At 55.5% G+C, this 68,051-nt stretch overlaps 13 protein-coding genes across 13 annotated transcripts; 8 read left to right on the forward strand and 5 right to left on the reverse strand.

The window, feature by feature from the left end:
• Positions 1–1,435: 1,435 nt before the first annotated feature.
• INS49_001467 (uncharacterized protein) lies at positions 1,436–3,215 on the reverse strand (the record flags this gene model as incomplete). The annotated part of the gene is made up of 3 exons (XM_043162294.1): positions 1,436–1,578; positions 1,626–1,806; positions 2,802–3,215. The coding sequence occupies 3 exons, from the start codon at positions 3,213–3,215 to the stop codon at positions 1,436–1,438; spliced, it is 738 nt and encodes a 245-aa protein (XP_043030800.1).
• A 515-nt stretch (positions 3,216–3,730) lies between these two features.
• Positions 3,731–4,218, forward strand: INS49_001468 (uncharacterized protein; the record flags this gene model as incomplete). The annotated part of the gene is made up of 3 exons (XM_043162295.1): positions 3,731–3,867; positions 3,930–4,059; positions 4,153–4,218. 3 exons carry the CDS (start codon positions 3,731–3,733, stop codon positions 4,216–4,218), a joined length of 333 nt encoding a protein of 110 aa, XP_043030801.1.
• A 9,844-nt stretch (positions 4,219–14,062) lies between these two features.
• Positions 14,063–15,066, forward strand: INS49_001469 (uncharacterized protein; the record flags this gene model as incomplete). The annotated part of the gene is made up of 3 exons (XM_043162296.1): positions 14,063–14,072; positions 14,124–14,353; positions 14,659–15,066. 3 exons carry the CDS (start codon positions 14,063–14,065, stop codon positions 15,064–15,066), a joined length of 648 nt encoding a protein of 215 aa, XP_043030802.1.
• A 2,240-nt stretch (positions 15,067–17,306) lies between these two features.
• INS49_001470 (uncharacterized protein) lies at positions 17,307–19,343 on the reverse strand (the record flags this gene model as incomplete). The annotated part of the gene is made up of 5 exons (XM_043162297.1): positions 17,307–17,364; positions 17,469–17,699; positions 17,805–18,047; positions 18,142–18,877; positions 18,983–19,343. The coding sequence occupies 5 exons, from the start codon at positions 19,341–19,343 to the stop codon at positions 17,307–17,309; spliced, it is 1,629 nt and encodes a 542-aa protein (XP_043030803.1).
• A 1,949-nt stretch (positions 19,344–21,292) lies between these two features.
• On the reverse strand, positions 21,293–25,182 carry INS49_001471 (uncharacterized protein; the record flags this gene model as incomplete). The annotated part of the gene is made up of 7 exons (XM_043162298.1): positions 21,293–21,513; positions 21,600–21,911; positions 21,973–22,479; positions 22,876–23,181; positions 23,318–23,381; positions 23,522–24,464; positions 24,545–25,182. The coding sequence occupies 7 exons, from the start codon at positions 25,180–25,182 to the stop codon at positions 21,293–21,295; spliced, it is 2,991 nt and encodes a 996-aa protein (XP_043030804.1).
• A 1,545-nt stretch (positions 25,183–26,727) lies between these two features.
• INS49_001472 (uncharacterized protein) lies at positions 26,728–30,416 on the forward strand (the record flags this gene model as incomplete). The annotated part of the gene is made up of 6 exons (XM_043162299.1): positions 26,728–27,619; positions 27,687–28,081; positions 28,145–29,038; positions 29,088–29,160; positions 29,213–29,966; positions 30,041–30,416. 6 exons carry the CDS (start codon positions 26,728–26,730, stop codon positions 30,414–30,416), a joined length of 3,384 nt encoding a protein of 1,127 aa, XP_043030805.1.
• A 2,345-nt stretch (positions 30,417–32,761) lies between these two features.
• On the reverse strand, positions 32,762–33,036 carry INS49_001473 (uncharacterized protein; the record flags this gene model as incomplete). Its single annotated transcript, XM_043162300.1, has 2 exons — positions 32,762–32,767; positions 32,836–33,036. The coding sequence occupies 2 exons, from the start codon at positions 33,034–33,036 to the stop codon at positions 32,762–32,764; spliced, it is 207 nt and encodes a 68-aa protein (XP_043030806.1).
• Positions 33,037–40,237: 7,201 nt separating this feature from the next.
• INS49_001474 (uncharacterized protein) lies at positions 40,238–43,356 on the forward strand (the record flags this gene model as incomplete). The annotated part of the gene is made up of 6 exons (XM_043162301.1): positions 40,238–40,274; positions 40,574–40,694; positions 40,751–40,791; positions 40,862–41,294; positions 41,350–43,055; positions 43,136–43,356. 6 exons carry the CDS (start codon positions 40,238–40,240, stop codon positions 43,354–43,356), a joined length of 2,559 nt encoding a protein of 852 aa, XP_043030807.1.
• Positions 43,357–45,967: 2,611 nt separating this feature from the next.
• INS49_001475 (uncharacterized protein) lies at positions 45,968–46,338 on the forward strand (the record flags this gene model as incomplete). The annotated part of the gene is made up of 3 exons (XM_043162302.1): positions 45,968–46,006; positions 46,077–46,198; positions 46,260–46,338. 3 exons carry the CDS (start codon positions 45,968–45,970, stop codon positions 46,336–46,338), a joined length of 240 nt encoding a protein of 79 aa, XP_043030808.1.
• A 300-nt stretch (positions 46,339–46,638) lies between these two features.
• On the reverse strand, positions 46,639–47,214 carry INS49_001476 (uncharacterized protein; the record flags this gene model as incomplete). The annotated part of the gene is made up of 1 exon (XM_043162303.1): positions 46,639–47,214. One exon carries the CDS (start codon positions 47,212–47,214, stop codon positions 46,639–46,641), a length of 576 nt encoding a protein of 191 aa, XP_043030809.1.
• A 908-nt stretch (positions 47,215–48,122) lies between these two features.
• INS49_001477 (uncharacterized protein) lies at positions 48,123–50,239 on the forward strand (the record flags this gene model as incomplete). The annotated part of the gene is made up of 5 exons (XM_043162304.1): positions 48,123–48,345; positions 49,004–49,414; positions 49,467–49,827; positions 49,882–50,139; positions 50,191–50,239. The coding sequence occupies 5 exons, from the start codon at positions 48,123–48,125 to the stop codon at positions 50,237–50,239; spliced, it is 1,302 nt and encodes a 433-aa protein (XP_043030810.1).
• A 3,160-nt stretch (positions 50,240–53,399) lies between these two features.
• INS49_001478 (uncharacterized protein) lies at positions 53,400–54,121 on the forward strand (the record flags this gene model as incomplete). The annotated part of the gene is made up of 2 exons (XM_043162305.1): positions 53,400–53,794; positions 53,899–54,121. The coding sequence occupies 2 exons, from the start codon at positions 53,400–53,402 to the stop codon at positions 54,119–54,121; spliced, it is 618 nt and encodes a 205-aa protein (XP_043030811.1).
• A 7,572-nt stretch (positions 54,122–61,693) lies between these two features.
• On the forward strand, positions 61,694–63,264 carry INS49_001479 (uncharacterized protein; the record flags this gene model as incomplete). The annotated part of the gene is made up of 4 exons (XM_043162306.1): positions 61,694–61,795; positions 62,024–62,060; positions 62,127–62,939; positions 63,041–63,264. 4 exons carry the CDS (start codon positions 61,694–61,696, stop codon positions 63,262–63,264), a joined length of 1,176 nt encoding a protein of 391 aa, XP_043030812.1.
• Positions 63,265–68,051: the final 4,787 nt, after the last annotated feature.

Consider the following 68,051-nt stretch of genomic DNA (forward strand, 5'->3'; position numbering starts at 1 on the left):
AAGCCTCCCCGTGAACGGTGCCGCAGAGGCAAAAAGTGCCCCCTTGCTCGGTCCGAAAAGACTCGGTGTCGCACAAGGCAGAACAGCAAATTTCTGACCGCCATTACTGCTGGTTGAGGGCACGAAACCCATCGTTGTGCGTGCGATTCGGGTTCAGCTTCGAAGACGGGGGAGATGAGGGTGAGCGAGGTTGGGACAGGGTCGACGGGGAGAGTTCCGGAACCTAGGGCCCACGACGTCTTACTTGTGCGACATGGCTTGCCTCCAGATCCAAAGTCATGGAATATGGCTGCTTCGAGGCCGACAAGATTGGTGGAGAAACACCCTATTCGAGGCGAGCGCTAACCTCGCGATTTCTCCAAGGGTAGGCTCCAGGCGCGGTGATCTCGGAGTCGTGCTCTCGAGCGCAATCTCTGCGAGGATTTATTGTCTTGGAGCTTGGAAAAACAGGGCCGGTGAGGTCGGTGATGGTTGCTCGGATGAAGTGCAAAGCCAGTGGAGGCCGGGAGGCAAGGTCAGCCGTGGGCCTGGTGGAGGCCGCTTACCCCCTTCCCCCCCCTTTTCCCACTTTCACCGGTCAGTGATGGCTGGTCCTTGGGATCAGCTCTTTATACGTGGCTGCGTGCGGCGTACAGGAGAGGCTGGTCTGCTGAGTGGTCACGGGGGAGTTGAGGCCCTTTTGGTTGTGGTGCAGGCTGGGATCCTAGATGAAAGACCACGGCCTGCGGGGCCTGATGCTCGGTGTATCTCAACTAGCCAAGGGGCAGTGGGTGTTGACGTCGATATTGACGGCCTGGAAATAATGGAGCGTGGGGGTGCCTTGGCCTGGCCGCCTATACGACACCAGACTCGAGTCCCTCTCGGTCGCGAGCCATCACAGTGCATTCCCTGTGACCAGGCCATCTGTTGACGCGTAATGAAGGGGGGAGGAGAGCTTGTTGGGCCTCTGAGTCGATGGACGTGCTCTCCCAAGCAGCCCCCCCCCCTCCCCTCCAAGTAGAGACAACATCTCCTGGGATCGACAACAACAAGTCAGCCCGGTTTGTTCAAGGATCAGTCAATCGCGTACTACACACCATAGCACCTCCCCACACATCCATCCGCTCGGAATCCCTAGTCCTCTCTTGTAGTGATGTCGCGCCTCTTGTGGGCACCGTCTTGCGTTCCCCAACCACCTGGCGTGTGGGAGGGAGGGAGGGAAGGGGCGCGGCAGCAGCGAGTCCCTTCTCGAAGACCACTCATGGCCTCCCGCGAGCTAAGGCCCAGGACGGAATGACGGGATGAGACGCTATCACCGTTCGGGATACAGCTGAGTCGGGACCGGCTCTGGCGGAACAAGGCGGGTGACGGCCCAAATTGCGCATTCTGGCACTTTGAAATCTCCAGTATCTCAGTGCGGCATATCCTGCTTGTCTCCAGGATATGCTTGTCTCACCTAGAGCCGCTGGTCTGGGCACCGGCTGAAGAAGGTGTCCCCCTCTGTTCTGGCCTCAATCCATCGCCGCGGAAGCTCATTAGCCCGCGCCAGCTTGGCAGCAGCTTCGACCTGTTGGAAGGCTGTCTGTCGCTTACTGGAGACTGGAGATGGAGATGAGGATGGGGGCTGCAGGAAGCAGACCACTGACAAAAGATAAGCGGGTGCAGTGACGGGGGCGACGCATCTCGCCCCGTAAAGTCTCCCTCCCAGCTGGGCCTGGTGATGACCATTGTCTCAGATCCGACGTCACGCTTGCGCCCGCTGTTGCTGTCGCTGTCGCTGTCGCTGTCGCTGTTGAGATCTCGAACAGGGGAGAACCGAGGTCGCACCTGCCTCGTGACGAGCCATTAGTTGTAGGCAGACCTACAAGGTGCTGCTCGAGACTGAGTTCGGCCAGACCCGCCACCAGACGGATTGCACTCAAAGGCGTTCAGGCTCTGACAATGTAAAGGCCTCGTCACACCCAGTAAATAATCTTGTCAAACTATGACCTCCTAATGATGACCCCCTATGACAGATGCCTTCAATTAACACAAACTCCATTAAATCCCCAAGCCCGGCCTCCAAACCATCCATGCCCAGTAGCAAAATACTACATTCTGTATGATAAACAGCGTTGCCCGTGGCCAAATGTCGTGAACCTGCCCTGTTGCTCCCCTTCCTTGACCCTATAAAACATAGAAAATGCCATGAGACGGTCTGCCTCTCCTTGTCGTTTTTTTCTCTCGCTCTTTTTGCCCTATTTCCGTGACCATTCCCCGTCCTGTAGAACGCCTTGCCATGTTTTCGAGAAGCCCGCCACATGCCCTAATGGAACAGCCAGCAGCCCGGAACGCCTATTATAGCAAGTGTGGCTCCTTGAGCGTTGGTTCTGTTCAAGCGAAGCCATTAGAGAGCCGCACCAGGCCAAGAAAAATCGTCCTAGGCGCGAAATCAGCACCCTCAGACCTGTTGAGGCGCGCAATGCCCACACCGCCCCAGCCCTGTGGTCATCGTGGAGTTGAGGACAGCGCCCATACACAAGCTGTTCTGCTGGGTGCGTCGTCCAGCTTCGGTAGTCCCCGAAATCCTCTGCAGCCGCCAGAGTGTACATTGGTCCAGCTACCTCTTGGGATCCCTCGGTGACAACTCGCCGCTGTTGCCCTGGCTTTCTGTTGAAGATGGACTCCCATCTCTCTTGTCCTTTCCATCCTTTCCACAGCATTTCACCAGCTTATGTCTCTGTGAGCACACCATAGGTTAGTAAACGGAGTGCATGGGAATAATAGTTACTTGTGCCTTGGTCTGGCAAAAGGCCAGGCACTCAACCTAGCCCCGTACTCACCTTCAAAGCATCTTTCCTGGAGAATGCCTTCTCACACCCATCACATGGGAATGGTTTCACTGCCCAGTGTATCCTCTTGTGCCTCTTGAGGTCATGATTTCTCGTAAAGGCCGTCGGGCACTGGTCGCACTGATGTGGTTTGTCGGGCTGCCGTTGTTGCGACTGAAACATCATGCCACCAAAATGGCCCCCGTAGGCTGCTGCTGCCGCCGCTGGCGAGTAGTGCGACACCAGGGCCATTGGCTGCCCCGGGTTGCCCAGATTATGCATATATTGTTGTTGGTGCCCCGAGGAGTACGGAGAAAGCCTTCCTGGGCCGGGGGCCGGCGGTGGCGGTCCTGGGGGCCCAGGGGGCCCTGAGCTTCCCAGCGGGGAAATTGGCGCTGCCAGACCTGGACGCGTCGATGAAGGCATTGTTGACATGGGCAGCATCGAGGAGATGCCAGGAACGTAAGGGGGTACTGTCCCTGCAGGGCTTGGGAACGAAGATGATCGACCAAGTGGTGGCGTGGGACGTGGCGTATAGCTTGTGGAATTTTGCCGAAATGGTGGTAATATCCCATTGCTGTTGCCGTTGCTCGTGGCTTGGTCAATGGAAAGATGTGACATGCTCGTTGCGGGAGAAGAGTGAAACGATGGCAGCGTGTCACCTGGTGTCGTTGCCGTGATCGGGGAGATGCTGTGTGCCGTGGTTGAGGGCATCGTATTCATGTTTTGGAAGAAGAAACCACCCTGGTTGAGTGCACCTGGTGTTCTGTTGCCATACTGCTGTGGTGACCGACCAGCCCAAGAGTCGTGGGTACCCCACGTATAACCTGTTCCCCCGGCATGCGACTCAGGAGAGGAGCCGCCATGCATGTTTACTGGGGAGGTTTGCAGGGGCATGGCTGTCCCATCGGCCACTGATCGTCCTGGTTCGAAAAGTCAGCATGGTCGGCCCAGAGTTGCGCGAGGAAGAACGAGACAGCGACGAACTATTGCTGGGGGTGCCATTGGAAGCAAGCAGCGAGGAAGTGGTGACTGGGGCTGGGGAAGGTCTACTCGTACTGGGAATATCTGAAGCTGGGTATTGGGATTGCGGAGGAAGGCTTGGGAAAGGCGGCATCATCAACTGACGGCTGGTCCCAGATTCTGGTGTCGGTCGGTGGCCATGGCCGTGACCCAGATGATCGGCATGGTTTTCCATCATTTCGATAATGCGGACCGGCTGGATTTCAGACGCCTTCGCGGTGTAGAAGCCGCGTACCCGAGCTTCGATGTACGTACAGGTTGCGCGCAAGTGAGTAGCTGACTTGTCGAGCTTGAGAACGGAAGATGAACGGCACGCTTGCCTGATTATTCTCGACTGTAGATTCCGAAGGAGACTTTGAGCCGAAAGGACTCCGCGTCAAGGGGTCGGAGGAGTCCTGGTGTATAACTCCGCCGTCGTTTGGTGTCAATAGGCCTCCGAAAGCTGTGGTGATCCAAAAGGAGCGACGGTGTGCCAGAGTCGACTTGTGAATTGTTGGTAGTGTTGACAGCCAGTCAATAAGCAGAGACACTTGAGAGGATGTGTGCCTGTGTAGAGCGGTTGCGTCCAGTTGCCGCAAGAGACGATGAACATATATGTTGCAGGAGACCTACTTCCACGCCGCCTTTCTATACAATATGTATTGAACAAAGGTTATTCCCCAGTGAACAGAAGGCTGCTGGGTTGGGCTGGAAGGATCCGGGGAGCTTGGGGGTGGGGACCAGGGAGGTCTTCTAATGGCGAGCTGTGTTGCACCGAGCTGCAAGACCAGCAAGGTCAGGGCCAGATATTTTTGGCCCGGGGGGTATGGGTTTTGTGCAATGTCTCGTCGAGTAGCCTCAGATGGGCTAAAATGAAATGTAACAGAAAGGGCAACGCCCAGGTCGTCCGATGCCCAATATCAGTACGGTAGAACGAGGTGACTGGTCTCGGGTTGAGTTCCTGAGCTCCCAGCCTTGGATCGACGTGTGTCTTTCAAACCCCAGGCAGGATTGCGGTGCTTCTTCTCTTATGCTGGAGCTCCTCGCAGATGTCTCCCTTTTGCTAACGAGGCTAAGGCACGCTGCGCGGATATCTGGCCGAGCTGGTATGAACTGCGAGAAAAGACAGTCCAAGTAGAGGCAGGGTACCCAAGACGGCGAATGAGGTGCCCGAGGCAGTGGGAGCCCAGGGGATATTAGCGCAGGTAAATGGTTCCGGGATTGGAATACGTGCTGTGGCGCCCGAAAGCTTCTGGTTGTGGGATGCTGGCCTTGCTCTGTGTTAATCGATTGAAATCCGTGCAGGGGGGCTGCCAACTCTTTGAGACCCCCTGGGTGATCCTCCTTCACAATTGGCCCGCTGAGGAGCACAAGGTGCAGAGAATACTCACAGTATGCGCACCCGGCCAGACAAACCTCAGATGCGCCAATGTGAAGCGGGAGTGACCAGTACTTTCGTCTCCGTTGCCTTGGGACTCGCTTGGGCGAAGGCGGCCGGCTGAGGGGAGATTCACGGCCAGTGATCCCAGGGTTTTGTCCAGAAGACAACCTCTGCAAGGTAAAGGTGTGCGAATGGTGAGAATGCCGCAAGACGGTCGTGGTCGTCGCTGAACTGTTGATTTCATGAAGTCCTGTTACATCCTGTGCATATGAGGGGTGCTTTACTACGGAGAGGTCCCGCTGTCAGAATTAGAGGAGCAGGCACCCAGCTGATATTTGCAAGAATGATGAGAGAAGCAGTAAGCTGCTTTGGACGGATTTCTACGTGGAATACGCATTAGTGTCAGTGGTCTCCAGTCTGCAGAACGTCCGGGCTGTCTCATGATCTGCTTGTGGATGGGTGATTAACTGCAAGGGGAAGCACTGTCGCTTCAAGAAAATATAAGGAGGTTGCCCCTGGAGCTTGAGGGTAGCTTGAGGGTCAAGCCAGGTGACCCTTGGCTTGACAGGGATGGTGAGATAGACAGAGCGGCTGCCGAAGTGGATATGCAGATGCAGATGGCGGGCAATCTTGGAAGCTGAGTTCTGAGAGTAGCAAGGGTAGATCACGCGGCTTAAACCAGGCCTCGGACAGGACGTCAAGTCCCTCCGAACCATGGGGCCTTGCATCGGGACACTGGCTCGACTGGTCGATGGCATGTGGGAAGAGGTTTCCGCGGTACGTAGCAAAACGCGCCAATTCCCAAGGCAAAGGAAACGGTCTAGCGGATCCCGCTTGCTAGCACGTTTGGGTCCAGAGCCTGGGCATTTGCGCTTGGATCCAGAAGGATGAGCACCCTGTGTTCAGCAGAAGGGTGTAAATCAAAGGGGGCGGGGGAGATGGAGGTTTACAAGTACACCGGTGAACACGCTTGTCGGATGGGGCTAGCAGCATCGATAATCTCCCCAGTGACGTTGGTGTGCTGGCTGGTCTCTGCATACACAAAGCCGACAAGACAGCATAGGTAACGGCAAGGTCCACGTACAAGGGCTCACTCCAGGAGAGCGAACGACACAGTACAGTCGACATGCCTTTGAGCTCTGATCGTAAGCCAACCCGTAGCAAGAGGTGAAATTTGCGCGAGACGTAGCATGAGAACAAAAGAGGGAGGCGACAAGAGTACTACGGTACTGGCCCGACTTGTGCGAAAGGACTGGCACCCAGGACAGCTCTCCATGCCCAGAAGGGCTAGATCATCGCCTGCCCTGTCCGTCTCTGCCACGCTCGACCCCTGTCACCGTCCTCGGAAAGGAATAGACACCGTAGCATTGGAGAGGCAAGCCCCCATGTCTGGCGTTCCTGTCCCTATAGCTGCACCAGGTTTCCGGGATGAGCTTAAAGGGTCTGGGCTCGGGCTCGGGCTCACGCCACACACCCATCCTATTGGGATGCCCGCGCTATCTGCTGTGCGTGTACGTACTTCCTTGCACCTGATAGACGCTGAGCTCGACGTGAACCCACACTCTGAGGAATCCCTGTCCTAGCGGCCACCAAGGGCTCGAGGAGCACAATCTGTCGCACGCGCCGCCGTGAGCTGAAAGGGATCGTTGATGCTTGGTTGACGCCTTCTCCAGGCACAGACGAGCCAACAACGTGAACAGCATCGCGCTTGAAGGCACTTGATACTCTCTCTGCACGAAGAAGAGCTTGACTCGAGCCTAATGCCGCAGAGACGCCAGCTTTGACGACCATGCAGGCCCCTTGCCACGGCTGGTTCCCATCGTCGTTTGTGACACGCAAACTGCGAAACTCAGGGTTGGGGTGTCAGAAGAATAGACCATGAATGAGAAGATTCAAATAGTCTGAGATACACGAACAGTATCAGTTGTGATCTTGGTTTTTTTTTTTTTTTTTTTTTCCCTCCCAAATGGTGTGCCTCTCTTGGGGATGTGATCGAAACACTCAGACGTATCTGATCTGTGTAAAGCTGTCACAAGATGGTGTATGGCTTGTGAAGCATGCAACATTGTTATTGAGTTCAGAGTCTCAGGATTGTCGGCCTGCCGGCCTGGATAACCTTTTGAGGAACGCAGAGTCCAGAAAGTGACTGAAAGGGTGGTCTCGGTCAACATTGCTGGGAAGGGGGGGGGGGGTGGTAGAAACGTGTACCGCGATAGCACTGTCCCGCCCTGTCCGTAACAATTTCAAGACGGAGCCTCCATCACGATGTCCGATCGCTTGTGCCGTATCAAGCAAGCACAGGAACGAGTTGAAATTGGTGCCAGAGTGCAAGAGCACTTTGTAGGTCCTTGGTACCGCGACAAAAAGCGGCCCAACCTTAGCATGGTGTCTTTTGGCGAGGACGGCGAGGAGACATCTGAATGACAACTGCACTCCGGCTTGGGGTCAAAGAGGGCGAGCTTGGCTAGCCAGTGGCAAGGTCTGCTTATCGAGGCAGACGTACCAGTGCTCTTGCAGTCTCTGCGGTGCCGAACAGTAGGGCGACGTCAAAAGGAACGCGCGCGCCGGTACGTAGACGTCAAAGTTGGCAAGCTGCAACGCTGCGGCAGTGGCTTTGCCGGCACGACGCCCCAGTGATCCTCGGTCGAACGCCTCGCAGCCGGTTCCCGCTGCCAGGGCTCGAGCATTGAGGAAATAGGATCGCCTGCCAACACGTCCGCCGTGTCAACAGCCGTGCTGATGGGTGCCATTCAACCCACAGTCAGAGGAATCTGTACTTTCTTGTCACGTTTTGCTCATTGCTGGTGTAGCTCATTCGTGGCCAATGCTGCATGCCTGTCTGTCAGAGACGCTGTGCGACTTCGCGCGTTATGGCCCGGTCCCGCGTGTGCTCCGATTTACGTGCCTTGTGCGAGGGGGACATTGTGCAATTTGTTTGCTGCGTTGGGAGTGCGGATATCAGTCCGTTCCCTGTGTAACCGGCGACGGTCGGGACTGAACCAACCGGACATCTCATTTCAAATAGGAACGGGGCCAAGACTAAGCCTGATAGTAGGTGGACCTGTAGATGAGAAATGCGACTCGTAGAAGAGATGCAATGTTAAAGCGAGCAGCGTCCTCATGTGGAATGGTGCATCTGAAGTCGTCAGCTGAATGTTTAGTCTTTTTGATTGCAGGAGGGGAGCAAAGTTTCCAAGGTTGGGACGGAACTTGGGCCTGGGCATCCATTCAGCTTGTGTGCTGCCCACAGGGAACAGCCTTGGAAAGAGGTAGCGCGGGACACAGTAGTCCTGCAGGCTGCAGCATTAATGATGGGCGACGGGGCCATCTGGCCATGTGCAATGAACGAGCGAGCGACGGGCTCCGGGCGAGGAGCGATGATGAGAGACGAGCGATGGATCGAATCTGGCCCCGAAGTGGGGGGGGGGGAGGAGGACAGCTGCGGGAGGGGGGTGTGCTTGTTCCAGGAGCGAGCCGTGCGCGCTCCGCTTTGTTCCACTTGATGAACAGACCGTTCCGCGGCGGAAAGATGTGACGAAGCCAGGCCCTGCGTCCTGCCTGTGCCGTCCTGCCTGGTGTGCGTGTGTGTGTGTGTGCCCGAGTGCCTGTGGTGTGCGTGGTGTGTGTGTTTGAGCGTGAGTGTGAGTGCGTGTGCGTGTGCGCAAGTGGTTGAAGAAGGTCGCGCTCCCGCCTGCGGAGGTACGTAGCCTACATGTAACTCTGCATATTGCGTTCCGGGGCTGCCCTGTCAGGGTGGACCCTTGCCGCGGATCACACATGCTCCGTCAGACAGAAAAGGGGGTCCAGGGCGAGTTGGGACGAAGCCAAGGCAAGGCCATGAAGGCGACGTCGTTGTACTGCTTGTGGGGTGGCGGAGGTCTGGAGGGCCGCATAGATTCCGGTCTACATGGCAGATCTCAAAAAGGGCGGGACCGGGGAAGGAAGCATTCTTGGGAAGATTAGGCACAATATACTGCATGCGTCCAGGAAGACGGGTGAGGCTGTCAAGCGGCTGTCAAACGTCAGACACATGCCAGAGGAGGGGGGCTTTAGGTCTCTCTCTCCCCACAGCGCCCGGGCAGGCACGGCAAGGCAGGCCAGGACTGGGCAGGAATGGAGAGTGGCTTCCTTCAAACCTCGGAAAGCAGGGGGTCCTCGCCGGACACTTTGGGGCAGAGCACAGGAGGGATGGTGCGGATCAACTGGGAGGCAGGTACCTGATCCCGTCCCTTCCCCACGGCGCCGCGAAGCCACATTTCCCATCAGGAGAAGCAGCCGTCGTAATAACGCGGACTGTTATTACTGTGACAGGTTGTGATTGCTGGGTCTGTGGCCTGGCCGTCACCTTCCTGCACCATGGGCTTGTGGCGCCTTCCCGTTTGTTGAATTGGGTTTCGGGAGATGGACAAGCCCACCCCCGGCCGAACCCTGCCAGCACTGAACTCAATGCCTCGAAGACGTTGGAATGCAATAAGAGGGCAGGTGCGGGCGCGGGCGGGGGCCAAGCGCAGCTGCAGGTGCAGATGCAGATGCAGTTGCAGTTGCCATGTTGTCTGGTACCTAGGTACAGCACCATTTGGGAAAGCATGAATACACAGGCACGACCCATGGATCGCAATCTTATACACTCCTCCTACCAGGGTAGATAGGCACCTACCCGGGTACATCCCTAATATCCATGATATTATGGTACTAAGGTATCCAAATTGCCAATGGAGGGAGGCACCTGCTGACCTTATTACTGCCTCGTCACCTTCGCATAGGAGCCCAGCTTGTTGCTCTGCGGTCGTGGTCGAGATGGAATCACGATTCTATCAGTCACCCATCGACTCACCCACGACACCCGCCAGTCCAGCGGTCACTTCAGCCCTGAACCGCAATGTCAGCGGCATTGGGGCCTGGAACACTTGGCTGCATCCGGTTAGATTTGGCGAGACGACTTCTGGATTTTCCTTTTTCCCTTTTTCAATTTTTTTTATTTGCCCCTTCCTCCCCTCGGGCCTTGGTACGTCATGAGCCAGCCAGCCATGGATGGCCGGTGACAGGCGAGCGGCAGATCCGCATCCAACCTTCGACTCCCACGCAGTGCTGTGTAGCATGTATGCACGCAGGCAGCACAGCGTTGAGTACTGCCGGCTTGCGTCGGGCTGGTAGGGTTCCCAAATTTAGCAGCACCCAGATCCCACCCAGGCATGCGATCACACCCGCGGTGTCGAGTCTGGACTGTTGATGCATCGCCGACAGGGGAGAGGACGATCTGGCCCAGCCCGGTTCTTCCTACAGCACATGTGCCTGTGCCTGTGCCTCTGCCTGTGCTCCGCTCCGCTCCTCGTCTCCACCGACAAGAGGCGCCGCGATAGCCGATCACCAACGCCCAGACCTAGCCACAGGCTCAGGCTCAGGCTCGGGCTCGGGCTCGGGCTTGAGGCCTCGGGGCCCCGTCCAGCTTCACGGCCAAGCGAGTCAATGCGGGCAGGCAAGCCCTACGTTGCTACTTAGCATACCGCACTGCACACCGTAACCTATCTCACCTGCAGTGTGGCACCGGATGCTTATCCCTGTTTAGGTTTGCGCCACAAGCCCAGCAGATTCCGACAGTCTGGGTGCCTCGAGAGATGAACCACGCCAGCGGCATCATTAGCAATAGCCTGTCCTTCTCCTCCCCCTCTCCCGCTAGTTCGGGGGTCATGCTGGGATGCGGGCCCGGCCTCGCTTCGTCCCCGGGTGTGGATTTGCGAGGCCGGTAGAGAGCTGAATGGGCGACACAGCACCATCGTCGAATGGCACTTCAGCCTGCATTGCACATACAGCACCTACCTACTCTGTACCCAACCCAACCCTGCCCACACACCCACCTCCCTCCCTAGGTAAGACAACAGCGGATCAATTCAAGGCCAGTCTCCGAGATTGGGTCTTGCTCAATCGGGAAACAGTCGCGCTCGGGTCGTGTTACGTCTCGAGTGGCTCCCTCAAGCAAGGTACCCAAGGTATCGGTGGCCACTACGCCTGTCTCTGACGACAACAGGCTACCCCAGTCCATCCACCTCGCGGCGACAACCGAGGCCTTCCCCACGGATTTTTGCCCAGACGCGAGCGGTCGCTTCTGCTCCTCCATCCTCCTCCCCTTGCTGGCTGGCTGACCTGGCCGGCTGGCTGGCATTAATCCTTGAACCTCGTGGTAGATGCACAGGCTGCAGAAGTGGCGCCAATTACGACGAGCTGCAGGCAAATGCTGCAGTCGGTGTAGAGGACCGTCGCAGTATTGCTGCACGATTCTCCAAAGCAGAAAGGTCCGTCGATCTGATCTGTGCGGAAGCCACTTGTGTCCCGACCCTTCTGCTGTGCATATGGTCCTGCCCCGGATCTGTCAAACTTCCGGCCCTGGAGGCTATCGAGATTTGGGCCAAAGACCGGATGACAGATGGGCCTCGTTTGGGCTAGGGGAGGGCCCTACCATGGAATAAATCGACCACAGTCCACAGAGTCAAGCACAATCCGACCCTTCAACCTGGTGACAGGCGTCCATCTAAACCTCCAGCTGTTTGAGGGACGCACGCAAGTCTGCTCGGGCCGGCGAGTGTGACGGTCCCCACTCTGGTTAGCCCAAATGCTCCGCTGCAAGCTCTCGGATTGCGATCTCCTCCAGCTGTCACCTCTTTGAAATCGGCCATCACCTGCCCCTCTCTTCTCTGTCTAGTGCAAAACACACTGTGAGAGGGCAAGAACCATGCACACGCTAGATCCAAATGACGAGTTAATCTAGTGTGTGCGAGATTCCGTGTCTTTCATGCAATAGAGACGGGATGGCGGTCAGTGGCCCACCCCCCCCCCGATCAGTCGGTCTGTGGCCGCCAAGCCTCACAATGTGAAGAGGTGCAGCTTAGCTGCAGAAGTACAGGTCCCTGGAAACCCTTGCCAGCTGCGTGGGACGAATGCCCATGAGGTGACCTTCATGGAGGCCCGGGCCCAGATCTTTGGGAATTGGCGGTCGACATTGCCACCTCGAACCACACCCGGTTCTGCCGTGTTCGTACAAGATGCGCTTCGAGGCACCATCAGCGAGAAGGAGCGCTGTACACTGTGTGTTTGGTGTTACGGGGGCTGGAGGAAACAGAACTCATGACAAGCATGTGTGAGCCTTTCGGAAAGCGGCAACGGTCAATCGCACCGGAAACTGCTGTTCCACTGAGCAATATACCGAAGTCTCTCAATGATGCCTAGTGACCGTCGATTAGGTCAGTCAGGGCCTTCGCTGCCTCGACCACTGCCAGGGAGAAAACAGCTGGATCAAGCAACACTTTTGATGGGATCTGATGCGAGTTGCTGCGTTTTCTCCCCGTGGGGGGGGGGCGATCTCTCTGCCACGGAGGCCAAATTCAGGAACCTTCTCGTAGGTCGAGACACTGGGCAGGCATATTATCATCGTATCCTTACGCGAGGTGTCGCGTGGCATCAGTTGGCGGATGCTCCGCACAAACCTGTCGAGCACGGGAAGAGCATCCACGAGGTACTGGCGCTATAGCGACTCGGCTAATAGCTGTTGGCTCGCTGTACTCTGAGCATGCTTCAACGAGCGTGGCCGAAGCGCAATGACATACCTCCTTCTACCGCGCGGCTGCAGGCTAGTACTGCAGGCTTTAGCGAGCAGGATCAATGTGCAGAACGCAGGCTGCCCACCACCTTCCTTCGACTTCAACAACCCCAATTGGACGATACACGTGCTTCTTCGATGATTACAGCAGCCGACACACACACAACAAGGCCAAAGTCGGTTGCCTTTCACGCACTCTGGGGGGTGTCAAGCTTGGCGCTATCATCGAAGAGAGCCACACGACGCCGATCACATTTAACGAGGCTAGCGGGAGGCGTCGACGCTCGATGCCATCCCTCCCCGCGAACCCAACCACGAGATCCAGCGATTTGGGTCTGGAGATCCCTGTGTCGATCTCTCACTCTGCTCCAGACCTACATCGCCCATCCTCACGATTTCACATTGATTTTCCTTTTTCTGTTTTTTTTTTTCTTTGAAAGGCGGGAAAGGATGCGATAGCCGGTATCCGCCATTGTCCTTGATGTCATTTGCGACTCTCGCGGGTGAGTTACACAACCTATTCTTAGGTCAATGCGGACTCAAGCCAATGTGATACACGGTAGTGTAGTCAATAGACAACTAGAAAGCCCTGATTGCCTTTTGTGACAAGGCTGTCAGCGTCTGGTTGTCGCCGAAAGCCGCTGGTGGGCCACATCTCGGAGGCTGATGAGACATTTCTTTTCCCTCGATACCGCAAAGGCACCTTCAAATATTCCGGCACCCAAGGATCTTGTGTATCCCCAGCTGCTGGGTTCTAGTCGAGGTTCCTCCCGCGCTACTTACACCTCTTGTCTCAGATGCTCGGTATGCGAGATATCCCCTTTGGTCAGATACGAGCGATCCTGTTTGACAAGCCTGGATCGGAAAAACATCCTCATGACATGGGGAATTGAGGCTGTCGTGCTGGGAATTAGGCACCAGTAGTACAGCACTGAAGCTCGCCAGGAGGAACCTGGCACGCCTGGATTCCCTGGAGAGATGAAAGAATGTGCAAGTGTTCAGCCTTTTTGCTTCTCGGTGAGAGGTCATGCGGAATTTCACCGCCCCCCTGCTGCCGATGTCTCTCATTTTCAGCTTGTACGCGGGCAAATGGGCCTCCAGGGGGGAGAAGGCTCCACATGTTCTTGCACCCAGCTGAGATTTCACATTCCAGAGTCTACAGCTTTCGCACGTCTGTGTTGATTGCTCTGGCTGGATTGCAGGCAGACTCATCAACCTCCAACCGGCCAGGAACACAGTTCTGCCCAAAGCCTCTGCATGGGCATTTGCGATATGCAATGTCTGGGAACACTTACGGACATGGGGAATGGTATGACCTCTCGTATCAAGCAATCTCATACGTTTTAATTACTGTCGACAGGGAAGAACACTCCGAGCGCATTCGTGGCAAAGAACCCCCACGCCCCTGATGCGATGCAGTCCCAAAGATCGTCAACCTCGTCGCCGCCCAACTCACCCAACAATCCCTTAGGACTAGGATCCATTCCGAACAAAATCTTCGACATCCATGCTGCCGCCATGAGTCTGCAGGTGTTGAGACGCACAAGTGTTTGCGTACTGGTCTACACCGGAGGCCTGGATGCTGCAGCGGTCAGAACTCTAGCAGCCATGTGATCTGAGCCGGAACTCTGCCATGGGTCATCCCATATTAAGCAGACTCATCTGCATGCCGTCTATGTGTGAAGAAAATGAGATAGGTCGCCGATTGGAATGTGCCGTTTGATGCCTTTTGACTAAGTCCCACTCGGTGCAGTCAGTCGTTAGAGGAACATCTCCGCGTCGAGGTCGGCCATGGGACAAAAATGGCGAATCCAGACCTTCCCATGCAGTCCTCCCACCCAGCTCCGTGGCAGTCTCTTGATGGCACCAGTCCCGTGCAGATCTATCACTTATAGGATGTCAGCTGGTGGCCTTTGATGATTAATGAGAAGCTACCCCCATCCTTTGTCCAGGGCGGCCACCCCACGCTCCGTCAACTCGCAGCGCGATCCGCCCAACCGGTCAACTGGTCTGGCCGCCTTCTTCTCATCGCGCCGCCTCTTGGCACGATCAGGGTCCACGTCCAGCGCATTTCCAGCTTATTCTCCGCCTTCACACCCTCATGGTTGTCATACGACAGGGCTGGGCCTGGAATCACGCCCGTGGAGGCAGTTCTGAGGCTTGAAAAATTGTCCGAGGAGGCTCGCAAGATCCCATTTGGGGCCCGCGACGAGCTCCGGGCTCGCCTCGACGTTCGCCTCGGTGTCGTCGCCAGGCAGGTGGTTGGGGCATGCTGCGGCCTCTTCTCTAAGTACCACCCCTGAGCCTGTATTTCCCAATGGGCCTTGCTTCCCAGCGATGATTACTCTGTGTGTTGATTGAGGCCACAAATGAGGCCAAAGAACGGTCTAGGCGACCGCTCATGCGGCTGTGTTGGTTCAGGATGAAAGACGAGACTTCACGGCTAGGCCCATCAGAGAAGGTAGGCTAACTATGTCTTAGACTTCCTCCGCGTGGACCTCCAACCTGATGCGTGAGCAACGAGCATCATGCCGGGACTGGAGGGCTGAGCGAGGGACGTTGCCGACGGCTGGACGGCGTGAAGTTTTCTCGGCATCAAGAGCCTTACCACCTCCACTGGTTGCCTAGGCCTGCCTCTACGTGACCAAGGTGTCCCGCACAGGGGCATTCGAGTGTTCTGCTGGCTTGGTTCTAATTGATGGCAGTCGTGCGCTATACCAGAGGCACAACTGCCGCGTGTACGGCCACACACAGAGTCGCGTGCTCTTAAGTGAAGGGGAGGCAGTGTCAAGTCACGGTATCGACTCAGTTCCAGACGTGACGCGGAGAAGACGGATGGTAACTCTTTGATGTGGCAATGATGTTCGAGGGCCGACAGGGCTTTCCAGCCACTGCCCCGGCCCTTCCCCGGGCTGGCGACACAGGGCTCGCTCCAGTGGGCTCACGTAAGATCTATTGCCGCTGTGTCGGTAGCCGCTGCTTCTCATATATTCAACAATCTCGAGATTGGTGGGCATTGGAAAAGAAGTAATGTCTAGTCCAGAGACGGCGATGTAATTCTTTCGTGTCTGAGGGTGTCATGCGGACTTCAAGCGGCTATCAGTAGACACTTGCTCGAAGTTGGCTGCGTCTTCTCTGGTCGGAGCTGTCCAAAGTCGCCTTCTCCGATGAAAAAGACGCTCGCTGGACAGTTTCGCCCTGGAGAGGTTCCCTCCTTGTGGTTGTGCTTCACAATCCACGTACGACTGGTCTTGTTCATCCCGTAGCAAAATTCCATCAACGTGTCCGAGCATCCCCCTCATCAGGACCAGGTCCATGTGGGTTTCTAGAGCTTGGATGGACGTAGATGGCTCGGTATTGCTGTAGACGGCCATTGCTCGAGGTCGAAGTTGACTTGCTGCCGGTACCATCTGCCATACACAGTCACTCGACCTTTTCTCTCGCCGCCGGACGAGCGGGCTAGACTGTCCCGGAACATACACAGAAGATGGCCATTGCCGCCGCATACTTGAGGCAGCAGAGGCCAATGTTGTTCTGCTGAGGCGAACAACACTGCTGCGCTAACCTTTTCTTCGACATTTCTGTGAGCATTCGTAGGGAGAATGATGATGCCTCACTCCGGCCCATTTCCAGTCTATTCTTCGGATGCTGCCTGTGACATAGCAGGACACTGATGAAGTGACACGACCATGTCTGCCTCTGGATACCCTCATTTCGAACCTCGTGCCCAGAGTAACCTGATACGTACCTCTTTCCGAAGATCCCCAGGAGACTTTCGGGAGGGATAGTATGAGAGGCAAATCACTAATTCGTGATGGGCATGGCTCGGCCTGGTCGGACGTCGCTGTCCCATCTTCCACTTCTACAAGACCCAGATCGGCACACGCGGTATCCTCCAAACTGAAGGTGTATGTACCCTCACGGACCCTTGTGTGTGAATTACAGTGTTCAGTCGGTGGTTCGTGCATCCTTTCTGAACATGGTCTTCGTTGAAGGTAGTGCGACCACTTCCGAGCGACAGACGAGAGCATCCAAGCCAGACGGGCTGCAGGTCAGGAGCTCCGAAGACGACTACAACATGGAAGTATCCAGGGCTGGCACGGCCATGGGATGGCTGTTCTTCCCTTTGTACCGCACTTTTTCGCGTCGAATCCCGTTCACGGCATGTCACTCACAACTGCTCAGTGTGCCATGCGAGCGGTGGATGAATGGGAGACTTTGGAAGCTGAAATGTCAGCTGCCTATTGGGGTTGACGGATGCCAGAACAGCATCAATCCGTACAATGACATGCGCATTTTCTACAATTTGATGTCAGAGTCGGGTGAAACTATAGCAACCTGCTCCGTCGCGTAGGCACCCCAGCGCGTGGGAGCAAGGAGGGCAAACAAGTCGAGCCCCACATGATCAATAATGAAGGAGCGTAGCAGGTAGATCAACATATTGTCAATATTGTCGATTCGCAACTCGTACATGCTCGGTAAAATCATTCCTCCTGGAAATTCCAACGAGGCAAGCCTTCCTCTCACACACTAGTCCACTAGATTACAACTTCGACGCAGGTGCAGCATTTCCAACAGTGGTGATCTCGTTGTACAGCAACCTACGGATCGTATGTTAGTATAAGCACTGACTGGCTTCGTCCAAACTCGGGACAATCTGTCGAAGACGGGTGGGAGTGGGGGATGGGTGAGAGTAACAACTTACGATGTCAAGAAATCAGCATAGTCCTCGCCCGTGACCTGCCCTGAGAAGTACTGGGCGGCCAGGTGGAACTTGTTACCCTGGCCGGCCTTCTTGGCCAGCTCATCTGACTGCTCCTTGAGCAGCTTGAGTGCGTAGGCCTTGTCGACGCGCTTGCCTTCCGAGGTCGTCACGCCGTGGCGGACCCATTGCCAGAGCTGACTGCGCGAGACTTCGGCGGTGGCGGCGTCCTCCCTATATTGACCTCATGGTTAGTCAACTAAAGACCTTGACAAGTGCATCTCACAAGAGCAAGTACGCCCTTCCAAAGTGGCCGGATGAGATGGGACAGAGACTCACATCAGGTAGTTGATAGGCACGCAACCGACACCCCTGACCCACGCCTCCATATAGCCGAGGCCAATGTTCAGGTTCTTGCGGATGCCCGCCTCGGTAATCTGTCCGGGGACGTTCATGTTGAGCAGGTCGTTCTGGCCAATCTTGACGTCCTCGCGCCGGTTGAAGAGCTGGTTTGGCGTCGGCATGTGCTTGTTGAAGATCTCGACGGCGATCGACGCCAGGGCTGGGTGGGCGACCCATGTTCTGTGACCGTGTTAGTGACTTTGGTCCCCCAAGATATTCGACAATGTCCCCGTGCCTGGATTCAAGGAGGGAAAGTGTATGTTGGCGAACTTACCCATCATGGCCGGCGCGCACCTCCCTCAACTTGTCGGCCCTCACACCCTCCATCGCCTTGTCGTTGGCCTCCTTGTCGTCCTTGATAGGGATCTGGGCAGCCATGCCGCCCATGGCGTGCACGCCGCGCTTGTGGCAGGTCTGGATGAGTAGCTTGACGTAGGCGTCCATGAAGGGGACGGTCATGGTGACGGCGCTGCGGTCGGGCAGCACGAAGTTGCTGTTCTGCCTGAACTTCTTGATGACGCTGAAGATGTAGTCCCAGCGGCCGCAGTTCAGGCCCGAGGAGTGGTCGCGCAGCTCGTAGATGATCTCGTCCATCTCGAAGGCCGCCAGGATGGTCTCGATGAGCACGGTGCCGCGGATGGTGCCGCGGGGCATGCCGATGTAGTCCTGGGCGAGGTTGAAGGCGTCGTTCCAGAGGCGCGCCTCGAGGTGCGACTCCATCTTGGGCAGGTAGAAGTAAGGGCCGTGGCCGCGCTTGACGGACTCGAAGGCGTTGTGGTAGAAGTACAGGCCAAAGTCGAAGAGGGAGCCGGAGATGGGCTCGCCGTCCACCGTGACGTGCTTCTCGTCCAGGTGCCACCCTCGGGGCCGCACGATGAGCGTGGGCAATGTGCGGTCGGTGCGGAGCTTGTACTCCTTCTGGCCCTGCTTGAAGTCGACCTGGCGCCTGTTGGCGTCGTAGAGGTTCACCTGGCCGTTGATCATGTTGTCCCATGTGGGAGCGCTGGAGTCTGCCCTCGTAGCTTGTCAGTCCCAGATTCGGTGTCTCGCCTTGGCTGTCACATGCCACGCAGCCCAGCAATGCCAGGAGATATCCTCGGGAGGAGTCCGCTCACCTTCGAAATCAGCCATATACGTCCAAACATCCGAGTTCAACGCATTCACCACCATCTTCCTGTCCGTCGGGCCCGTGATCTCCACGCGCCTATCCACCAGCCCAGGTGCGGGCGGTGCGCCTTTCCAGGTCTCATTGTCGCGGATGTGCTTGGTCTCTGGCAAGAAGTCGGGCAGGTTGCCCTTGTCCAGCTCGGCCTGGCGGATCTTGCGGCGCTCCAGCAGCTGCTTGCGCGTGTTGTTGAAGGAGCGGTGCAGCAGGGCCAGGAAAGCCAGCGCCGGGGGCGTCAGGATCTTCTTGTGCTCGTCGTTGACGGCGCCGAGGATGTTGACGCCCTGCAGGATGGTGTCCGTGGAAGCCATGGCTGCTGTGTGAGATTGTGTGTGCTCGGGTGGGTTGATGTTGTGTGCAGTATGAAGCCAACAGGTCCAGCCGTTGCAGAGGTGGTGACGATGTCTGGGCGTAACTGCGTGATGCCCAGGGGTGAAGGCTCGGAGAGTAAGAAGGGAGCTTATAGACTAGTTGTTGCTGTGATGTTACAGCAGGGGGGGGGCACGAGGGTATCAATGATGACGGAGGAGACTGTGAGGAGGATATAAACTTGGTTCGGCAGTAACTGGCGTGGAGGCGAGACGATTGTCCGGTAGGGGGATGGCCTGGTGTGTTCTTCTCCTTGTTCTAGAAGTCTAGATCGGGGAGCAAACTCGGTGTCTGGTGCTGGAGCCCAAGAACAGCCCGAGTACGGGCATGTATGGGTTGGTCAAGGGGCGGCTATCCGTGGGAGGGTTGGTGGTTGGCCGTCGGTACGTCTCGGGTGAGAGGGAGTTTCGTGCCTGGGTATTTCCCCAGATAGCCGGCAAGCTGAGGCGATGATGCGCTTGTGATAATGTGGGGGAAGGCCGAGTGCTTGTAGGGCAGGGTGGCACTGCAAGGTTCACCTCGCCAGAAACTCACGGCTCACACTGACACTTCGACTGCTGGATTGACATGTGAGGGGAAGCCGTTGGGAGGTCCGTGTCGTCATAACAAGTAGTTAGCCCACCCAGCCCCGGCGCTGCGGCCCATCCATGTCTATCTTGTCCCCATTTGTCACGATGCAAGATTGAGTGACATTCCAGCACGGCAGTCTTGAGCCTCTTGGCTTCCGTGATTCGGTGCTCATCTTCCCATGACGGGAAAATAGTGACGGTCGGCCACATGGTGGTGAGGATGACGGCCATGGACGGACGGATACGGCCTGTCCTGCATGTTAGTCGTTAGTACCCACATCCCCAGATTCTGGTGCCCATGTCGTATCTGCTCCCCTTCCCACGGCCTGGGCTCTCTGCTGGACCACCGGGAGGGAATCCGAGGCACCTGGGCACGTACGCCTTGGAGAAAGAGGAGAAGGCCTGTCCGACGCTCGGCCAACTTCCGACTTCCATACTGCCGAAGCCGGTGGGCGTCCTGAGTCGAGCCGAGGTCGACCTGCTTGTGCCGACATTCTCCGATCCTCGCTTGCTATGCTTGCTATCGCCACAGGATATACATAGGATTGCACAACGTCTTGTCCTACTGTCGACAGCACGGATGACTCGATTTCTAAAAGGTGTAAAAGCATATTTCTACCAATTCTGCCTATCGACAGCTCCAAGCTGCAAAGTAGTCGGGGTCTCCGCTCTCCCAAGCTGAGGGAAGAGAACAGACCAGAGAAGCCGCGCAAGTTGCAGCGCACGTTACATTCCGACCGCAACTATCAAGCTGTCAGCGGTTTTTTTTTTTTTTTTTTTTTTTTTTTTTTTTTTTTATTTTTTTTTTTTTTTTGGCTTCTTCTTCTTTCTTTTTCTTCAATTACGACGACAGCTTAGACAGCCAAGGCTGAAGTCTCGTCCCCGATCCAGTCCATCACGGTGCTCCTCTGCCTCTCGACCGCAAACACGGAAGTACCAAGCTCGCCTTTGTAAAGCAACAATATGTCCCGGCCATCCAATGTCAACAGTTTCCAACCACCATGGAGCCTATTCCAGAGCACTTTCTTCCAATTATTAACCCCAGTCGCCTCCCACCTGGTCTGTTCGTGACATTTTGCCTACCAGTTGCTTCGAGACACTTCAAGTCGCCAGCCCAAGTGGTGGCTGGCATTTGAATCATGAGAGTCCAAAGAAGCTGTTTGATATACAGAAGTAGCAGGCCGAGATACCGAAGTATGCTCGATTCTGGCCGTGGGCCGTCGTCCAGCAAACAAAGGCCCAACCACACAGCAGAGGCCACCAGCATTACCTAGGCACGGCAAGTGGCTGTCCGAAGACGACAAGAGCCCTGCCTCCTAATCTCAAGAGTTGAGCGTCTTGATCATCATCTTGGCCTTTCTGCTGTCTTGGACCAGGAGGCCACGGCTCGTGAAGACGCTGTGCATCGTGTCGACCACTTTGTGGAAACTGCTCGCGGCCCCCTTCTCCTGTGTGAAGCGGACAATGCTGAGGTGATTGCGCTTGCCGTGCTCAATCACTGTGATGATCTCGACAGCGAAATGAACCTCCTTGATGTTCAGGACTATTTCAGGCACTGTGTCAGCCAATGCCGTCCTACTGAAGAAGGGTAGCCGAAATAACAGAATCGGTCGGTGACCGGGCACTCACAGTTCTTCTTGCCCACTCTCGCAAACACAATGTTGCGCTCCTTGTCAACCTCGACATCTCGTATGCCCCATTTGCGCCACTCCCGCAGCAGGATAGTAACCTCCTGCCGGGCGCGACGGCGCGACATTTGCAGGCAAAGATAACGCCTGGAAGGCTTGACACGGAAGAGACGTGCCAGCCAATTCTGTCGGGGCTCGATCTTCCGCGCGACAGCATCAGCACTGTCACCATAGCCGTCCTGGGTCAGCGATGTGGCTCCAGAGAGGCGATGGGTGGCATCGAAGCTCGTGGTTTCGTCTTCATAGTCTGGGGCTGTGATATGTGTCAGCAAACAACCCGAAAATTGACAGCTCACGATGATCTCAGTTCGTACCTGCGATCGACATTCGATTATCGCTCTTCGAGGTCTTCCAGAACATGAAGCTCTTCTTCTTGGAGGGCTGAGCGGCCAGAGTAGGTGGTGGCATGCCACTAGAGGATGAATCGAATCGCTGAGGTTTGGCGACGGCTGCCGTTGTCTCACGCGGCTGATCCTCGCTCACCACCGAAGTATCAGGAGTCTCATCCATCTCGCCCTTTGAATTGGCCCTCGAGTTGCGTCTGAACCATGTCGACAGTTTCTTCCTGGGCCCGATAGACGAACCATTGCTGCTTGACCTACCATTCGTCGTCGGCTCTTCGGGCAGGTCCGGCATCCGGCTGTGGAAACTGTGTTTCTTTTGACCATCCGACTCTTGTGGTGTCTTTCGCACCTCGCCTGTGTCGACCGAAGCATTTGTGGACTTCTTGCGGACGTTGAGTGGCCTAGGGATGATAGAAGATCCTGCCGACTTCATCGCTGTAGGAGACTCCACAATTCGGATCGTGTGCTCGGCGTTGACTGTTAGACAGTCCAAGTTACTATTGTCATTGGGAGTTGGCAGTGCAGCCGAGGTTCTCATGGGCGGTGCTGAAACAATCCGAGCCTGACCGTTGAGTACCTTTGGCGACTCGAAAATCGATGGAAGAGGACGCGATTCACGAGCATACTGTGCATACACAGGTGCCGACGTAATGCGGCGCTGGCCTGCAGAAGAAAGTGCCAAAGGTGCCACGTTGAGGGAGGTATCTGGGCCTTTTCGACCGTTGGTGTTCAGTTTCTCAGGACTGTGGAAGCGCTGAGAATTGGGAGTGATTTCATTCGGAGGCGTGGGTGGTAACGGCCTTGAATCCCAGGGGTTGGTACCAGTACGAGGTGTGCAGTCAGGCTCTGGTGTCTTCTGAATCGGAGGCGTACCGAAGTCAACAGAAAAGGGTGTAAGGCTTGTGCGGGCCCTATCCAGAGTGTCAGAAGGCGAGCCGATAAGCGAGCTGCTGAAGGCATCATCGCAATCCCTGGCAATGCTGTTGCTGAAATGAGTGATCTCTTCGTCTATAGCAGAAGCGGAAGCGCCAATGTGACGGAGCGAGTATGTCGAGTCGTGCTCTTTCTTGATCTTCTTTCGAGGGCTATTTGGCGAGGTGTTGTCCCTGTCATATGTCGACTGATCACCCGCAATGCTGGCAGATGCTGGGATATCGCCGCCGTGTCCTTGTTGGTTGGCTGATGGTTGGCCTTTGCGGGTGCTTGGAAAGTTCACGCCGCGTCTGTGTCGAGGCTTGACTAGCACGCTCGTGGTGCCTTGACGACTGCTGCGGATTGAACTCATTGAACTGCGCTGCGATGGTGCATAGCTCACAGTGCGCGAGCGAATCGACGGGTTCACTCTCCTCCTTGCCAGCGACGAAGATCCAGTTCCCATCCTAGACGGCACGGAACCGGATGTCACGCTCCTTGCTTTTCCAGGCTCCAGACTGCGGGCACGGTGAACCACGATCCTCGCGTGACTCGCTTGCCCGGGCGCCAGGTCGCGTGAGGCATAATATGGGTCATAGCTACGCACCGTGCCACCGGCTTCCGTGTCGGCGACAGTCGATATCACAGTGAAGCGGGATGGTGCTCGCCCCTGAACATTGAACTGACGGGTTGAGACGCGTGTTGTCCACGCCGGCGGACGTAGATGATGGTAGTCGCTTGTGGAGTGGACCAGGTCGGGATCGTAGTTCTCTAACAGTCGGTCTCGGTGGCTCACGAGAAGGTGGTAGAAGAGCTTTTGCTCGTTTGGCCCCTTGCTTAAAAGCTTGGACGTGATTTCCTTCTCGTCGGCAGAGTGCCACATGGCACGGAGCGGCCGCAGGATCTGGGGATCGATGTCGCGAGCATTGATGGGGGTATCTTTTGACCTCGCTCTCATGTCTACAGGCTGTCTCCGATGTTGCTCGAAACCAGGGAACTTGTCATATTTCTTGATGAGTGGGTGGTCCCACATCTCGCGAATTGAGATGCGCTTATCCGGCTCAGTCACAAGAATATGCTTGATCATGTCTTTGGCATCAGGGCTGAAACTATCAGGCATGATGTAGAGTGCCCTCTTCGACAATGACAGCATTGTAGGCAAGTGTTCGTCATCAAAGGGAAGTTTCTGCTCCAGCATGGCGAACAGGATGACACCCATGCTCCAGATATCTGTCTTGTCTCCGCGATAGGTCTTGGCCTTGAGAAGTTCCGGAGCAGCATAGTGAGGACTTCCGCAGGAAGTGCGCAGTTTCTTGTCGTTTTGGTGGAGCGCGGCCATGCCGAAGTCGATTATTTTGACTTCACCCGTATGCGAGAGTAGGATGTTCTCTGGTTTGAGATCCCGGTGGCAAATATTAAAGGAGTGACAATACTCCATGGCGCTCATCATCTGTCGAAAGACGTAGACCGCGTCACGCTCGCTCATCTTCCCGTATCGGTTGATATATGAGAACATGTCCTTGCTGTCGCAATATTCGAGAATCAGGTAACTGCAGAAGTGTATCAAAGTTAGCAGGATGTCATGCGATATACTCTTCACATGAATTGCTTCAAGCTGGGGTCACATTACATTTCATTCCGGTTCTCCCAGACGTCAAGAATCTTGATGATGTTTGGATGCTCGATCAACTTCATGATCGCAATCTCTCGCTCCACGGTCACAGGTAACCGGCGAAATCCATCGTCTGCTTCTGGCAATTCCCTCTCCACCTTGTCGAGCTGTGCGATGCTGCCAGCTTGAGACAGGTATGCAGTCTTCTTGGAAATGATCTTGACAGCGACGGACTGGTGGGTCAGCCGGTGGCGCGCAAGCCGCACGCGAGCTGACGAGCCCTTGCTAAGGGTCTTGCCAAGCTGCCACGGCCCAATGTGCGTCTTAATTTTGGAGTCGTTGGAACGCGCTGTCGAGGCAGATGCGTTGGAAACCTGGGAATCACGCTTCGATGCGTTCTGATCCCGAGAGGCTTGCGAAATGACGGAGAGGCGCGGATCGACGGGTGGCTGAGACAGAGGCCGAGTTACCGTTTTGGGCCTCCTAGGAACCGAATCATCTTCGGCGACCACGTTGGGAACATTCTCTTTGCAGTCACTCTCGTAGGTCTTCGTAGCGTGAGAACGGTATCTGGGAGGTACGCTGTTGCCTCGCTTTCCCTTGTCACCAAGGGGAGCGCGCGGCGCTAGGTCATGGGTAGCTGTGAGCTTGTCCATGTTGGAGTTCCTCCAAAGATGATGCCGTCTGGAAGGCCTCAGCGCATGTTTTAGGTGATGTGGTAGAGGGAGTTAGGGATTTGGAAGGCTTAGCATAAGTGATTCTGCTCAGTGGGACCAGTCGAAGAGACGCGGTTGCGTCCTGGGGTTGTAGACCAGTAAGCACTTGGAGTTGCAATGAGGATTCAGCAAGTTGTGGTGGATGAGCAGGTCAAGGACGTCGCGTCAGTGTGGATTGCCAGTGGTGTTGTTTTGATGCTGGGGGTTGCTGGAGGGAGGGGACGATACATGCATGCAACGAGGATGCTTGGTCGCTGAGGAAACCAGAGCTTGGGCCGACCGCTTCACTAATAACAAAGTGCCGATGAAAAGATGATATTCCCAGCTCCCAATCAAGCCCTGATTTGAGGCTCAGGATGCACGTTGCGAAGGGCCAATCTGACGGTTGACAACGTGGGAAGGGCACAGGGCTAAGGTCAAGGAAGAAGTGCAAGTGCACAGGTGTGCTAGCAGGGGGCGCAGCTTCCTGCCAACATAACATACACTGAACACAAAACCCGGGTCCAAGGGTCCAGCCATACCTAGGTAGACATTGATCGACTAAGTCACTGGAATGCGCTTTTCATGAGGCGTTTCTAACTGAGCATCGAGGCCAGGCAGATTGGTCATCCTGCCCTCAAGTGTTGAGGCTGTCCAACTGTCCACACACTTGTGCCAACAGCTTCTTGAAACAACTTCTCAACACGGACCCTCAAACCTGGGAACAGCAAACCTATAACAGACAGACAGCAACTGGAACCTGCGGAGGCTGCTTCAATTATCTATCAGTATAGGACGAGGACGTGACCTCCACTATGCAAAGCACTTGCTTTCCAAATCCAGCATAGAGCCTTCCACGACGATGCTTGAGTCACCACCCAACCAGCATCACGATACCGTCCCCTGACTGATCGAGATCTTGAGAACGGAAGTCTGCCCAAAACGATCATCAGACTTGTCAAATCCCACCCGCTCGGCTGCCAGCACGAGGTAACCAGGCTGAGGCTGATGTGATACCGGCGGAGAGTCTCATGTAGGAGGTAAATATATATCCTTTGGTTTATTGCATATCCCACGGTACTGGTGCATCTTGAAAGCATGGGTGCAAGAGCGTGAGATGCCCTAGGATTTTGCGATGGGGTGGGTGACCTTGATGAGTCGACACAGTGAATGCAGTGGAATGTTGTTGAGAAATTAGTCTGAACTATCGACTCTTGATAGATGGATGATCTTCAAGGCTGAGGTCGACGAAGATCACCCCTGACGCTGAGTCAGCAAGCAGATCCCTCTTTGATTGGCTGTCTATCTAAAGCAAGGACCCCGCCAAAAGTTAATGGCGACGCGTCTGTCTACACAGTACGGGTTGGACCGCGTTCTGACTTCGGCCGCCCAACCGCCGCTCCCAGTCTTTCTGCCACCCCATCGGCTTGATGAGTTTCGCGCAGATCCATTCCGTTCTTATCTCTACCACTTTCTCCGACGCTCAGCTGCTGTTGCACGGCGACAATGTCAAGTGCCACGGCAAGGCGATCGAGGCGACGCTCGTGGTCGCAGATGGAAGATGCCGATGCCGCCAGATTCGACCACCGATCTTCCCCCGCCCAGTCAGATGGGTACAAGAGAATGCGACTCAGAGGCGGAAGAGGCGCCCCAAGCCAGCTAGAAGAAGACAACGAAGACGACAGTGAAGGGAGGACTGACGAGTTCCCTGACAGCGACCACGACGCCCCACTGCAACGTACCAACGGGCATGTCGCGAACAACGGCACGCCGGCATCTGGATTCGCAACCGGCTCAATCGTGCGCGTTAAGGTCGAGAACTTTGTCATCTACGAAAAGGCAGAATTTCTTCCCGGCCCAAACCTGAACATGGTGATTGGCCCCAATGGCACAGGCAAGAGCTCCTTGGTGTGTGCCATATGCCTGGGCCTCGGCTACCCTGCCAGTGTTCTTGGCCGTGCTACCTCATTTGGTGAGTTCGTGAAGCACGGAAAGGAATACGCAACAGTGGAAGTGGAGCTGCAAAAGAGACCTGAGGATCGTGCCAACTATGTTGTCAAATTGGTCATCAAACGCGAGGACAATACACGGAAGTTCTCTCTGAACGGGAGGGAGGCCACGATCAAACAGATCCAGCACGTCACGCGGCAGCTACGAATACAAATCGACAACCTTTGCCAATTCCTACCCCAGGACAAGGTAGCCGAGTTTGCCGGACTGAATTCAGTGGAGCTCTTGACGAGAACGCTTCAAGCAGCCGCGCCAGAAGTCATCATAGAGCAACAAAATAGGCTGAAGCAGCTATTCGATGAGCAGAAAGCGGTGTCAAGGCAACTCGCCACCGACGCGGAGACCCTCCGCGGCTGGGAGACCCGGCAAACAAGGTCTTCAGGCCGACGTCGAGCGCCTGAGAGAGCGAGAGGAGATTCAGACCAGGGTTTCTGATCTGCAAGATGCGCGCTTAGTCCTCGACTACGATGAGAAGAGAAGACTTTTCTCAGATTGCAGAGAGAACAAGCGAAAGGCGCAAGAAAGACATCGCAGACTCGAGGAAAGGTGTGCACCGTCTCTTGAAGATGTCAATCTGAAGCAAGAGTACCGGAGAAAGGTCCAGGATGCTTTCGAAGCCAGGAAGCGACGAGGCCAAGAGGTCGAGCAAGATCTCATGGAGATTATCTCGAGAATTGAGAAGGTGGATGAGGGCATTCAGACTCTTGAGCACAAAAAAATGGCAGAAAAGGAGTCATTGGATGCAAAGAAGAAACAGGTAGCAGGTGCTCGGTCTAAAATCAACCAGCTTGAGGGCCAGTACAGGAGCAATCATTTCGACTTCAATCCTGCCGAATGGAACCATAAAATTGTAAGCTGCCGGGCCCCAAGATATTCAAATGCATGTGGACTAGACAGGCTAATGTGTATTCAGCGTGAACAAAGAGCCCGCATGGACACTGAAGTCAAGGATGAGAAGCAAGAGCTCGACACTGCAATGGCAGAGTTGAGGGAGCGCGGCAAGGTGAAGCAACAGGAAAAAAGGACGATACAGCGGGAGCTCGAGAATCTCAATTCCCAGGAAGGCCAGAGACTCGTTCAGCTCCGAAGGGCAGAGCCTGAAGTTGCATCGGCCTGGGAATGGCTTCAAGAGAACGGCGACCAGTTCGAGAAGCAGGTGTTCGGCCCGCCAATGCTAACCTGCTCCATGAAAGACAAGAGGTATTCGAACCATGTGCAGTCCCTGCTGCAGAGGGATGACTTTCTTTGCTTTACTGCCCAAACCAGGAATGACCACAAGAAGCTCACTGATCGGTTCTTCACGAACATGAAACTGGCCGTCACAGTCCGAACGATCACTGCGGATCTGTCCTCTTTTCGGTCCCCCGTCCCTCAGGAGAGCCTCGCAGCTATGGGCTTGGATGGCTACGCTTTGGACTTCGTTGAGGGACCCGATCCGGTGCTTGCGATGCTGTGCTCAGAGAAGAAGCTCCACCTTACCGGGGTGGCCCTGAACGACATCAGCGAGGAGCAATACCAGAAAATCAACGACGATGAGGTGTTCAATTCTTTCGCCACTGGCAACACAATGTATCGAATCACACGTCGTCGGGAATATGGACCAGGTGCCACCTCCACAATGTCCCGGGCTATTCGACCCGGTACGTACTGGACGGACGGGCCTCTAGATATGGCGGCAAAAAACGAGCTCGAGCAGCGTCTGCATCAGTGTGAAACAGAATTCGAAGAAATGAGGACAACAAACGAGGAGTTCAAGGCGAAGAACGCGGCTCTGAAAGACAAGGAAAAGGAGATCCAAGAAGCAGTGGTGGGTCGCTTGTCCATTCCTGTGGAGTTCTCGAACTGATAAAATGCAGAAACAATTAGAGGAAGAGAAGAATACCCTGCAGCGCGAGTTCAACCAGTGGAAGGCCCTTCCAGACAAAATAGGTTTGTCCGAGCACCTTCTCGACAACGTTAGCATTACTGACATGTGCCTTAGCTGTGTTGAAGTCAGGCTTGCAGAACTCCGTCAAGAACTTGAAGGAGACCAAGCAGAGGCTTTCGTCTTATGACGGTGAAGTTGACAAGCTTGCATTGGAGAAAGCCCGGCGTGTCCTGGAGCACAAAAAGCAACTCGAGCTGCTCCGTGATGCAAACCAGGCCATAATTGAAGCTGCGTTGCGTGCTCTTGAGGCCAAATCAGACGTTGCCGCATTGAAAGAGCGAAACTCGGAAATTGTGCAGAGGCTAGAGGAGGAAAAGCAGAGCCTGCTGAGGCTGGTACGCGAGGCCGAGAAGGCCAAAGCTGAGGCCAAGGAAGCTCAGAATGTCATTTTGGAACTCCTGTCAACTGGCTCAGACAACGCAATCGACGAGGTGAGGAGAGACTTTCTCTCCGGGATCAAGGAAGGCCACACGTTGGAAACCATGGATGTGGAAATCCAAACTGAGAAGGCCAAACTGGATCTGATCCATGCCGCAGATCCTGGTGTCCTGCAGGAATTCGAGAAGCGGGCGAGGGATATTGAGCGCGGTCAGCGGGACAAGGCTAAGCGGGAGCGGCAGCTCGACTCACTCAACCAACAGATTCAAGAGCTGAAAGATATGTGGGAGCCTGCAGTTGATGCTATCATCAACAGGATCAACGATGCTTTCAGTTACAACTTCGAACAGATCAACTGCGCTGGAGAGGTCAGCGTCCACAAAGACGAGGATTTCGACAAGTGGGCCATCGATATCAGGGTCAAGTTCAGGTAGGTGCACATATACCCTGTGTTGGCAATGACTTCTTGCAGTGCAAACCAACTGACTACTGCCTGAACTGTAGAGAGAACGAGACGCTCCAGAAGCTCGACCAACACCGCCAATCTGGCGGTGAGCGCGCCGTGTCCACAATCTTCTACCTCATGTCGCTTCAGTCCATGGCGCAGGCGCCCTTCCGCGTCGTCGACGAGATCAACCAGGGCATGGACCCGCGCAACGAGCGCATGATGCACGAGCGCATGGTCGAGATCGCGTGCAACGAGCATGCGTCTCAGTACTTCCTCATCACGCCCAAGCTGCTCCCTGGCCTGAGGTACGACGAGCGTATGAAGGTCCTGTGCGTCGCCAGCGGCGAGCACATGCCACAGGAGGGCGGCAAGCTCGACTTTGCGCGCTGCGTCAAGATCAAGAGGAGGCTTTTGGCTGTTGCTAGCGCCTGAGGAGCCCGATGGGACTTGTTCTGAGAAAGCGGGTGAGAATTTGTGTCAACTGAAGAGCGTTGCTGGGAGGGCGTTTGGGTTCTAGAACTTTTGAGCATGATCACTTCTGGGCGGATGTTTTCGCTATTCGCTACGATACCCAATCCCTCGAGATCAAAATCTCTTCCCTCTGCAGCTGGCCCTCAGTGACTCGCAGCCCTTTGGACTGGCCAGTAATCCCTATACTTGGGCTACTCATGCCTACTACTTTAGGTTCTCGAGTCTTCAGTAGCAAGGTTCTCAGGGAGGACGACCCTGGACGTAGTTGATGTGCTAAATACCAGTACTCGTGCACCTACCCGGTGTCCTTCCGGAGTTCCGAAATCTTCGGGACTGCCTTTTACTTCTGCTATGCCAACGCGGTTCTCTAGCCAGCACATCGAATTCAGGACAGTGGACAGGGGCTTTCCCTCTCCCGTATACATTAAGATGCGACAGATCCCACGGGACCTCTCGCAGAATTACGCCTCGCCACGCCATCATGGACGCAAGCAGCAATGGTCTTTAGTGGGTGCGAGTGGCCATTGTTCGCCGCCGTCTCGCGGCTTTCATCAAGCTCACATAGCAGCCCACGGCCTGGACTCTGAACGAATATACACTCGCTCCCTATCCGACGAAATATATCGCTGTTCACTTTCACTCTACGAGAAACAGCACGGCAGAAAGTTCCACGAGTGGTAGGGTGAGAGGGAGCAGGCAACGCCCGATGTTGCCCACTGCTTCTGATTCCTTTCGGAACTTATGGCTTCTCCTCTTTCCTGTCGGAAAGGTATACGAGCGCCCAGCCCGCCCGTCCGTTCCTGTGTCTCGGGTAGCTACATATTTTGTGACACCTTTGTTCATGTTTCTTCCGGCGCGAGCCCGCCTCGGCAGCGGCCGCGCCCACACGGTTTGACATATATTGGTAGCTGGGGCTGAGAGGACGAGTTAGAAAGTTCCTCTGGAACGAAAAAGAAAGAAGAGGGCAAAGTCGGACGTTGTGCCTGCACGAAGCTTTGGGCAGCAGTGTGGCCTAAACTCTGCTTGCCTTCTAAGACATCTTCTAGCAGGCTTCCTCCTCTCCCAAGCAACCTTCCCCGGGGACGATAGAAAATCAGAAGCAAAATTAGCCCCGGAAGATGCTCTCAATGATAGTGTGGTTGTTTCCCAGCGAGGCTATTCCCCCCATCATTCGTGAGCATAGTTTTGCCTCCCAAGGGAGTCCTCTGCAGTGGCAACTCGATAGCATGCATTCTCACATGGATCGTCATGCTCATGTTGCTCAGTCGCTCGTGATGAAAATAGCCCAGATCACGCGTTCTGCATGCAACCCCCACCGGCTCCGTCACTCCTGTCACCACCGCACCGCGGTGTGGCCCGCGGGCGACCATGTAAGTAGTGGTGGTAATGGCTGACGCAGCTCAACCGAAGAAACGGCAGCCGTGAGATTGGAGATTGGACCTCAGTCCGCGACGGGCGACTGGACTGCAGATCGCACCCTCTGGTCTCTGCTGAAAGACAAAGTGATCTCCGCGCCCTTGCATGTGTGGCAAAAGAGCCGCAGGCCAATTGCCGTCTGCGGACATCGCTCCCCAGCCCATCTGCCCTATCAAAGGGAATCTCATTAGAGCAAATCCCCCTTTCAGCTTTTCCAGCTTGTGCGTAGATCATCTCGCTCACCCGCATCACCCGAGCACTGGGTTGCGGAAGTGAACGTCCCCGGGAGGGCAAAGTGGCACCGCACACAATAACGTCTGCATTACCGCCTTACACAAGAGGACGGAGACGCAACCCGAGTCCACAAACTACTAGGTAGCTAGCTGACCTCAGCGTTGCCGGCATTTCGCGTATCCACGCGCGCATCAATTTGCGCCACACCGTCGGCGGAGAATACTCCAAGTAGATATGCGCACAGATATTCACGGCATGGCAGCACGCCACCATGCACGATTGCAGGCCCAGGAACAGGCCGCACGCCGGCACGAAACTGACTGACGCCTTTCACAGGTTGACAGTGCTCAGATGGCCACTCGGCCGCAGACGGGTCCAGCACTATCCGGAAGACTTCCTGAGCCCACAGGCCATCTCTCAGCCAGTCGAGTATCCTTGAGCACCGCGCTGATGACATATTCACCCCCATAACAATACGTATTATAGATGCTGTCGCGCTTAGTGGCGACAACACATCCTCTCATACACCGGAATTAGCACACAAGTTCGGCGTCAGGACGAGAAGGTCCGGACCTTGGACATAGGAACACCAAGTCTTTGGTACCCTAGGAAGGCACCAGCCTCGCACATCGTTACTGTTGGCCAGCTCGGTGTTTCTACCCCTGGCCCATAGCAGATGAAGCAAAAGCAGGGCCACGTGTGGCGGCCAGCCAGCGAGATAAACACTCACACAATTGGGTGTTGGCGACCGTTGGATTCCCGGGACAGCAGACACCCGGAAAGCTGGGGCAAACGGCAGGCCGCAGATTAGAGGGGCGAGGGCCAGCACGCGGAGGGGCCCATGGAGACTCGACTTTGGGGTCTGGGCCCTCAGCCCGCTGAGGGCCGAACCGTTTGGGTCGCCAGGCACATCCGCCTTGCTCGGTACCATGGTTGAAGGGCAGCCGCGTCGTCAAAGCTGACGGCGTGTGTGACCGTGCCTTGCCAGGCGATTGGTAACTGCGCGAGAAATCAAGGACCGCCTCAATTAGCCTGCCTTGAAAGGCGTGCTGAACAGGTGTGTCGGTCAGTCGTCTGGGTGTCACGATTCGGAGCAGATGTCCGTCGTTGTTCTTGCCCACGCGTTGCAACGTACGGCCTCGGTTTGAGCGGGCGCAGCCCGTCCGCCGGAGGCCGTTGCGGGACGGATCGGAGGCCGCATCTGGGTCGCCAACAGATACGTCCCCGTTCCTCGGAGCCTCTTCCAGAGCTTCGGGATGCCATTGACCAATATCGATGATAGTAGTTGTGGTCGGCAGTATCCGGACATGGAGGGGGCTGGTAAGCTCCTGGGAATATACTTTGCGCAGTCCAGAACGCATCTGGGCGTGCAGCACTCCACCACGGATCGGCCAATGGCGAGGCCGTCCCAGGCCGGGCATGACTTGTTTCAAGGAGGCGATCGTGAGCGGGAGAAAGTAAGGGTAAAATCAGGGCGTGACAGAACGCTGATTCGCCAATTGGAACCTGCAATGGCGAGATTAAGATGCTGCGATGTGACAGCATAGACTAGTCCGTGGGATGTGAAAACTATTCAATCTGCGCAGGCACTCGAGACCGCTCACAGGACGGCGGCCTCTTGGAGATGAACCGCCAGATCTCACCGCGACTCCGTGGCACCTGCCTCAATTGGTAGACATCACCAACTTGAGTTTGGCATTGCATCATCATTCCCTCGTCATCGTGGAGATTCATAAATGTGAAGAATTGTTTCGATGTGTTGCGCGCCCTTGACAAAGCCGGGTCTAGTGCTGATCCCAAAGATTGGATCGGAGTGGACCGCACGAGCATGGTCAACCAGACTCTTGTGTTGATCCAGCACCGAAAACGCGTGGACCGAATGGACTTGCTCCCCAAAGCTGTGGATTGTGGGTGGGGCTTGGAACAAGGCTGAGATGGCCTGTTGCAAACGTGCAGATCTGCACGAGGTTCCATTGTTAGGCAGCAGCAGCAAAGATCTAACAGTATGTGCGGCATAAGAGAGAAGACACTCCCCATCCACGCTGGCCACGCTCACACCTTGCCGGTGACACTCAAGGGTATGATGCACGTGCGAGGAGACAGCCGTGGGAGAAATTCGTCAGCCCGCGAAAGACTTCAGAAGAGGGAATAGCCTGGGTCTCAAATCATTTCCGCGGTTTCATGGCAGGATGGCCACAAGTGGCCAACACCTGCAGCACCGTCATACTGTTAGCTCGGATCTTGTTATCTGCAATTTAGCCTGGGACGAGTTCGCCATTGATAATGAGGGTGTTATAGCTTCGTATTCCGCATGCCTTTGGTTTTTCGTTCTTCTTTTTCTTGTGACATACGTAATGCGCGGACCCGGTCCCGTCCAGCAATCCGACTGTCTGGCACGACGGGCATACAGAGTCGTGAAGAATCAAAGCGTAGCAATCTGACAATTGGCCTGCAACCACGCTCTGCTCAGCCGCTGATGCTTTGCCAGGTACGAGGCATTCAGGAGCATGGGTGTTATATTTTCACGGGCAAGCGGATACAGATTAGTGTCCGGCGTGCCATGCAAAATGTCTTGTCAGCAAACCAGGCGACGCAGGCATCAAGCCACAAGCTCCGGGAGGGTTACCGCAGTCCGATTCTGCCAGCTGATGAGATGACCAAGCCGTTGTACACTAGAATCAGTGGACATAGTGTGCACAGGCGTCGCCTTCTTCAACTGCAAATCGCTCTTCGCAAGTTGCCCATCATCTAACACAATGCGGTTTCGTTGTGTGGATCTCGGGCTGTTGGCGCTTCTATTGTGGTCGACCGTGCGTTCGGATTTTCGCATACACATCGTCATCGGGCCATCATTTTATGGAGGAGACGTCGAACGTGTACCGGACTCCACATGCTGCTTCGGTCCTCAGCGGGACCGCCATGCACAGGCGTGACGGGGAGTTTGGCCGCGTCGGTCGTCGAACATTTCGAAAGACCGTGGATGCTCGTGCACTCATCGGCCATCACAAATTTCGGCCGCAGTCTTCCCGTCCCGTTAATTAGATTTAATGTTCGGTTCGAGGTGCCGACCGCTGACAGCCAGTGTCACTTCACAAGGCCCCCAAGCCCTGTAAGCATCATCGCAACCAGCCTGGGTGGCCTGGAGCTGCTGCTAGGGCTAATACCTCCGGCTTGACAGGACTGTCGTGGGTCGTCGGCAGGTAAAGGATCGAGCTAAGAAGCACTGGTACCCGTCGATTCACACTCGAGGGATCCCAGCGTCAGCAACAAATAGGGGCAGTTGCACGCGGTGCGCGACTCCTGCAGCAAGATGCCATTTCCCAATTTCCCATTCCAAGTTTTTGCCAAGCTGATCGCTGCCGCCCTGCAAGCGCGCCCGGACGGGTTGCGAGTTGACGCCGTCCGGCCATTCAGCTGGTTGAAAAGCACGCGAACTTTTTGGCAACCCGAGAATGTCTGTCAGCCAGAGCCTGTTCTTCTGCAACACTGTATTATACTCGGGTTTCGCTTGTGTCGTGGCTCTCCGGATCACCACAGCGGGATCGCGCTGTCTCGGCGTTGACAGAAAATGTCGCCCAGGCTGCTCGGTAGTGTACCAAGTACCTGACACATGCTAGGGCGTAAATCAAGATGGTAAAAGCGGAGCTGTTGGACAGCCCGACTGGCAACGCGGCTATGCTCCCCACATGGTCCGTTCGATGCTGCTCGTGAAAGACCAGGGTTGCGCGGCAGCCATCATCAGGCCAGAAGGCCTAGGTCCGACAGGAATGCCTGGCTGCAAACACAGGTATACCACCGTCCGGAGTTTGTAGCTGATGATAACGAAAGCGGCAATGAGCTCAATGGATTGAGTTCAGTCTATCGCATCCCTCCCTGAAGGGTTGCATCTGTCGACATGGGGCCTCCTTGCCCGACAGCCTCGGACTCGTCCGGATCTCTCGGCCATAGGCCATACAAATTACGAACGACCTGGGGCTTTCTATGTCGTCTCTACTTCCTGGAGGAGACGCTGAACCAAGGAGCCACTGCTGTTGGCGGGTGGTACTGGCTGGTACTGGCTACTTCAGCGATTGGCACGGAATCTAGGTGGTGTGCTGATGTCCGTGTTCAAATTCACTGATGCAGTGAGGGTGGGATGGAAGGCAGCCAAGCGAGCGAGCTGCAGCTAATACCATCTGCCAACTGCCAGCTACTGGAAGCTCGACCGTATGGGTGAATTAGAAACCGCACCAAGCAATTGTCTGGCAAAAGAACCCGCCGGGCTGTTGAGCAGTTCTTGATGATGAGTATGGAACGCGTCGTCCACCAGCCACGATCAATCGACCATCGGCGCTCCGTCGTCCAAGCGTCCGGTAACCCGATGGTCAACGGGATGGGAGGCAAGGATCAGGCCTGCCGAAGACATGGATGGTGCTGAACAAGTCCAGGCTGCCGTGTGTGCTTTACGTCAAATGTGGTAGTACTGAAGTTCGAACGTGGAAATCGATGAACCGATCTACTTTGACCGATCGTAGACGTTCGCAAGAGTGACGATACCAAGTGCTCTGAGCGCACCCAACATATGGAGGTCTCCTCAACAATAAAAGATGAGTCTGTTGTCGATGTTGATCTGTCGGGCCTTGACAGACTCGCCGGAGCATTTCCAAGTCATACTCCCCCTTAATTTTTGTACCGACAGCAGCAGCCCCACGCCCTGCATTATACAATGGAGGCTCATGGAGACGCAACTGACTCTGAGCATGCTCCAGCAGCGGACCTGTACTGTGCAAGCTGTATTGGAAGTTGAGACCGAGTGAGACGGTGCCTGATTGTGTCGCGGCGTGTTCGAGACTGGTGAGGTCTTAGGTCCACTCGGGACATTCGACTGACTGATGGAAGAATTGTCTTTGGTGGAGCACAGCGGTCGCCTGGGCAGAACCCAATGGCCCACCCACAGCCAGCAGGCCACGTTGGAAAGGTTTGGGCCCCACGCAGGGGCTCGCGTGACCCCTGGCATGGCCTTGACCTGCTCCTCGACGACACGCCATCGATGGCTTCAACGGTGCTCCTGGAGACGAAGGAGAGGGCGTAGAAGAGTCCGGACCGCCTGTGTATTGTGAGGGCCAGCGCGAATCCAAATTGTATATTGCAACATGTAGCGAGGAGAGAAGAGAACCCGAGTGCTACGTGTGCAGTACAGGTGGTGTGCCGATCGCCGCTGCCAAATCTAATATCACGACGAAGTCGTTCCTTCCCGAGCGTGCCGAGATGGGAGTTGCGGCCGCCCTTTCGGACGGGGCGTTGCACAAACGCGCGTCTAGAAAGTGTACGGCGTTGAATCGCTCGTACTAGACTTTGGTCTTGAGGGGCTTCGCCGACGTTGAAAATGCTGCATGCAGACAGCTCAACAATCATCAACAGCAGTCAGCAGCGTGGTATTCACATGCAGACGCAGCCCAAGTGTGGCCAGTGTGGTGTTGAAGAGTGTGCCCCTGCCCTGTGACGACGGCAGCGCCGGCTCTGCCCTTGGGCTCAGCTGGCACCCAATGCGTCGTATATCCACAGCGTATCCGTATTTGCAGACCGCAGGCTGGGCACTACCAAGCCGTTGGGAGACTGGCCTAGGCTGCTGCCGTGGGTAGATCACCCTCAGAACATTCTCTCCCGGCCGAGGGGTGGAGCGCATATGGCCAGTTCGTCTTATTATTAATAGAAGGCTGCACGTTCTAGGGAGATAAAATAAAGCTCATGAATCCTCCGCAATCCCCTGGACTGGGCCAGGCTACACGTACACACAGTGGCGTTGGGGGGCAGAAGCATCATCTTGGATTGATGGGCCGGTCCCTGCACAGGTACCTCGTGCATCAGAGCAGAGAGCAGATAGCTGCCCAGGTGGGATGGTACCGTGGCGCGATGGGAATGGGTACGGAGTACAAGAGGATCGAGATAACTACAGTAACTGGTGTGCTGCCGCATTGCAAAAGTGTGCCAGCACGTTCGTTCCACAGTACCCAGTACCTGGCGGAAGCATGAATGAGACAGCCGAGGGCGAGGTACCCGTCCTCATCACCCAAACACGAGCTACGCCTGGAAGAGAAAGGAGCCCATCCGGACCTGCAGGCCCAGTCAACCCGTCCGCGCAATTACAGCTAAGCACATCCATCAATTTGCACAGCCTTTCTTGGGGCCGCATCTCCACCCACTCTTTGTCTTGTCCTGTCTTGCCTGTTTCTTGTCGCGTCAAATTGGTGCCGCCAATGTCAACTAGAGAAACGGGACCCCCCCGTCCCCCCGGCCCCCCGTCCCAATACCCATGCGGCCTGTGGCCACCTTGGTCAGGTACTGTGTGCCGCGTGCGTGTGCTCTCTTGTGTGCCCTGTGTGCCCTGTGTGAGGTGCGTTATTAGCTGTAGCTGTGTGCTGTGTTGGCCGTCCAGTCCACACCCAATCTGCTCCTGCTCCTCTGGCCCGTACGGGTAGTCTCCAGTCCATGGTCTCCTTTGAATCCCTAGCTTTGCCCGGGTGCCACTCGCAGGCCCGATTAGACTAGACAGGACAGACAGACCTTGCTTCCATTCTTCCCTGGTCTTCTCTCGTCCTGCCTGCCTGCCTGTGCTGCCTGTCCGTCCCACGAGACACGTCCACGCCCACGCCCACTCCCACGTACACCCTCAGCTCTCCCACCTGCGGCGTATCCTGTCCTCACACGCCGGCCCTCCCCCAACCAAAAGGATCTCTTTGCCACATACGCAGCTGGACAGCCGTTGTGGACTTTGTGGAAGGAAGGACTCGCATACCCTCCACACACTTCAATTGTCCACCCTTGCAGACCTCGCTGCACCCAACGCAGTCGCAATCGCTGTTGCAGTCGCTGTCGCTGTTTCCTCCAGCTCAACCTACGACCGGCCCTCTACCTGGCTTCGTTCAAACCCAGGACCGACCACAGACACATCGGCTGGTTCGCACCAATTCGTCGTCGACGACAGCCAAAGACGCTCGTTACCTTGCTTTCTGGCTTGCTGGGATACCGCACCGGTACCTCTGGACTTTTACACCGTTGATCCTGACCACTGCACGCCGCCAATTCGTCCCAAGAAACAGGAGGGACGAGCCCGCAAACCACACCAGGGCACGGCACTCTGATAAGGTGAGCACCGGTGGCAGACGGGACTTCCTGGTCCCAGCCCAGCCTAAGCCTGCGGGCGCGGCCTATCAGCGCGTGCACCGCACCCTTTCACCCAGGGCAAAACCTGAATACATCGGCAATCCCAGCCCCTCCGAGTCTGATCCCGCAGCCCAGTCCACCCTGCCTTGCCTGCACTACTTACTACCTCTGCTCTACAATGCTCTGCTCTGCCTCTCTGCCTTTTACTTTTATTCTCCGCTTGCTTGGCCCTGTCTTTTCCTGGTCACTTCACTCGAGACGGAGGAGGCAACCAGCAACTGGCAATCGTCCCATCCGAACTCAATACTAACATCACCTCTTCTTTCTCAGGCGCTGTCCAACGCTTGCCACTCGTTCAAGTCACCTTTCGTTTTCTTTTTTCTTGCGCGCCCTCGAGCCACAGCTTCATTGCTGCACCGTCGTTGCTCTAGTCCCACCGGGCTTGTCCTATCTGCGCCACCATCGTCCGCAAGACCCGCACCCTTCGTGCTTCCATACCTGTGACCCAACGCTCGTTCACCGCCGCACAACCCGTCACGAAGCCCGCGTGCCGAATGGGGTCTGCGTTTACCGAGACTGCCCCGTCCCAATAACCATCACCTAACCAGCGCGTCCGACCAAACGCCATCTGGATACAACCTGTGGTGGAAGAGGGAGAACCAAGGAAGAAGGAGGCACACAAGGTTGCGGCGCGGAGACCTGGGGACCGGCCACCAAAATCGTGAGACGCCCCGACAGGCAATTAGTCGCCAGAGCAGATCCGAACTGTTCAGCCCAGTCCAGCCACAGCCCACTTGGCAAGGGAGTTGCAGGCCCTCGCGTCTTCTAGTCGTGGTACCGGGCTACTTCCAAAGCGGCAAACCTTCCGTCTTGCTGATCGCGAGAGCGCTTCTGCATACCAGCCTCGAGCAAGCCCCCTCGCTCAGCTGTACAACGGCACCCTCGAGACTCGGCCTCTCGCTAGGCCAATTGCAGAAGGGCCCCTAGCCATGGCTCCCGCAACGCCCCGTCTCAAGATATTATCAGGTGCGTTGACCTCGATTTCGTTGTGCCTTGTGCGAGCTTCATCTGCTGTCTGTGTTGCGCCGCCGCCGCCGTGCATTCACTTCCTCTCAAGTGCGACACTGCATTCTTCGGGGCCATGGGCCACTTTCTTCCCTTGAACTAGCACCCCTTCCCGCCGCTTCTATGCCGCATTCCTCCTAATCTCCACTCCCGCACATTCGTTCTTGGTTCTCAAGTTCCCCCTGGGGAGTCCGGTCCTCATCCGTCCTTGGTTGATGTCCTCGACATGGATGATCTGGAGCTGATGAACGTTATAACAGTGGGTGGAAACGCCGTCTCTGCTTTCCTGTCCTGGAGGTTACAGGCAACCAACGCCTGCGACGTCACCCTCGTGTGGAAGTCCGGCTACGACCACGTAGCTCAGTATGGCATCTCTTTCAAGTAAGTTGCACCCTACTCCGAGCCAGAAACTGTTCCCTTTCTAACAGCTCTCGCAGATCACAAGTATTCGGCAATGAACGGTTCAAGCCACGTCGGGGTATGTGAAATAATACTTTATACCTTTTGTCGTCTGTTCAGATTCAAGTACTGACTAGCATCCACAACAGTGGTCAAATCTCCCGAGGAAGCCGTTAACCGCAAAGACGGCCACTTCGACTATGTCGTTCTCTGTGTGAAGGCGCTACCGGATGTGTACGATCTAGCCTCAGTCATCGACTCAGTTGTTGTCCCCCAACATACCTGTATTTTGGTAAACACCACCAACGCGATAGGCGTCGAGGCAGCCATCGAGGAGCGGTACCCCACCAACGTTGTTCTTTCCCTGGTTGCCGGTGCGGATCTCACACAACTTGGCCAGAGCGAGTTCGAGCACAAAGGGTCAACAGAACTTTGGATCGGACCAGCCAAGAGAAACAGCGAGATCCCTGCGACCATACAAGACGACATGTCTTCGGCTCTTGCTATGACTCTAAGCACAGGCCAGGTGGATGCCAAAGTGTCTCCGAACATCCGGCAACACCAGTACGAACGAGTGATAGGGTCAGTTTGTTCCCTCTCCGTGGGTCTAGCGTGTATCTAACAGTGCTGTTCACAGTCCTATCGCTTTTCATCCTGCCAGCGTCCTCTTCGAGACTGCGAGTTATTCCGAACTCCTGGCAAAGCCTGCCGTCAAGACACTCATATTCGGTGTAATCGAGGAATTGCTCGAGTTGGCTGACGCACAGGGCTGCAAATTCGGCGCCGAGTACAAACAGAAAGTCGTCGACGACATGTTGAAGCAGACAGGGACAGATAGCATAATGTGGCAGGACTATCAAGCCCGGCGGCCCATGGAAGTCGAGACATATCTTGGTTCACCTGTAAAGCTGGCAAAGGAGGCCGGCGTCAAAGTGCCCCGTATCGAGACCTTGTACGCGATGCTGCACCACATGAACGTGGTCAATCGAAACAGGCCGAAGGTGGACACCGTTGCAGCAGCAGGGCCGCCGCCCCCGTCTGGCTCACCAACATCAATGGCCTTCCCGTCACCAATGCCTCGCATGTCGATGCAACCACCGCCTCGTGGCGTGCCGCCCAATGGCATACCCAACGGAAACGGCATGCCCGGCCGGCCACGACCTCGAGGTGCTTCGCAGCTAGGACCGCCCCCTGGCATGCGTCGCCCTTCGTCGAATGCTGGACCCCCTAATGGATATGGACGACCGCCGATGAACGGGCCGAACGGATACCCTCGCCAGCAATCCAGGCGAGGGTCGATGGATGGTACCGACCTGGAGGAATTTAGCCACCTCGTGGTCTATGACGACATTCCCGAAGGCGGCGAAGGGCACCTTGATCAGTCCGAATTGGCGACCAGAGAACGCGAGCTGCAATTAAGGCAACGCGAGCTGGCCTTGAGGGAACAAGAGATGAGGATGAGGCGAGGCCCCGGTCCAGGGCCGATGGGGCCGCCGATGGGAGCGAGACGCGGACCTCCGCCAAGGATGATGAATGGCGGGCCTGGAGGAATGTACGACGACGACGATGATGACGAAGGTGACTACTTCGACCCCAATTCAGGCCCGCCGGTACCCATGATCGACCCCGACAACTTTGACATGATGAGCGTTACTTCCCGGAAAAACCGGCAACATGGGCATAAGCCCTCAGCCGCTGAGTTTCGCAAGAATCCGGGATTAGATGCTATGCCGGCCTCCAGGGGTGGTCGCTTCCGACCAAACTTTGGCAGGAATCGCTCAAGCCAGATAGGCCCTCAGGGCCCCAGCTTGCGCGAGAATCTGCTGGAGGACCCTCTCATGGGACTTACGTCCAACAGATACGGTGCCGTTGACCGGAGCGCGATGCAACAGGAATCGAGGGCGAACTCAATGACGTCTCAGCGCATGGATGACCTGGGCTGGGGCCCTGGCGGAGCTGGGTCAATGTCTATGGGCGGGCCGATGGCAATGGGCATGAACGGAGCGTTTCCTCGACGAGCGAGTCAATCACCGGGATATGCTCCGTCTATGAGAGGAGGCAACGGCAGGCCCTCACCGCCAAACGGGCTTGGTGGTCCTGGCGGTCCCGGCGTAAACGGCAGACCGTCACCGCCGAACGGTGTCCGTCAGCCGACGCCGCAGTATCCTCCAGGCCAGGGCAATACTGTTGCACCGCAACAAGTCGAACAGCACGCTGGGGTGAGCAACCTGAACCCTCCCAACAAGGGCAAGAATGTGCCTAGTCTGACCGGGAGTGCGAGCGCCAGCGCGGGCAGTGGTGAATCCACCAACCTCGACACGCCATCCGCACACAGCAGCCAAAGTAGCCTTGGGGCCCGCCCTACGATTGCAGCACGCTAGGGGCGTCGCATTCCTGGATACGGCCTTCTGAGTCGAGCACAGGGGCGATTGCGATACCCGAGTATATCGACACTGCGGAATTCAAGTATCAGATCAGTCTCTCCCAGAGAAGCCGACTGATCAGCCACTCCTCTTTGTGCATCCCGAACTACGTCGGCGTGGTCGATACGGCGGGTTCAAGAAACCTTGTCCCGCCGCTGCAAGAAGCCACGACCGGCATCTTCTCTACGACAATCTGCTGCTACTTAGCCGCGTGCCTATAATGAATGGTCTGAGGCGATGAACAAATGCACACGAACACATAGACTGGGGCGTTTGAGGCGAACGGGAAGGAGACACGCCGGAGCCAGGGTCTCCAATCTTGGGGGTAACGGAGGGCTTGCGACACAAAAGACGACCGCACAAAGCCACCAACATAATATTAGTGGACGAGATCCCAAGGATGAAGCCAGAGAAGGGATCAAATCCCAAAGTACATAGGGCACCTTGGCAGGCACGGCACGGCGGCGAAAGACAGCATATCACAACATACTTATTTTATTTCTGGTAATACAGCAATCAACACATTGGAATCCTTGTTCGGCCTCTTCTTCGTCCACATTCCTTCATCGCCGCCCGCCCGCCGCCCGCCGTCCACCTGTCAGCCCAATTTATTCGAGGACGCCGTGGAAAGAGAAGGAGGGAGAGACTGTGAGTGAGTGACAGAGGTGGATGCTGACAGGAGTGTACGGGGAATTGCATAGGGTCAGGCCCTGGGGAAGGTGCTCAGGAGGGGAACACCCCTTGAACGGGACGGGAAAGCATTGCAGGAAGGGCGAGATATGATCTGCTTCTGTATAAACAACAATCGTGGAAGTCGTAACCACATTTTCTCCATCACTCCTTCAGTTTTCCTTGTCACCTTTTCCCATTTCCCTTGTCTTATCTCGCTCTTGTTCGGAAAAGTTTGCATTCCTTTACCAAAGCAAGCGACTTACTACATGTACTGGAGGTCTCATTATCTTTGTGTCGGTTTCATTTGTTAGGATTATTTGTTGGGATATCAATCTCTTTCGTGATGACCAGGGGAAATCATCAGTACGAAGGTGCATGCATGGGGGGGGGGGGGGGGGCGCTGGATGGGTGGTGGTGATGGTAGGAACTGAGCCCTCCTCCTTCCCTCACGCTGGGGCGGATTTCATGAAATAATAGACTCATGGGGCTTCTGTTTCCTCTCGTTTCAGTCACGGAACTTCCTCTTTTGATTCGCTCGGCCTTGGTGGGCGTGCTGTCGCACGGAAGTCACGACTTGGCTAGCATCCGACAACAAGTGCGCAGGCTATCTCCTACTTAAAGTGTTGTTGATGATCCCTTCACTTTTGGGGCCATTCTGGGGCGTGTCTTGGTGGCATGACTGATCTATCTAATGTCTATCACGGTAATATCCTCGGGGGATGGGTGGTCTGGTGTCGGAGGAGAGAGAAGGACATAATCTATTGGGCTAGGGCGGATTCATCATGCCAATGGCAGCTCGGCAGCGTGAGCGCTGCGGCCTGGAGTCGGCTACGGAGTCTATACGTGTATCGCATGGGCCGGTCGTGAAGGGGGCGTAGAAACTTAGGGGCAACAAGAAATTGTATCGCGCATCAGCTCACTTCCTAAGTGGACCATACGGTGGCTCTTGCCTGGCTTCCTAGACTCGGATCGCGGAGAAGGATCCTGTTCAAAGGTTGGCCCAACTAGATAGTATCCGACGGGGTCATGGGCCCAGGTCACGTTGTCCCTCACCAGCTAGCTGTTCTACCGGCTCCTGTGGCACGACATGCTCGGGGCGCTCAGCGCGGTCCAGACAGACGGCCTCGTCCCCGGGTGCTCTCGGTGGACAGGTACGTAACCGCCCTCCCGTCCTGGCCCTCTCGTGTCTTGCCTCTCGGGTGACACGACAGTGGAGCTGGCGTGGCGGGCTCCGGTGCGTGCTACAGTGTGTCCCGCTGTCTCTCTCTCTCTCTGCCTGTGCGCGTTTGCGTGTACGTGGTCTATGTGTGCATGCATACATAATAAGGGGAGGTAGGGCGCGCAGAAAAGGGTGGATACACGATGCGCGTGTGACATACGAGACGTGCGTCTCTTTGCCCGCCCGGAGTGGCACAGGGAGATTTTTCCACACGGCTGAAGGGTCCCTTGTTTCTATATTTGTCTCTGCCTCGGGGGCGGGTCTTGAGGGGGTCCCTCGAGCTTGCCGCGAGGTGGATGGGGCTGCTTCAGGCTGGGACCTCTACTGGGGAGGGGGGCCTTCATCCGGTGTCCTCCGCCCAAGGTAGTCCGCCGGCTCCGAGTTTGCGGTCTTCTGCAGCTCCCGACGACCGCGTAAGCGTCGGGTGGCTTCTGTGTTGGTGGTGTGACACATGAGCCATGGAGGGCGGAGGTGTGCCAAGTGTGAGGACCCCCCCCCTGGTGGCTTAGGTAGGTACTTGGGCGGTACCTAGGCAGATCTACTCCTCAGCGGGTAGCCTAGGATAAATTGGAAGGACTGCCACCTCATGTTTAGTACATTCATGCGCATTTACTTTCGTTTCGGATGACAGGACGTCCAAGAGTGTCTAGTGTATGGCGTTGCTTGACTTGAGAGATGGGAGGCTTACAGCTGGTGACAGATGGAACCAGCTGGCTGTTGGCGGGGATACTGTGCTGCAGTACGGATGCCCGTCAGTCAGTGCTGATTGGCGGCGCGTCACGTAAACACCGACATCACGTACCGCAGCAAGGCTAAGGTAAACGAGGCAAGCCCGACTGTCCAATTTTGAGGTCTCCGGAACAAGTTGTACATTCTCTTGTATCTTCTATCGAGCTCCAGTTATCATGAATACAAACACCCAAAACGTACAGCGGCAATCGATGGCCACCTCGGGCAGCGCCCTCAAGCAGCGACAGCTGGTACGATATACACCGAGATTCAATTTCGATTCTACAGTGCATGCCGGTGAGGCTAACATTCCGGGTACAGACCCAGCTGCATTCACAGCTCGCTCAGCTTTCCAACAACCTCTCCGACACCGAGAACCTTCTCCGGATGACCAGTGTCCAGGCGGAATGCATGCGAGGACTTGGTAGCTGGCACGGTGGACTGTAAGCATTCCTCTACTGTTGTCACCCGTCCTGATTCCGTGTTCCTGACTGACTATTTCAGCTTCATGGCGGCGAGTAAGGTCCTGGGCGAGGAGTCTGTGAAGGAGCAGGCCCCGCAACAGGGTGGCGGGCAGAAGTGACGGAACCCTTCGTGGCACACACCGTCCCTTCTCAATGCGTGGACGTCTTGTATCAGACGATTCGCCATGAAGTTCTTGACGATGCAGCTTCTGTGGTGCGAATCCAGGCGATTTGTTTATGGAAAAAGGCGCATCTCACACAGCTCAGAGCTGTGCCGGTCAGATCGAAGCTGAGCTGCAGCACAGCATGTCACCCACCCCCCCCCCCAACAACGATCTGGAAGAAGACGCCAGGCAAGGATTTGCTTTTCGCCATCCGAGGCGAGCATCTGACTTCAAGCGCAATAGATTGACGGTGCCTCAAGGCTCCTTCTGTGGTTGAGGCTGCGGTTCGTCGGAAGCACCCTGCTTCGCACTCTGCTGCGATGCTTCTTCTTTAGCAGTGCGCAAGGGCCGGCGCTGCTGCCTTGGCGCGTTGACGGGGAAGCGCTTCGCGTGGTGGCAGGTATGGCACTTTATGACCAAGACATCTGCCCACGGCTTCCTGCCGCCTTTGCTCGTGTTCTCGACGGTGGAGGTGCATGTCTGGCCCTCGACAAGCAGCGTGTCGCAGAATTTGCAAATGGACCGCTTCATGGCCGGGCTGACTCGGGTCTGAGACTTGAGGGAGACGGAGCGGAGGTCTGCAAGCAGTCTGTGAGACATATTCCGAGTTTGCATGGCGGTCCTACGGTGCTTCTCTGAATTGGGGTGGTTGATATTGTCGCCGTCAACTTTCATATGATAATCAGAATCCGTCTTTTGTGAGGCAGCCAGATCGGAACTTTGGCTCTGGTTGGCAGATGCTGCTGCCAGGAATGATGCCGCTTGGTACATGAAGGAGAGGCGGCAGTATGAGGCCTTGTTTGGAACCCCTGCAACTTTCTTTTTGGCCATGATGCCCAGGAGGAAATGTTAGGATGCTGGTGTCTGCAAGGTGATGGCAACCCTGATCGAATCCGAGGCTCTCTTCAGTTGCTGATGACCTCGGGTGTTTGTACGTGTGTGTGATACGGAATACTCAGTGGTGAGACTGCTTCCAGAATGGGCTTGTTGGGTTGCGGAAGAGCAAGCGATTGCTTGTAAGCTTGTGGTTTGTGTGACTGGCGCTTCCGAATTCATTCAATACTTCTTGAGCTCTAGCTCATGGTCACTCTGCACGCAGCCTTACCAGGCACTACCAGGACCAAGCCCCACTGGAGCCGGCCCGTGCGCCTGAGCTGAGCTCCCGGATCTGCTTGTGGAAAAGTGGAGCAGATGCCTAGATCGGGCCTAGGCTGTTGGAAAGGCAACCGCTGGGGCGGTGCAGGGCCAATGGCACCCGAGCTAGCAGAGAGAAGGCAGAGGAGCAAGCCTACCTAGGTAGGCACACCTGCCCACCCCAGGCCCAGGCCCAGGACCTGCACCCACCGACCGACCTGCCCTTGCACCACTACCTCCCAGCGGCCCCTGCCCTTTCCCTGTCAGCCAGCCGCCTCCTCTCCCCCAGCTGCTGTCAACTTCACGCACCTGGCCTAAGCATTCCCAAGCTAGCTTTCTTTCGAGCGCCACCTTCCCATACCTGCCTGCGTCTTTTCCCCTCGCACGGCCAGCCAAACTCAACCTTCCTCTTCCACTCCACAAACAATCACCCAACCTCAAACGTTCTGCTCTTTGTCTGCGGCCTGTGCATCGACAAAACCTTTTCTTCTCTTCTCCCGTCAGCCGCGTTCCTGCATTTCTTCTCTGTTTACCCACCTGCGTGACCAGCCTGGCGTCGCGCGTTTCCGACACTTGCACACGACAGCAACCCATCAACAATCACAATGTCTGCCGAGGAGGATCTCATCGACTACTCGGACGAGGAGCTCGAGACCCAGAAGACCACCGCCCCCGCCAACGGCAAGAAGACCGAGGCTGCGGCTGGCGACAGCGTCGATAAGAAGGGCTCCTACGTCGGCATCCACTCCACCGGTTTCCGCGACTTCCTCTTGAAGCCTGAGCTGATTCGCGCCATCACCGACTGCGGTTTCGAGCATCCTTCGGAGGGTCAGTCTTGAAAAACTCTTAATCCATTCCAGCCTATCGTTACCCAAACCAAGCTCCCTCTTGCATACCAAAGGATCCGTCCATCTCGCACGCAAAAGCAAAGGCAAAGAAACATCTCGTCAGAACAAATCTCGTCCATCTTGGGGGAGCGCATGTCGGTGTCGTTTTGGTCTCAGAGGAACAACAGACCTCGCCCTCGCCTGAAAGAAGAACAAAATACGCCATATTTTGACTTCTATATTGGAGTGATGAGGAAGGCCACCGGCGCTCGCGGGTGGCCAACGTGATTGTCTGCTCTGGTCCGCCTGGACCCACCTGAAGCAACAATCTACTGGTTGCATCGGAACGCTCTATGTGGGCGCCTGCCTTCTTACGATGGCTGCTGTCGGGGGCCCGGTGGTGGTTGTGGCTGGTCGTCGATCGGCAGCGTCCAGAACAGCCCTTCCATTAGACAGGCTGGACTGAGTGCGTCACGTCGTTCTTGGGCCTGCCGAGTGGGGCATATGTTTTTAGCGGCTGATGTTTGCGACTGGTTGACGACGATGATTTGCGACAACGAGAAACTTTGCTGCGACGATGGACGGACCTCTTCGACTCCCTCACCGCCCTCCGTTCAATCCTTGCGAGACAAATTTCTGACTTCCGATCGCCCGTACAGTTCAGCAGACATGTATCCCCCAGGCGCTTCTCGGAGGTGACATCATCTGCCAGGCCAAGTCTGGTCTCGGTAAGACTGCGGTCTTCGTCCTCACAACTCTTCAGCAAGTCGAGCCCGTCGCCGGCGAGTGCTCAGTCCTGGTCATGTGCCACACTCGTGAGCTGGCCTTCCAGATCCGCAACGAGTACAACCGCTTCTCCAAGTACATGCCCGACATCAAGACCAACGTCTTCTACGGTGGTACTCCCATCCAGAAGGACGCCGAGATTCTCAAGAACAAGGACACCCATCCCCACGTCATTGTCGGTACCCCTGGCCGTCTGAACGCTCTTGTTCGTGACAAGTACCTGCGTCTGGGCAGTGTCCGCATCTTCGTGCTCGACGAGTGTGACAAGATGCTGGACCAAGTTGGTAAGGCTTCATGCCTTGAGACATCTTTCACGCAAACGCTGACCAAGATTAGACATGCGCCGCGATGTCCAAGAGATCTTCCGGGCCACGCCTCAGCAGAAGCAGGTCATGATGTTCAGCGCCACGCTTTCCGATGAGATCAAGCCCATCTGCCGGAAGTTCATGCAGAACCCCACCGAGCACTACGTCGACGAGGACACCAAGTTGACCCTGCACGGTCTTCAGCAGTACTTCGTGCCTCTCGAAGAGCGTGAGAAGAACCGCAAGCTCAACGAGCTGCTTGATGACCTCCAGTTCAACCAGGTCATCATCTTCGTGAAGAGCACCGTCCGCGCGACGGAGCTCGACAAGCTGCTCCGCGAGTGCAACTTCCCTTCCATCGCGGTTCACTCCGGCGTTAGTCAAGAGGAGCGGTAAGTAACTCAATTGTCATGAATGGTCAGGATTGAGGCTGATAAAACACCAAGTATCCGACGGTACAAGGAGTTCAAGGAGTTCAACAAGCGGATCTGTGTCGCAACCGACGTTTTCGGTCGTGGTATCGACATCGAGCGCATCAACTTGGCCATCAACTACGACATGCCCGCCGACGCCGACTCCTACCTGCACCGTGTCGGTCGTGCCGGTCGTTTCGGTACCAAGGGTCTGGCCATCTCTTTTGTCAGCCAGGACGTTGACAAGGACGTGCTCAAGGACGTTGGCAAGCGCTTCGAGGTCGCCATTCCGTACGTGTCACTCTCCCTGTCTTTCCTGCGCACCAACTAACATGATCATAGTGAGTTCCCCAAGGAGGGTATTGACGCCAGCACGTACATGGCTTCTTGAGCGCCTTCAACTGTGGACTCATCCGCCATGTGCGAAGCAATGTGTTATGGGATTGGTGAACCTGATATTTCAGATCGAAGTCGCGAAATCCACAGAAAACAAAGGTCTGGGCAGTACTCGAAATCATCGTGTAGGAATATCTGCGGCATGCGGACACGGCCTTTCCTCTCTGCCTTGCAGGTTCGTGACAGGCGAGGAGGAAAAAGTTTATTTAAATGCTTCAGACAGGGCAATCTGAGAGTCTCAATAAAAGGATGATTTTGGCCCAAACCCACCCATTCACTCCGGTTGTAGCCATACCGATCTTCCATCTACGTCAGGTAGCTTGTTCGTGATGCTTGATTCCTACCTTGGTCTCTGTGATTCCGACCTGCAAATGTCTACAACATTGTTGAATATGACGAGTACTGACCGGCTGCTGGTCTTGATTGCACGGAAACCTTGGTAGTGACATGGATCACCTCTGCGTGATTTCCTAGTTTCTGCCATCTTCAAATCGTGGTCGTCATCGTTTACAAGCAAAGAGACAGCCTCGACGCAATCTCTGCATCTATCTGTCCGAGTGCATTTCCGTTATCAATGTGGCTTTGACACTTCCTAGAATTTCTCGGCAGCGATTAGCATCATCAGATCCTTTTGCACCGAGCCGGACTCAGGAGAGAGCCTTTACAAGGCGATACCACGCCTGTTTTGATTCCTAGAACCCACGTGGCGCCATTCCGAGAGTGATGCACTTAACTTTAGCTGCATAAAATTGTGGTAGAGCTTAGAGTGGCTTGCGAACATGTACATACCACACTTCATCATGTTTGATATGTGGAAGCGGACATCCAAAATGACAATTGCATCTGACTGCGAGCTCTTCCTGTACCACTCACGGATGTTGATCATTGCACTGTCGTCTCCCTCACCGATAGATTTGGGGCGAAGTCTTTGCTTCCAGCCGCGGTGGAGGGCTGATGTAGTGAAGCCATTGATCTGTAACTTGAGTTCGGGTCCTGGGGCTTAGGTTTGGCAGGCTCGCGGTAGCAGAGAGATGAAAGTAGAGGGGCAGAGCAGTGTTTCTCAGCGTTACTCGCTTCACTGAGCTGAATGATCCCGAGACAAGCCATTTTATAGGCACATTGCCAACATTCCTCCTCGTCTTTTACACATTTACCTGCTGCTCATTGCCTAACTGGCAGAACGCCACAGAACAGGACTGTCGAAGTCTATTCCCTAACACTTTGTCTCTTATCCAAAGCCAATACCAGTTTGATGTACCAGAAGGGTATTCTAATGCGGGGAGAGATATAAGCTTTTTATGCCCTTTGGAATGGGAAGCACGACGCCGGAATTCCCGACATGATGTGTGATTTCAAGCACCGGAACCTGTTTTGAGAGAAGGTCATCAGCTTTGGAACGAAGAGTGCATGTTGGCACTGGCCATGGACCGGCGCAAACTGAAGAGGAAGTAGAAATGAACAACAGACTGTGGATACAGTCTCCAGGCCTGTCTCAAACTTAGAGGCATTTGAAACATACCCTGCTGCATTTACAGAGCGTAGTAATAGGATCCATTGCAACTCTATTCCAGGTTCAGACAGAGCACCAGGTGCGACCATAACTCCATGCTAAAGAAGAGTATGTTAGGAAGAGGCCGCGAATGCAGTGCAGCCGATAGTAACGCCTCAAGATGAGTTACACTGTTTCCCCTGCAACATGCCAGGGCAATTGGACATAAATAATAACCAAGAATTCGCAACAGGCGCCGGCACCAGAGCCGATGGATGTACTGCATGACTACATCACCGAACACAAATATGCTGTTTAGGATGCAGCATCTTGTTGTTGTTTTTTTTTTTTTTTTTTTCTTTTGAGACCATGAAGAACACCAAAAAATGATTCATTTTCCCAGGTACTGGTCGCGTCGAAGAGCCGCAGGCCTTCGACCACGTGTGAAGATTTAGGGGCACGCAAGATTTACCCCCACAGCTAACTCATACTCCGAGCGCACTGTCTGAGCCAGATTTATTTTAAATGAATACCTGGTACACGATAAATTGCCCTATCCTTGATACATAGTTGTGTGGATTTGTCAACCCAGGAGAAATCACTGAAGTATGATGGAAAAGATGATGGAGGTGAGGTCATAAACATTTCGGAGAAGATCAGATCCTTTCTGACAATCCTCGCTCAAGCGCCTTCTGAAGACCATTCCAGTCGAGTGGATTGTTTTGCACAAAAGTCTCGCAACACTCATTTGGTGGACTTGATGCATGCCCGACGGTCCAGGTCGGTGAGCACGTACTATGTTGCGAGTCCAAAGCCACAACCAAGGAACTCCGAGTCTGAACCGGCCAAGTTGTGATTAGGGGCTCCCATATGATCCAAGATACGTACCGGCAGAGGAAGTTTAAGAGCGGTCCACGGGCGTGTATGAATGTGTGCTACACGTGTGAGGGCGCCTTTTCAACAATACGAAATGCCTATGAACTAGAGCCCGCGTGCAAGTACACTGCGAGGCTCCTGGGCGTCACAGAGCCCATGGTACTGGAAAAGTGAAGGCCAACGCGGAAGCAACTATCCCAAGGAACATCGTGAGCCTAAATTGTGCCAGTTTTCGAGAGCCGAACAGTCCTGTCCTTCAGCTTGGGTCGCTGGTCGAAATACGCTCTCTGTACAGATCCCCGGCTTGTCGCCGTGAGAGAAAGCAGGGGCAAAACCCGCCAACTGCAAAATGCAGTTCACGAGTATCAAGCAGAACCATCTTCCTGCAAGCCGAGCCTAGGCTGGCTTTTAGATTCTTCTCCTAAAGCCAATTCACACACGCACTCCACTGTCAAGCAAATCTCCATGTCCCTGCTAGAGGCCAAATTATGTCTCGAGGAGAACGGAAAGGCCTCGAATGACCAGCCTGTCAACCGAACTTGAGGTGGACACATCCGTGTGATAAAGATGAACACCTGCGTCGGGGAGGAGCTGCAAGTAACTGTCCACAATGAGTCGACAGCTGTCTGGAAGTCACTGGCGACCTTGCTACATATCACACTGCGATTCGTCGGATCTTCTGCACTTGTCAGTCTCCTTCAAACTCAAGTATAAAGCATTATTCAATATTGCCAATTGGTACCGGACGACATATGATTTGTAAGTCAAACGACGAAGTAGGATTGACACAATGAAGCTAACAAGCATTCTCCTCTCAACGTCTCTCATCGCCGCAGGCGCACAAGCCCAGCGGAACCATCCAGGCCCAGCAGAAAACAGCATGGCCGCAGTCAACAAAACAGCATCACCGGACTACGGCAACGACCTGGCTGCCCTAGAACGCCAAGTGGTATGGTTACCCCTCGGCGAAGACCAAGAGGCCTGTGCCTACGGCGAGGCCAAGGCCCTCGGGGAGAAGGTGGTCCTCAAGGCAGACTGCCAGAAGGTCGTAGACTACGTCTCCGGCCGGAGCGGATACTGGACGGTCACCGGCTACGGAAGGGGCGATATATACGCCCTGCTCTTCAGCTGGGGCACCTGTTCCTTTGATGTAGCCCGCGTGGACGACGTGAATTTGTATTTTCAGTGAGTCTCACGCTCATCTCTCTCCCTTTCCAACCCCTCTCCTGACGCTCTTTGCTTGTGGATGGGAGTAAGAAATGCGATGGACTAACTGATGTCAACTTAAGGTTTGGCAATATCGACGTCAAGTACTTTGTAGAGCAGGCGATGAGGTTGAGCAACGACCCCAGTCGCATGCCTACAGTTATCGTGAGCGTCCACTGCGCTGGCGAGAATTCGCCCTTGGTGGAGTGGAAGGTAGGTCTGCCGTGGTCAGGAGCTTTGCGCTCGGCGCGCACCAGCGCTGTTGGATGGGTGGCGGTGGCTTTGGTGGCAATTGTATTCGCATAGGCGTCATCCGGGGAGACGGCCAGTGGGTTTGCCCCCGTGTCAAACTCCCCGAGACGGCCTGCGACAACCCCTTCACTTCATGAGCTCGGGGAAAGCACGGGCGAGGACAACGGTAAATGCAAAGATTACGTTGAAACGCGAGTTCATTATTCAAAGCCGACCTAGTGTCACTTGCCACGTGAATTGTCCGCCAGTCAGCCAGTGCGGCTCCCTTGCAGTCGTGGTCTCGACAGGCAGCCCGAGAACTGCGACCACATGACACCATCTTAATCCCAATGATTACAATCAATCTACCTGTAAAGCAACTAATCTCTTTCTGAAGATAATGATTTCGAGTGTTGCCTACGCTAGCAGACAACTATCGTATTTCAGCATTGCCCTTGACCAGCCCCGGTTGAGCTGAACTGGAACCGAGCTAACCATTCATCCTGCCTGGGCTGGCCGAAGCTCCCGGAGGGCGAGACCTATCGCCGCATGACCATGACAAATGGGCCTGCCAAGATTGGATGGAGCGGAAACTCGACAATGGACGATGATGAGTGACGGCCCATGGCCTGAATCCCACGAGCGTTGCTGAATAGCCGCCTCGGTGGGAAGCTTTGACGACATGGGTGAAATGAATGAATGAGCGTGTCCGTACGACACGGCTTTCCAAGGCGAGGCCGCCAAGGCTGTGACCCTTTGGAGGCACCGCCGGCGGCAGGGGGATGGAGTCACTTGACTCCTCCGAACGGCCTCCAAAGACTCACTCGTTGGCCGTCGTGGTCCGCGAGATCTGGTATCCATGCGATAGCGAGCCGTTATGGGTGACAGACTCACCGTTCTGTTCGCCAGCGACACGCGAACACGACATCGGACGTTGAAACGTGAGCCAGAGTGACTCAGCGGGATGGTAAAGCTTTCCCGATCCCTGCTCAGTTTGCCACCTGGCTGAGCCGGACCAGCTGGCAAATCAGACAACCAAGCGCTGTCCCGGTTGGGGCTCACCGCTTTTGCCCGACGGGGCCGGGCAAGGCGAGGTTGTTTGGGGCCTAGGTGACCACTCGATGTTGCTTGTTGTTTTGGCGAGGAAGAACAAGCAACAAAGTGGATCATTTTCCCGCTCCATTACTCCATCGCAGCTTGCCTGGCGAGGCTGTCAATGTGTGCAGTAAACGAAGTCGGTTGCGATGGGGCGTTTGTTTCGTCGTGAGGGCCCCGTCGGTCCGACCCACGCTTCGCCACGCACCTTAGACCGCGAGGCCTCGCCATCGTCGTCATGGATTGCCAAGAACTAGGCTTGCTTGTTTGCAGGGTGAATCCGAGGCTATCGTCAATGTCGATTACTGCCTGGAATGGAATTGCCATCATCATCAGTGAACCCGAGAGTTGCCGGCAACGCCACTGTAACGAGAGAAAAAGGTGAGACGGTCAGTAGCTCGGGCCTCGAGACCGACCGATGGCTTGGCATTGTGCTTCGCACAGGGGCGAAGGCGAAGGAGAGTGGCCCCGATCTTGCACCGGATCAGGAAGACCTCGGCCCCCGCAAGAGGGAGGTGGTGATGAGCGCCGCCCTAGTGTTCACGGACAGGGCTTGCTCATTTCTTACGAAATACCGCAGGCGGGTCCTCATTGGGCGGCAGCACACCACCAACTTCTCTCGGCCAGGCAAGCCATCTTGCAATTCTTTGCCGAAACGAGAGCGAAATCTTGGGCGATCGGAAATTCCTCACGAATTTGGAAAGAATTTGCCGGGGCCGATCACGATGGCTGATAGGGGCTGGGAGGTTGATACCGAAAACCTCGTGTCAGGAAAAAACAAGATTGCACGTCACCAAACCAGCAAACCAGCCACAAGGCTCGCCCCCCAGCCGATGTCGTTGGTCACTTGGGGAACATATGACGAGTGAGTCAGCCTTGAGCTGGCGGCGCGGTTATCGTAAAACCTCATCTCACGAGGACGACCTTGTGGTCCAACCGCGCGGTAAAGACACGTCTCTGCTCTGCTGCCTGTGCCGCTTTCGGTCACGGATTGCGCTGATATTTTCATTTCGGCTCGTCATTATACGCCTCTGCCGCTGCGAACACCTCGTGCGAGGACACTCTGTCCAAGCCAAGGTGTCTAGGCCGAATCTAAACACTAGATCCCGTGAGCTAGGCTGGGCGACTAAGGCCTGGAAAGCTTTGTTCAAACGTCTCGATCGCTCACGCCGTGAATGTTACAGCGAGCACTCCAACGGGATCACGATCGACTCCGAGGTCGCTCGGGATAAGGCCCTGTTCTACAGTCTTCAAAAAGCCTGGCTCAGCATGACCAAAACTCTGCCTCGTCTATAGTAAGGCTGGAAGCGGTTGAGTCATCGGGTGAACCTCTTTTAGGTAGAGTCACATAGCTGGAGTGCGGCGGCTGCGATAGCATAACGTGTTAAGGATGTGCCGCGAGAGTCCAGTGACAGGTGGATTGGCTTGTTTCGAGTTTGGTAGTCGATAAATCGGGTTCTGGAACTTTTCCTGGCTTCGACCACATGGCCTGCACAGGGACGGGGCCAGTTGTCCGCCTTGTCGATCACATTTGACCCAAGTCCTGTGCTATGGTTGAGGCAGCAAAATGCTTGACGCAGAATGACACTGCCTGCTTGATAAGTTCATGCTGCTGGCACGCGAAGACTGGTTCCCATTCGGTCCGCGTCAGTAGTTGGATTCAGCGCCCTTGCCATCTGCTTAACACGAAGGGCAGAGTGTGGGCCCACAGCTGCACCATGGGCGAGTGTGTGAGCGAAGCCTCCCTCACACCCAGACATCACGCTCTCGCACAAGGAAGGTATGCAACCATGGCGGAGCGGGGAAAGACTGGGCCCGTGTTGATTGGGGCACGTGTAACAGGGGAGGCGTCTCCAGGTTTCGACACTGCAGACCGGTAAGTCGGGGGCACGCTCGGGGATCCCCTACCGGAACAGGTTGAGGGCTTGCGAGTACTTTTGGAGCAGTGACGTTGATGCCCATGTGGATGCTGAGCAAGTCAGCTGGGAATGGAATAGATCAGGTGAAGCATCGTGAACATTCTCGAAGGCGGTGGGGGAGGGGCCTTGGGGGCCGCTCCGCTCCTCTCCTCCCGAGCGGTCTCAGCCCACGGTGACGACCAGCAGCAGGCTGAGTACAGGCGGGCTTGCACAGGGCCCCGTGTGGGGTGACCGATAGCATTGCATTTCTGCATCCGAGTGGACCCATCAGTGGTGTTGTCTCTCTGTGGGGTGCCAAACTTTCAACGGACAGACAGAAATGCAGAAAGTGGCCGAGTCGCCCGCCGTAGGAGGCCTGAAGCCGATGATGGTGAATGGATGGCCGGCTGTGCCACATTTGCCTGGCTCCAAGACATGGCCGCAGACAAATTCTAATCGGTCACAAGGCAGAGCGGATTGCCTGATGTCTGCTTAAAAGACCAACGCCAGCATGACATAGGTGTTGTGTGATCGGTGAGACAGCAGGCGAGAAGGAACAGGAGCATGCTCTGAGATGGCAGCATCACAGTGAGATTGGGTTGTTCCTAGGTGGCGTGGTTGTTGCATTTCCACCATCCCAAGAACAAAATAAAGCCGGCGAGGGTGGGAGTCGAGAGACATGGGAGACCAGAGTCTCGGGAAACGTAACCCAATACCGAAAGTGCCGTTGATTCTGGTGCCGTCTCAGGAGGGATATGTGTAACTGATGCTGCGGAGCGACCGGACACTGAACAGCAGGTCACCTCACTACCGTTGGCTCTCTGAAGCCAAGGTGGGGCAGACTTCGGAATCGCAGGTTCGCGATCGCCCTCGGGTGTGTCATGATGGGGAAGGCAGCTCTGGGGCTTGAGCCATGCATGTGGTGATGTGACAGAGCTGGTGAGAGACTGCTGATTGCTGTTCCATCAGCCTGCTCGCTGAATCGACAGGTTGATGCTGCTGATGCACAGGATTCCTGGACAGCAGGCAGCTAGCTGGTGTGGTCGCCCGTGGCTGGCCAGGCACTTGAGAGGTGTGTGTGTCCCCCAGTGTAGGACGGGAGAGACAACGACATGTAACATTGTCGCACCGTGTCGCCTCGGTTTGGACGTTTAAACACAGCAAATCTAAACAGCCTGGCAGTTGGCATTCGGGCATTGTGGATCATTGCGTAAAGGCTCGACGGCAGCGAGAGCGAGAAGCAATCCAGCGACCCGTCCTCCGACAGCTACTGCATCCACCGTGAGCCAAGGCTGTGTCTCTGATGAAACTGCAGGATCGTTGATGCCAAATTTGGGAACGGGGTTGGTTGGTAAGTGGCTTACGACGATGGATGGGAATCTGCGATGGAGGCAGCAGGGAAGGGCAGTGGGGGAGTACCATGTTAGCCGGGCTGCCCCGTACGCAGCCTCGGATGCTAACGGACACCGCAGCACGGCAGCACGGGCGCGGCGGCTGCAGCCAGACTTATTATTAGGGCCCGGCTGGGCTTAGACGAGGGGCGAGGCGAGGGCGAGAGGGGGCTTAGGGCCTGGCCTTGGCTGGCCCTGAGTGGTGATGATGATGGTGTTGGTAATGTCAGAACTGTGTGGTCTACCTTGGTAGGTAGGTAATGATCGATCATGTTGGAGGCGATGAGAAACAACGGCCACCCGCGCCGCACCTCGCCCACAAATCCAGGTGGACGAGGCCATACGCAGTTTCTAAAGATGGTTTTGGCATGTTTTGCATCTTCTGCTGGTTGTGTATGTTTGAACGGCAGCAAGCAGCAGCGTGAGGTCATCGCAATTTCGCCAGTCCCGTATTGAAGCATCGTATTGCGCGTCTGCTGTCGCTCGTGTACATGACACATACAAATCATCAATCATCAAAAGTCAATGTATGCTCGCGGGACAGTGGTAAGCTTGACTTAGGTCCAGTCCCACATGCCTACAGGTCGACTGACCGCTGACTCTGACTGGGTTGCTGGTGAAAAAAATGCTGCTAATAGTAACCGTAACACTGGCACTGACATTGCCGCCAGAGTGAGTAATGATAACGGGTGAGTGCCAGTGGTGCCAAGGACCTCGGGGGAACAACTCGGGTTCTCTGGGGACAGCATCCATGTCCCCTCTCAACGGCCCCCTTCCCCTTCATCTCATTCTCGTCACCGATGATGACTCTTGCGACCCTGGAAATTTCACGATCCGTTTCTTATCATTCGCATTACCACTCTCAATCCTCGTGTCTAGATCCCAGGGCTTTTGTGGCCCGCTCGCCGTCGTCGTCAAGACAAGCAGATGAGCTGATGTCCGTGAGCGGTTTGATGAAATAAATGATGAAGCACATGCACGCATGCGTGTTGTGTGTGTGCGCGTGTGGCGTGCGGGCGCGCGTGTGTGGGTGAAAGTGAGCTGGAAACAGCTCAAAAGGCCTCTTGCATGCCGGCCAGACACACACATGCAGACAACAGACAACAGACACACAGACAGACAGATAGACACACGAACTTTCACTGTAGGCCACCGGGCGTAGGTTTCTGTCCTGGGGGCAAAGCCGTAAGAGTCATCTCTTTGTCAACCTTGCCGTCGATGAGATGAGATGCGCCTGCACCTGCAGAGACCGAGCTAGGCAGAAACGGGGCTGGTCGGTTGCTGCAGATGCGAGGAAGTTGCAGTAACAGCACTGTAAGAAGTCAAGTGGCAGGGGGGGGCTGGCAACTACTGTGTGCGAGAGGATGGGAAAGATGTGGGCCACTCCACTCCCACCTTTGGCTGCAGCCAATCGCCTGCCAGCTGATTGCGCACGCTAGTCTGATTACGGGCCGCCAACACGTCCATTCGCTCCTGCTGATGGGCAATGAGAGGACCCCCTTCGGCCCTGCCATGCTCGGGAGGTACCTGCGCTGCACTACAGATCTGGCGCACGCCGCAGGTACCCCGTCCATGGATGGGAGACTGCCAGGTGTGGACGGCAATCTTCAAAACTGCTTCAGTGCCCGCGTCACAGCACATCCTGCGCTCCCCTTTCCCTTCCTTCCCCCCCATAGAGCAGTCAAGATGCTCGATTCCACCGTTTGAGAGATGCAAAGCGACTCCTCGTAGTCTGCTTGAGCATCTGGTTGACAGGTCGACAACTCTTCTCTCCTCAGCATCTCGTGGTTCCGGTCTGATCTTTTGCGCACTGCTCTGCTCTGCTCTGCTGTTCGCCTCGTTGTTCCCTGACCAGAATCTCCTCTCAATCGGTTCTCCTCATTATACCCATACTCTCTGTTTTGTCCCCAATCCCACCCGCGGTTCGTTTGGGCTGTCCTCTCCGTCTCCTTGTGCGGCATTCATTTGCTCCTGCGAGGACAAGGGAACAAGTCAGGCCATCCACCGACATTAATACCTTTTTCGCCCGTGTGATCGACTCACCCCTCGCCGCCTCCCTTCCTTTTTCTTTTTGTCCCTGCCGGGGCTTGGAAACCGAACCAACGACGACTTCTTTTTTTGGGTGCTGGCCGGTGTTAGTCAGTCTTGAGAGTCGGGCCAGGATCACCAGGATCTCCTGTTTCGGACTCCCCTTTGGAGTCAGTCACAGCCCGAGCCCGTACGCACGCGCTGCGCACTCGCCACACAAGCCCAGCAGCCCAAGCTAGGCCCAAGACCCCCAAAGACCCATTCTCAGGCTACCGCCTTCGCCCCCCAGCCCGTCACACTACCGTTCATTCTAGCCAGGTAGGTGCCTCCGTCCTCCCGTTGGTCCCCCCTCCCGCAGTACAGGCCGCAAGCCCAGCCCAGCCCAGCCCAGCCCATCCCTCGGACAGCCCACACTCACCCCCCTGCCTACCCTGCCTACCCAGCCTACCAAGGCCCAAGCCAGCCTCTCTCCTCATGGGCGGCAAAGGCCGGTTGCATATCCACCCACGCTGTCTTCGCCACTCTCCCTCCTATCACACGTCCGGAAGAGTCATCGAGAGACACGTAAAACGGGACTTCAACCTGCCACCACCCATCGCCGTGGCCATGGATACCTAAACCTCATTAAATGCCGGAGTGACCAACACACTGCCTGGCAAGAGACCATCCTCACCATCCTCACTCATACAATACCCCATCCTATAATCCACCGTCATACTCATCCCGTCTTGTCACCTGCCCTCAGCCTGGCCTGCCACTGCCTAGAGCTGAGTCTTCCTTCTCGCCGGGCTTGCTAGGCTCCGGTCCTCGCTTTCACCCTCCCTTTGTGCCTTTGCCTCCCGGACAACAAGCAGTTACTCACGATTCAATAACAGCGGCGTCTGATGACATCCATTTAAAACCATTCTCTTCCTCTTTTTTCGACGGCATGACATCGCCAGCAAACGGCGACTGCATCAGAAATACCGACACCTTGCGGACCTCTCCATACTCTCTCGTCTAGTGGGACTCGACATCCAACGGAATCCCTTTGGAACACAGCCTCGCGACACTCACGACTCCACCAATCCCATAACACCAATCCCGACTAGTAATATTTCATGTGGCACACGATGGCTTCCGCATAAGGCCCTTTCTTGGTTAGATATTGCGACTGGAAAACATAGAGGCTCTATTCGCGCTCGAAATAGCTCGACGACGTTCCTCCCTCTTCCTCTGCGCAACCTCGAATCAAGATGAAGCCCGCAGACGTCGACTCGCCGGTCTTCGTCACAGCCTACCGAAATGTGTTATATACTTCTTCACTAGCCTCCTCCGCAACGGCCTCCTCGGTCTCGGTATGTTCTGATGCATCGTCTCAACTCTCCGCCGATTACTCCACAACTTCCTCCCTCACCGACTACTCCGACTACCTCCCTCAATCCCGTCCGTCTCTCTCCCAGCAGAGCTCTTGCGCCTCCCTGAGGTCGAGCAGCATTCTACCCCAGGGTCTGCGCCAAAACCCCCGGCGGACTTCCAGTAGTGCGACATCCCGAACCGGCTGCCCACCCCCGTTGGTCAGACAGGTCGAGCGGAAGCACAACTTCGTCGACAATCTTGTCGGTAAGTCGTGACGAGTACCAATGCGCACTTCACCGGCCCGAGTTTTAACAGACCCTTTCGCTTTAGATTCTTCCACTCAGATCGTCGAGGCCATCTGGCCAACGTCTTCTGTGGTATGCCGCGAAGAGGCTAGCAACTCGAGCGTCTTGCCTCTGCGGACCTTTATTCAAGAGACCCTGCGCCGTTCTCGGACAAGCTACTCGACTTTGCAGGTCGCACTTTACTATTTAGTTTTGATCAAGGACCACCTCCCAGATCGCGACTTCACCATGGAGCAGACAGATGACTGCCATGCCAGTCGCGCTCTTCAGTGTGGCCGCCGAATGTTTCTCGCGGCTCTGATCCTGGCTTCGAAATACTTGCAGGACAGGAACTACTCGGCTCGCGCCTGGAGTAAGATCTCCGGTCTCGCTACCCACGAGATCAACCAGAACGAGATGGCGTTCCTTCTCGCGGTCAACTGGAATTTGCACGTCACCGAGGAGGTGTACAACCGCTGGACTGACTGCGTCATGAAGTTTACGCCGTCCCAGCCGCCATCGCCCGGATCTGGCGTTGCCCTCGTGGAGTTCGAGCATCAATGCGAGGACTTCAAGAGGATCATACTCCAGTTGAACGCCGATTTGGACAATTTGGAAGACATCGTGTCAATGGGCGGATTCACTCCTGCGCCTTCCATGAGCCCGAGGTCACTATCGCCGCGATCAGTCCTGGCTGCAGCCCAGGACAAACCGGGGCGATATGACTGTGCCACGCCAACCCCGAGAGCTTACACCACCCCCAACACCATGGAACCCGCGCCATCACCAGCTCATACCGTTGTGCGGCTACCGCCAACCTTTGGGCTACTTCCTACTCCACGTCTCACCCCGCAGCCCAGTGCTGCCCGCGAGCCCTCCCCCGGACTGGCAAGCTTGTCGCACTGTTTTGGCAGGAGCTCTTCAATGAGCCTGGCAATGGGCGCAGCTGGCAATGCGCAGATGGAAAGGTGGCCAACTACGTCTTCACCACAGAACTACTACACGGCAACCCGTCGGTCTTCTCTTGCAAACTCAGTCTCAACACCATCTTCACCCGAGTCAATGATTTCGGACACGTCCCGAACGTCTCGTTCCTCCTCAATTTCATCGGCGTCATCGCTTACCAGCGCGCCGCACACCAAGTTGGATGTGCTGGCGCGCTGCCGTTCTGCGAAGCTGTGTAGTGAGAGGTATGCGTCTAGGCCCACTATCGCGTCGGTCCCTGAAGATTATGAAGAGAACATGACTTCCTCCCCCGAGTTATACACCGGACCGGTGAGCAATGACTTGAGAGGCATGTCATTTGAGACACTTGCATCAAAGAGAGAAAGCGAGGTTGACGATGCCACCAACGATGCGGCTCGGGCACTCCAGGAGCTGCACGATAACTGGCGGCGTTCGCATGCTACACCGCAGATGGCGACTTCTGCACCCAAGATCGGTTCCAAGCGAAGCCGACCAGTTTCAGTCGACCACGGTCTTCAGGAGAATGTCCGTGGGATGTTGCGCGAACAGTACACCTCTGTAGGCTCCGACGACAGCTATCAGGTGCCGCTCCCAACCTCGTCGCACGATGGCCGAAAGCGAATTTGTTGCTCAGCTGAAGCTGCGCAGTACAGCATTTCGTCTATGCACCCTGCGATGGGAGGTCTAGGAGGTCCCGGGATGTGGGCGGGTATTTTGAATTAAATGATGGCTTGCCGCGTGGTTGCACACCCCGGCTAGTCCATTGCCATTACTACAATCACTATCACTTATATTTTTTCCCTTTTTCGCTTTTTTAAAAAAATAATCTGGAACATCGAATGTCTTGTGTTGGGAGGCTGGATGGAGGACTTGATACCACTGCTCTTTGGCAGCGTCCAGATCGATAGACCGTTTGGATGGGCAGCCAAGAGCTCGGGGCTGAAAAGCGCGTCGTTGCGTTTTGCATGCATTGGGAAGGTGTCAATTTGGGCTCAAATAGGGTTCTGCATGGGATGGAAATGGGTGGTTGAACTGTGTACGATGAAGTGTGAAATAAGTTTGCTTTTCCTGTTCGAACATCCATCTGGTGGAGTCGATGGCTTATGAAGGGAAGAGCAGCGTCGTGTGCGAGGCGTTCGGATGGGGTATGCTTGCTCGACGCTTCGTCGAGGCATACCTCACGGCAGACAAACGAGAGACAACTGGATGGGAAGAAAGTGCGGGTAGGCGCCAGAGCTGCGAAAGCATAGCAGGCAGCTAGCTCCGCTGACGATCCGCCGGACATCTCGAGTTTCTCTGCCGACACGACACGCACGACGAAACCTGCACTGGACAAGACGAGGGCCGGTCCAGCACTCGGCGATTTCCTTCAACATGAGGCCATCTCCAGAGCGGACGGTAATCCTTCCTCGGCAGCAACAGCAGCAAAAGAGCTCTCGAAGCTTTCGCCGTTCGCTACCCAGCAGCAGAGCAGAACAATTCAAGATTTAGGCAAAAACAAAACCTTTAGATTTGAGGTCGACGACTTCGAGTGTCCGTGATACACAAGAACAGACTTCTTGAGGTTCCATGAAATCCCCAATGCTACCACTACCCGCGAAACCGGGTCGAACAAGCTGAACGGGGCCTGTGCTAAACGAGGACCGCCTACACGTTCACGCAATGCCACCATCACAAGTTTCGCACGCAACTGCTTGGTATCATGGTAATCCGGCAGAACAGGTCCTACAGCCCCACACCCACAGGCTAGAACAATGAGTTCCTACCCAACCATTCAACTGGGCAGACCTTTTGCCGAACCCGGCTCAAATCCTTGGTCTGTCCGGTCAGGCGGACCTATACTCCCTCCCAGTCCCGCCGCACTGGTTGTCCCGAGTGAGTCATCCCGAGAAAAACTAACCATGGCCTCCGTGATAGGACAAGTCGGAGCGCCCACCACTCATCAAAGCAACCAACCCAAGGCTCGGGGCCAGGCTCTTGTGCGCTATCTGGAACACGCATCTGACCTGACCCGGCCTCATGTCACTGTGGAACTGAACCTCTTGGTGGCATCCTGTTGGCCGTGAACCTCCGTGCCGGGGCTGTTAGGGGCTGCTCACGATGGTGCTTCAAGCCGGGCTGGTTCGTTGGTAGCGGCAAGAGTTTCCAAGTCCAACACACCCACCACCAAGTACGGCTGTCTCAACATGAGGGACCTTCCATTTGGTCAATTCTCATATCCCGTTTGTCACATGGTAATTCCTCCTCAAAGTGTTCTCTTCAGAGGTACGTGCCCCCAAACACCACCGTGAAGCTGATCTCCAGACGGAAGGCTCTTTGTTGCTTAGATGCCAGGGCCATCTGAATCCTGTTGTAGATCTATATACATTCCGTTGTATCGGTGAGAGTTCCCCCAGAACTGTTAAACGTCGTCTTCATCGGAGTACCGCCGGGCCTCCGCTTTGCCCCTGGTTTGTCAGCTGATGCATGGGTGAGCAGGCAGAGCGTGGATCCAAACCATGACCGCAATCCTCCGGCCATCCATCGTGAATATCTCGGACAGGAGGAATCAGTTCAAAACCTGCGTCCTGTCGTATTCGCGAACAACGGCGTGCGTCAGAGCGACTGGACAAGCACTAGATAGGCAACAAGTGTTGCCGCTGCATTCTACCAGGCTTGGCCCTCTTGTCGTCCCTCACGACGCGGATAAGAAGTCATTCATGTGCAGCTGAGGGCATTAATTATCAGGCACGAATGCTCGCCTCCACATAAGCACTACAATTTCCTGTCAACCGCAGCCGTCCCCTGTGGAGTATCATCTTGGCCCAGGCCGGTTGGGCCGGATGGGCCGGAGGGGAGCCTGGTACGTGCGTTTGATGCTGGCCCTTCCCCCTCCTTCCCGCGCGCGTTAGACGGCAAGACTGCAAGATTTGGCAAGGGTCACATCACAGATCGCGATCCTGGGAGGGGACGCAATAGCTTATGTGTGTGTGTGATGCTCGATCAGATCACTTCAGGCTACTGGCCGAAATGGCTTGGCTGGAGTCAAAAGGTCACAAGACTTGACCGTTTTTGGCTCCGGCGAGTGCTCTAAAACCTGGTGTCGGCGAGCCGAATGCAGAAGATAGATGAAAGTAAGCAAAGCTCCTCGAAACATCTGTCTCACTCCCTTGCCATGATGTGATGGTCTGTGTGTCTCTTCTTTCGTCCCGGTCGTTGGTTGTGGAATCCAGTCCTTTTCGGACCATGCGCACGACGTCACGCTTCCGGAAGGCCGACGTAGGACGGGAACGTGTAAGGAGGGACTTTTGCCTGATGGTTCCAACCTCTGCGTCGCAGTCTGGCTGTCATGTTCACAAGACATGCTGCCAGCTCATGGGCCAAGGGATGCACGTTGTGGTGTGAGGAGACAGGCTACCTTTGGAACGTGTCACTTTATTTCAGTGACCGAATTCTCTCCATACTGTTCTGTGACGGCAGTTCACCCACATAACAGTCCCAATATGCTTCGCGTCTTCCTTCCGGGTGACTCACTTTGAGAAAACCACTCGCTTTCGAAGCGAGTTTGCTGGAAAGGCCTGTGACTTGAAGAGACACGTAAGGTAGAAATTGATTCTAGGACAGACCTCACCCTGAGGACGGGCGTGGGGTAGCATCAAATGGAGTTCTAGACAAGGAAGTTCTGGTGGCACAGAAAGTTGTAATTCCTCCGGGTGTGCCCACCCATCCTGCCTCAGCGCTTCCCGGTGGCCTCACACATTGACAGCAGCTTGCGTACCGTCGTCAGTTCCGTTGTTGCTGTTGCCGCTCAGATTGCTAGCCGTGTGTGCCTCCTTTGGCAGTATCTCAGCTCGAGTTGCCGTGGTCTCCAGTCCACGAGAGCACTTGTCGTTGCCCCGTGCCGACACCAGCTGAGGCGAGCCGGGGGAAAAGAATAGGGGAGAAAAGCAATCCCCTATGACTGTGCTGAATGAGCATCCAGTCGAAGAGGCGCATCTCGTATGTGCGAGCCAGCCCTTTAGCTCGTCCTGCGTAATTTTCTGCACGAGAGACCGTCTTGTGGCTCTACATCTTCACTTGGCCCATGTGGTGTCTGCTCGAGATGGGACGGGACCAGTCCTGTCCCATCCATAGCCTTGCTTATTCTATGGCGAATATCTGCACGGGAGCAGGATCAGACGAGGCTGAGACCCGTAGTTGCGTGCCAATGTCGGCAACAGTTGCCGGAGTTCCTGGTAGGGATACAAGCTGTCTGTTGTGGAGAGCGAGGGCAGACATCTTAGAGGGAGGGAGCGGCATTGTGGGCATGAAACACGCCGCTAATATGTGCATACGCATCAGGGCTTCTATTTGAACCAAAGAAACCACCTCCCTGGTGCCTCTCGAGGAGAGAAGATTCTTTCGTGTCCTTTTGCGTCTTCTCCACGAGGCTGAAGGCCGGTCCGACCAAGAAATGCCGTCCCTTACCCGAACGCGAGATCCACATCAATGCGTTCTGGCGAGGGCACAGGCAAGGCTTAGCGCACACGAGGTCGTCCTCGAGCACTGAATGAATGCTGTTGGCAGTTATGCATGTACTACAGTACAGAGCGTTCAGGGGTTTCAGCTCAAGTTCAAGGAGATGAGCGGGAATCACGTCTTGAGGGAGTTGATCACGACATCAGTGACTGATTTGTAGACTTCAAATACCCGCATAGCACAGTTGAGCCCCTAAGGCCTATGCATTGGTTCAGCGTCTGTCATGGCAGTATTGGTGCTCAGAAGTGAGACCTTCACGCGGCGGCTTTTACTCTGCTCATCACGAGGGCAGTATAATGAGCGTCGCCGGAACCAAAGTGGAAGTGCCCGATCCCCCTTCTATGAGACTTAACAAACGGTGCTACGTGAGTGTCTTGGGTTTCTGAAGCTGCGGAGACAGGGATACAGGAAAATCTGATCATCACAATTCACTGAGTGACAGTCAAAGCAAATGAATCCAGGCTGTTGATCAACTATCAAAGATGCTAGTCTACTTGAAGATGTAAAC

The sequence above is a fragment of the Diaporthe citri genome (genome assembly GCF_014595645.1).
Source record: "Diaporthe citri strain NFHF-8-4 chromosome Unknown scaffold_1, whole genome shotgun sequence".
NCBI lineage: Eukaryota > Fungi > Ascomycota > Sordariomycetes > Diaporthales > Diaporthaceae > Diaporthe > Diaporthe citri.